The sequence below is a fragment of the Tachysurus fulvidraco genome, chromosome 19 (assembly GCF_022655615.1).
Source record: "Tachysurus fulvidraco isolate hzauxx_2018 chromosome 19, HZAU_PFXX_2.0, whole genome shotgun sequence".
NCBI lineage: Eukaryota > Metazoa > Chordata > Actinopteri > Siluriformes > Bagridae > Tachysurus > Tachysurus fulvidraco.
The window spans coordinates 12,990,293-13,051,240 of NC_062536.1; the positions used below are offsets into that span (position 1 = coordinate 12,990,293).

The window sequence follows — 60,948 nt, forward strand, 5'->3', positions numbered from 1 at the left end:
CCATAGTTAAGATTTGAATAAACATACGGCTCCCTGTATGTGTACGAAAGGTATTTTTTGAGTCCGATTTAGAAAATAGTCGGATTCAAGCATTTATTTGGTGTAAGTTTTAAAATTACGGATCTACACTCTTTTTAAATATGATATAAATTTTATTCAGTTTGAGCTCAGGTGGATCGAGAGGCGGTTACATGATTGCTTTTTACAATCCAACTGAGCTATTAATAAGATAACTAACAGATTAATATCTTGCACATAAATGTTCAGTAGGAAACAACATCCTATCAGTCTGTCTTCTTTATAGCTATCCACTAATAATGAATGATTTAGCATTGTAATTCTCTATTGGCAAAGTTCAGTCATGCTGGGTAACTATCCAAACTTTTGGAACAGATGTTATTTCTGGCTAACACGGTGCTGTTTGTTGTGGTTGCAGACTGTGCTGGAGGCCGTGTCTGTTGGTACAACAGGTGAGTTTCTCTGCTTTTTTTCTTTCTATGCTGAGCTCAGTCTCTATACTAAAGGAAGACAATGAAGAGATCTTTTTACCCCTTTAGTGCTAAAATATAATCACAGGTCCAAACAAAGCCCTGAGTTTCTTCTGTCAAGTCAGAATGTACTGTTACACTGACCTGAGTCGGCAAAGAACGCCGCATTAATAATGTTTATTTATTTATTTATTTTCCTTGAGCATGAAAATATTACTTGTGGAGCATATTTTAATACCACCCAGTTTAATATTTCTATCACACAGGATATCTTTGGATCATAAAAGGTGGTGAAATATCAGTCGACACTAACTGATTTTTGCAAGAATTAAACAAATAGATGAGCTCGTGTGGCTTTTTTTCACTTGTACCTGATTACACATCTGGTCAGTTTCCTAATATCACTGATATATTCAAGCTTTGTCATAAAAAAAATGTAGCCAGGATAAACAGAACAGAATAATTGCTAATTAACTAATTATTATTCAACCCAATGTTTAAATAATGGAGAAGAGGTTATAATTTATTTAATAGCTGTCTGATGTACAGATTAATGGCGCATCCTTTCTGTAAAAACCTTCAGATTTCTTGTTTCCTAATCTTATCTCGGGTGTGCAGCAAGTTACCGTTCACACTGTTGTACTTAATGCCATCTCATCTGCATTTCAGTGACATTTTATGAATACTCAGTGGTACTCCAGGCCTTTGTGCTTACGTCGGCTGTCTTTGTTGGCCTGACTGCCTACACTCTCCAGTCCAAGCGAGACTTCAGCAAGCTCGGAGCTGGGTAATTCTGGTCTACAGCTCATATTTGTCCCTTTATGTTTTAGTCAGATGTTTATGCCGATCTCTAAAGTCCTGTTTTATTTGCTAGGCTGTTTGCAGGCCTTTGGATTCTCATCATTGCTGGCTTTATGAGGGTGAGTGCTGATTTCTCATCTCTCTATGAAACTAACTCAGTCGTACTGAATATCAGCACACATTTTCACACTGTAATCCAGCTCACTCTTTTTTCCTCCCACTGACTTTGTCTCTAAATGCATTTTCCTGCTGTACGATAGATTTTCTTCCAAAACGATACAGTGGAGCTGGTGTGTGCCGGCGCCGGCGCTCTGCTCTTCTGTGGCTTCATCATCTACGACACCCACGTTCTGATGCGCAAGCTGTCACCCGAGGAGCACATTCTGGCTTCCATCAACCTCTACCTGGACATAGTCAACCTCTTCCTGCACATCCTGCGTATCCTCGACTCCATGAAGAAAAACTGAGAGGAGAACCTGCATGCTCTTCCTTCTGTAAGATGATGCAGGTGATGTCTGTGTTGATATCGCATTAGTAATATTGATTCCAATTACATTCCTGACGTCCTTGTGTATCGTTCCTTTGGGCTTTTCTTTAGTCACATGCTTGTCAGAGACCATTGACACTAACTATACATAGTTTATTTATCACAACAACGCACTTTTTTCCCGAAAGAGAAGTGACAACATTTTTAACAGAGAAAGTTAAATAGATCTCATCGAATGTATTTTACATCTCTTAGTGACTTTTTACTTTTCACCCAGTCCTCCCTGTACACTGTACAATATAAGGGGACCACCACAGGACATACAGTATTTTCCGCACTATAAGGCGCACCGGATTATAAGGCGCAGTCTCAATTACGGGTCTATTTCTGTACTTAACCCATACATAAGGCGCACCGTGTTATAAGGTGCATGCTAAAACATACGGTCTACAAAAAAGGTAACAGAAGCAAAACAGTGATTTTAGTTTAACTTTATTCTACTATTTAACAACACACATTATTTTTTAATCAATCTTCTCCCAAAAATCCATCAAAGTCCTCATCTACTGTGTCTTCTTAACTCAGCGCAGTACATTTTCTTGCTTCCTCCACTTCCGAACCATAGCTACATTGATGTTGAATACTTTCAGCAGCTCTATTCCCATTTGCAACCGTGTAACTGATAGCCTGTAGTTTGTATTGTGCCTCGTAAGCATCTGATTTTTATTGGTGGATGACAAACCAACTTAAGGTGCATTTACTGCCACCTACTGGACTGTAGTGTGGAGCGCATAATGGTTAGGAAGAAACAAATGTTGTTTTGCAACATACCGGTAGTTATACCTACCGGAGGCGTGGCAGAGGTAAGTGTACGTACTGTACATATTACGTAATGTCCTCTGATTGGTTTATCGCTGCCAGCGTACGTAGTGTATGTATTACGTCCCTGTGTCAGCGGGAAACGGTCCGACAGTCAATCAAGCGGAGCGCTTATTAAAGTCACACAACATTTTTACAGATTTTTGGAACTCAGTGCACACACAAGGCGCACCGGATTATTAGCGCACGGCCGATTTTTGAGAAAATTTAAGGCTTTTAGGTGCGCCTTATAGTGCGGAAAATACTGTATATTATTTGTATATTATCAATAATTATACATCAAAATAAAACAAAATTGTCCATTATTGTAGGTGTACCTAATAAACTGGCACCTAGCGTAAGGGTGTGTCATCTCACAGCCTCCTTATGTTTTTTTTTGGTCCTTTTGTTTAAAAGGGGGTTTGACCATTGGATCATTTGGATCAATTTAAAAGGCAACGACAAGGTGATCATCATCATCATTTACAAATACATAGCACCCCAGACTTTGAACAAACTTGGTCACATGATCAGAGGCTACTAAATTGAATAATCAGTCCATCACAAATCAAGACATTTATTAAATATCGAATTAAGAACGGAAATGATGTTGTGTGGAAATCTGAGGTTTACATGGTTATGACTGCTTGTTGCAAACATAAATGCATCCTCTTTCCCATGTTCCAGGTCATTGCATATAATCACAGACAAGCACTGTAATCTGACTTTAGATGGACGTAGACAGTCAATAGTGTATATGAATTTCAGGTATTTGATGTGTTTTGTTTTTAATATTGTAGTGTCTGTGGCTCGGGAACGGAAGCACGACTCTTAAAGACGCCGATTCACTGGTGGCAGTGTGATTCCATGTACTCTCTCTCTCTCTCTTTCAATGTGCTTATAATAAAGCTGGGTTTTAATCATGTGGGTCACAATGAAGTGCTGATCACTTTGCTGAATCATTCATTAAAAGGTCCTGGTAGTTCTTACAGCACCATCTAACTCCAGATAAACCTGATGCTCCTCTCCCTCATGGTCATACTGTTTTATGGCCGCCGCATGTTTCGAAGAAGAAATATTGAAAGGAAGTGTGCATGGTGACTTTAATTGAAAAACTCTGAACTCTTCAAAGGGTCAAGAGCATCTCGAACATGTGTTTTTAGACAGAGATCTTCTTTTGATCTTGCTACTCTGTGCAGTACCACATTATATACATGCTATATTTTAAGTATTCTCCTGTGAATCTAATGAAACGTATGTTTTCTTGCATTTCGTTGTAATTTATTCGCATACCTATATGTGCTATACTATTGTACATATTGTAGCTGTAGCTCTGTTATAAAGCATGTTATTGATTGACAAATGATGTAACATATGATTCGCAACTCTAATATCAATGGGGATTAAAATTCTGTATGCATAAAATGAGAAGTAATATATTAAATATTTGACCTGCTACGTTGCTTATGTTTATTTTTCTGTGCTCTGCAGGTTGGGAGACTTTGTAATTGTGTACAGTACATTTTATACTGTATAGTAAATTCCTAAAATAAACTGTGAGTTTAGACCAAGTACTTTTGAGTGTACATGCGTGACCATTAAATATAACTTTAGTACAAATTTCAAAAATTTTTCAGCTCGTTTGCTGTGAAGTTAAGATTCTACTAACATTCAGTTCAATTTAACTCCAAATAGAGTTTATTTAAATAATAAACCTTTCGTAGTCTTAAGAAAAAAACACTAAAATGGTTTTAGGTGAAAATAATAATAATATAAGCTTTTATTGTCATTTTAACCATATATAGCTGTTACAGTACACAGTGAAATGAGACAATGTTTCTCTAGGATCATAGTGCTGCATAGAACATAGAGCTATAAGGGCTTAGTATGTTAGTCCTAGATACATAAAGTGCATCTGTGTAACCAGGTGCAAACAGAGCAGGACAAAAGACAATGCATAAAAGGCACTAAACAGAAACAGCGCCGACCAGTGTGAATATCAATGTGGCGTGTGCAGAAATACTGAAATGAACACACTAGTATTGTAGCAGCAGTTACATGAGTTAATGTAAAGTATTGTGCAAAACAGCAATCACCTGAAATGTGACAGCATGTGCAAAGAGCAAAAACAGTGTGCAAAACAGCATGTAAACAGTTTGATGGATGTATATTAGAAGTGTGATTAACCTAACTAACCTTATGATTAGTAGTCCAACACCTTAACCACTGAGCTACCACCTCTAAACAAGATCAGTTTTCTCTGAGAATCCCTCACAGCACAAAAATACTTTTACCTTCTTCACAACGAAGTCCAAGATCATGTACATGGGTGCAGGGAAGATGTAGACCAAACAACACCATAGGGAGTTAATAAGACACCTGGGGGCATGAATATTACAACACTTTAGAGTACCCTTAGACACCACCTATAGTTTCTACTCAAAGATCATTTTCAGTTCAAAATTGTTTAACTTTGACGGTCAGCCATGTTACGTAACTATGATACAATAAGACAACTTTACTTTCTGTTTCAGTTTTAGCTACATGCATGAGATCCCCTTCAGCACTGCAGACCTTGTAGTGATAACGTCTCCTGATGTCTTACAGTAAATTGCCAACACTGTGGTGGTTCTTCCTGGAATAAAAATAAAAGCATAAATTCTGGCACAGTTTTTAATCGACATTTTTTGAGCAGCTTTACAAATATTCACAGTAAGGGGTACATAGTTGCTAGACTGATTGAAAAGATAGGGTATGTTTTTAAACTGGTGTTCATTAGACCTTAAACAATAAGTACAACGCATTTGTCATCTTTGCTGTCAGACAAATTAACACGAAAACTCTGTAACAACGTTTTCTCTGTTTACTACAGGAACTGTATGGAGTAGGTAGGTTTATAAGCTCAATGATTAAGATGTGTTACAGTGTACAGTGATGTTGGCGATCAGACTGTGGTGTACGAACATGCACGTGTTCACTATATGGCCATATGTATGTAGAAACCTGTGCACCATGTCCAAGTCCAATTCAAATTTATTTGTGTAATGTTTTTAAAAAATTGACATGGTCTGAAAGCAGCTTTACAGAACATAAACATAAAACAAAAGGTTTATATAAAGATTAATATAATACAAAAATGAAAGAATATTATTCAATATTTTTAAATGTTTGTATTTATCCCCAATGAGCAAGTCTGAGGTGATTCAGGTGACTGTGGTGAGGAAAAACTCCCTTGGATGGTAAAGGAAGAAACTTTGAGCGGAACCAGACTCAAAGGGGAACCTCATCCTCATATGGGTGACACCGGAGGGTGTGATTATAAATATACAGTCTGACAAATGTTGTATTGATGAGGAGGTTGTTGTCCTTAAAGACCACATGCAGTTGGCATCTCCACTTAGTATGTCCGAATACTTCATGAAGCAGAGTCTCTAGAAGTCTCAGGATCCTCACATGGTTGGCCTCATCTCAATGAAGGTCCAGAATCTTCATGGCACGGAAGACAATCAGATCTGGTACAATTTCTGGATGCCTCAGGATGGGTAGAAAGAGAGAAGCAGTGGAGAGGAGTTGGACTTGTTCACCTGTTGAATGTTATTATAACATCCACTCCTTCTGTGAAGGCTTCATACAAGATTTTGGAGTGTGGCTGTGGGGAATTGTGCTCATCCAACAACACGAGCAACAGTGAGGTTGTGTGCTGAGGTCAGGTGAGAAAGTAGGAAATGTGTTCAATGGGGTTGAGGTCAGAGCTCTGTGCAGGACACTCGAGATGTTTGTATCTGATGCTGAGAAGCTAGTTCATGCATTCATGACTTCTAGACTGGACTATTGTAATGCATTACTAGGTGGTTGTCCTGCATCTTTAATAAATAGGTTACAGTTAGTCCAAAATGCAGCTGCCAGAGTTCTCACTAGGACAAGAAAATATGACCATATAACCCCAATTTTATCATCTCTACACTGGCTACCTGTTAAGTTTAGAATTGATTACAAACTGCTGCTACTTACGTACCAGGCTCTTAATGGTTTAGCTCCCATGTATCTAACTAGTCCTCTAACACGTTACAATCCTTCACGCTCTCTGAGATCACAAAACTCAGGACTTTTGGTAGTTCCCAGAATATCTAAGTCTACTAAAGGTGGTAGAGCGTTTTCATATTTAGCTCCCAAACTTTGGAATAGTCTTCCTGATAATGTTCGGGGCTCAGACACACTTTCCCAGTTTAAACGTAGATTAAAAACTCATCTCTTTGGTCAGGCGTACACATAATACATCCCATAATATCATGCACCAGTACATCAGACCAGCACATTTTTATGAACAGCAGATATGTTAATCCCTTTCCACTGCTTCTCTCTTTGTACCCATCCCGAGGCATCCAGACACTGTACCAGCTCCCAACGTCCTCTGTGGGACGAAGCCTTTGGACGTCCACTGAGCCGAGGCCGACTCTAAGAATCCTGAGACATCTCCAGTTAGACTCTGTGATACTAAGGAGATCCGAAGTCCATGATCCTTACACCAATACAACATTTAACTGACTGTATATTACAATCACACCCCCAGTGTCACCCAGATGAGGATGGGTTCCCCCTTGAGTCCGGTTCCTCTCAAGGTTTCTGCCTTTACCAATTTAAGAGAGTTTTTCCTTGCCACTGCTGCCTGAGTCACCTCAGACTTGCTCATAGGGGAATAAATACATACACACTGTGAACTATATACATCTAATAATAATCTAGAATTTTTATTCTGTTAATTCTTATTTATTTTATTATTCGTTAATTCCTTTATCATTAATTATGTTTACCTTCTGTTCTGTGTTTATGTTCTGTAAAGCTGCTTTGAGACAATGTCTATTGTAAAAAGCGCTATACAAATAAACTTGAATTGAATACAACAACAACATTTGCAAACTTCATAAGTCTTGCTTTGTGCACAGGGAGCAGGTTTTGGGCCCTTTTGTTTCAGTGAAAGTAAATCTTAATGCTGCAGTTAATGCATAACAGTTTGGGGAAGAATCTAATATGGGTGTTATGGCAGGTGCCCACAAACTGGTATCAGAATCGCAATCAGAAACACTTTATTAATGCTCAGAGGGAAATTATGCGACTGAACATACTCCTGTATCTGTTCAGGACATCGTGGAGCGAGTGGAAGACGGCCAGTAGTTTAAACAACATCCTTCTTTCTGATGCTACAGTCAGAGAGTTCAGCTCCACCCTCACAAAATCACCGGCTTTACAGATGAGTTTGTTTAGTCTGTTGGCATCAGTTACCTTCAGTATTTACCTTCAGGTATATAGTGTATATGAGTCTACGTCTTTAGTTCTGCTTTTCATACTTGAAAGTAAAACAATCTGTGTCTGAATTTGAAAGTCAATTTCAAAAGCAAATATTATCCACACATTTTCTTGATTTAGGCAGAACTCATTTGGCAAGCAATCTCTTTCCTGAACTGAACTGAATGTTCCTGAATCTGAAAAGTGAAATCTTTTTTTGTGTGTGTTTGTGTGTGCACGCTTATTTCTGATTGGCATGAATTTTTTTTTTTTTTTACAGCTATTTCTCACTAACATTGAATGACCCAATGGGTTTCTTGTACATTATAAATACATTTCTACTCTAAACCTATGGAGTCAGCCTCACTAATCCTCTCTGCTGTAATGTCTCTTTCTTTATAATCCCTGATGTGACATCCCTGTTTAAATCATGATTTACTTTATAAACAGTGCTTTAATGATGACAGAAGTCTGAGTCATTCTTAACTCATACCTGAAAATGCAAAATGCTAGACCATGCAAAATCCAGTTGTGTGATTCTTATTTTGACTGCAAGGGGGCGTAACCACCTCAAATATGATTATATAAACAATTTCAATGCACAGTAGGTGTGAATGTATCCTAAACAGAAGTATTGTGTATAAGGACTCGCCTTCTTACATTGGTGAGACAAGACAAACAAGATGTCTGTGTAAAATGTGTGTGTGTGTGTGTGTGTGTGTGTGTGTGTGTGTGTGTGTGTGTGTGTGTGTGTGTGTGTGTGTGTGTGTGTGTGTGTGTGTGTGTGTGTGTGTGTGTGTGTGTATGAGGTTGGTTGTTTAAAGGGTCACAATGAACCAGCCACTCTCCACAAGCTCCTTTTCTGTAGGCTCCTGAAAGATGGTAAAATCCACTTAAAATTCCAGGCTGGTTGGTGTTCTTGAGGATCATGGGGGCACTTAGAAATTCTTGTGGGATGAGAGGAAAGCTTTGATCTTAGCATTTTTGTCTTTCAAGTGGAAGCAAAGTCTGGAAGAAAGATACAGCATCCTGTGTACATCCATGTTCACTCTCGCTAAAGTGCACACGGCTGACACACACACACCCTAATGTTCATTTCCACAGCATAAACACCTTGTGATCCACAAACACCTCATTGAAACAGAACAGACCACACTGTTGTCCATACATATCCTTACACAGCATGCTACAATCCATACTCTTGGACAGTGTCTTTCTCTCCCTTAATTAATCATACTTTCTAATTTTACTATGAAGCTCTGTCTCATGTACATGTTTGATTGCCCGTCAAGAGGAACTCTTAAAGCTTCTGTGTGGAACTATATTGTGGAACCATGAACCATCAGAGAGTAACAGTAACAGTTGTAACAAGTAGCATCAGAGAGGTGCTTACAAGTAACAGTGCCTGAAGGAGCTAAAACTACTTTTAAAGTTTAATTTGGACAGAATTTTCTTTTCGTATTCTTCTAAACACATATTAAAAAAAAATCAAACCATGTTCTATTACACTTGCTATTCAGTTCCCGTATTATTGTTTTTCCTATGCAACTTTTCAGGCGCCACTGAACCCCAATGCACTTGTAATCACCTGACACAACTGTCACCTTTAGGCTTCATGAGTGTACAGTCTGAGCTAGACAGAAATCAGCCTCACCTTCACTTCTTCATTAACATTGTGTATTTGTCTTACGATCAGTAGTGGTGCAATTTTAATCCACTTTAAATTATTTATCTGCAAAAAAAAACAACAACACATAAATACCCAAACCCGAGCCTACGGGTTTAACCCTACAAGACTTTTCATTGAGTCATGTTTGCTCAATGCTGCATTTCTGTGTCATTATTAAGCCTAGTAAAATCCTAATTCCCATCAAAATCCTAGTCCCAAATGTTTAGCCAGTAACTGTTTTTTGGAGTCTGTATCCATAAGAATACACCAGATCTCTGTGTCTGTTGGGTCCAGCACATCTCTGGATACACTTTAATGTTGCTTTTGATTTTTTTCCTCCCCATCCTTGTTGCTTTTTAATTCCCCTTTTTAATTCGCCCAAATTTAATCTGAAGCATATTTTCCATTGTGTACGAGAGTTATGTAGTGTGAAGACGGCACAGCAGGTTTCTCTCTGATCTTACTTGGCAGCTTCAGAGCAAAACAAACTTTAGCCTTCCCACCGAGAGATCGTAGAGTGCTGTATTTAACCTTCTTTCTGTGCCTTGTACAGTATGGTGAAATCCATGCATTATTCTCAGTCAATATTTCCTCTGCATCTGTTCTGCTTTTCAGCTTATTATAGTGTCCCTTCCCTCTTGGTGTCTATTTCTGCAGAACCTGGCAGTCGATGTGTTGCCACTGGCATGCTCATGGCCTGTCAATGACACTTTATTAATAACTGATGCTGGGAGCACATTTCTTCTTTATTAAAGGAACAGTCATTTCCTAAAGGGGATTATCACTACATCCTGACCTCATATCATCTTATTTTATTATTAGCCTGCATTTGTGTAAGCTATACACACTGCACAAGACCCATTTGTGTAAATAGCAGTCATCAGCCCTTTTCCTCACCCTACAGTGTACCTGTTTTCTGTACTTTGCAGAGGCCGATTGTGAATAGCAGCAGTGCTGATCTCTTGGATTAGGCCAGCTATTCTCCAACTTAGACTTTGATGTCTTGGCTCTGTGTCTCTCTCATGGCGACCCCAATAGGAGACTTGTGGCACAGTGGCTCAATAAGTCTGCTTTTGTTGCTTCTGCCTTTCTTTCAAATCACTGGCACGCACACACACACACCCACACACACCCACACACATACACACACCCACACACACACACACACACACACACACACACACACACACACACACACCCACACACACACACACACTCACACACACACACACACACACACCCACACACACACACACACACACACACACACACACACACACACACACACCGACCCACACACACACACACACACACACACACACACACCCACACACACCAACCCACACCCCCCCCCACACCAACACACACACACCGACCCACACACACACACACACACACACACCCCACACACACACCAACACACACACACACACACACACCGACCCACACACACACACACACACACACACACACACACACACACACCGACACACACACACACACACACTGACCCACACACACACACACACACACACACACACACACACACACACACTGCTCAAGTCAGCTTAAAGAAGAACTCTTTGCTTCAGCTTGAACCCTCAGATCAGCACATTTTACAGTACATTGTGTTTACATGCTATCCATACTCGCTTTTTCCAGACCGAATATAGGACAGCACACATTTATTTACATACATGTAGTGACAGTTGGTGGTAATAATTGATGAGGTAATAACAAATCTAATATCTATCAGTAACTTGACAAGAAAACACCTGTGTACCTGAACATAGTTAGCTTCTCACAATGACTCACGAAGAACAAGGCTGAGGCCATGGATTAAAAACCTGGGAGAGAACACAGCTTTTAAATAAATTTCTCACACCAGATAATTTTTTTAATCAGTTTAGTTATTGGAGCTATTTGCATAGGTTTTTTTTTTTCAATGTCATTCTGCTGCACTTATGACAACGTTAATCACGCATTTAAAAAGTGTGCATACAGTCAACTCCAGAGTAAATAGAACCATTCATGAAAATAACAACAAATGATCTTAGAGACTTTAAGATTTGTGCATCCTTCCATGCTGAATATTTGACACTCTTTATACCCCTGTAGGGTTGCGTATGTGGGTTGCACAGTTCAGACTACAATATCCTGTCCTGTGCTGGAGTTCACTATTCCATCTATCTTGATCTAGCCACAAAAGAGCAATGTTAATTTAAACAATAAGTTTTACCGAATTCTTAAGAGAGAAGAGTAATTTTGCGGTTGACTGGTTTTCTGTAGTGAGTGTAGTGGTGATGTGATCTGTTTTTCTTTGGCGCTTTTATGATCTTCTCCCTTCTTAGATTGTTTCTTTGCATTTATTTCTGTCCTTGTTTAAATAAGTTTAAATAAATTAGTCTCATGTTTTGCTTGGAATTTGTCCTGAAGGGACAGGAAGTGTGGTTTTCTGTTATTCTCTCTCTCTCTCTCTCTCTCTCTCTCTCTCTCTCTCTCTCTCTCTCTATATATATATATATATATATATATATATATATATATATATATATATATATATTTATTTACATTTTTTAAACAAAAGCCTTGATCAAACGATGTCACTGAGAAGTGGATTATATCTAGAGAAAAATATTTACATGATAATAGTAATGACTTGAACCTTCGAAGGATATAGAAATCTAATTGAAAGGAAATAAAAATGAAACCTCCATCAAGTGAAGATTATTTAATCTTTCTTTAGTGTACAGGATTGAATGGATCGTTCAGTTGCTGGATGTAAAATTGGTGTAATTTCAGTTGGTTTGTCTATAACAACTCTTCAAAGTTTGTTATTAGAACCCTACCAGAAGTTCAGCAATTACACTTATCTCATTTATTCACGTGAGTAATTGAGGGTTAAAGGCCTTGCCCAGATTGGTATACCTGGGATTTGAACTCATGACCTTCCAATCACTAGTCCAACACCTTAACCACTGAGCTACCACCACCCCAGGCTGCACCTGCCCCGTGCAGGATACCCAGATGTTGAGACGAAACTTTTATCAAACAGAGCATGTGGAATCCGTGTCCAGTATTACCGCTGTCCCATTTGGTGGGTGCATTGTTGAGATTCCACAGCCTGTTTTTGTTATTGTTATTAAGGGAAAGTCGACCTGCTGCTGCTTGGCTCGGCGCGAGAGGTCGAACATGGTGGGCTGAGCCGCTATGTGCCGCAGAGCAGCAAAAATAATCACCCCACTGACTGTTTATTTTCCCCTGCCGTCTCTGACCACATTTTAGTCTTCCTCTGGCTTGAGGGAAGCATGGATGAGTGACCACAGCCCCCCGTGGCTGAACTGGGGTTAATTGGTGTAATGTGTGAAGTTTCCCCAGTGTGTATGTGTTCATCTGGTGGAAGAATAAGGCTTAATAATTCACTTAGGTGAAAATAATGTAATGGTCCGGCACCCCCCCCCCCCCCCTTTTTTTTTTTTTTACCAGTTAGCTCACACAACACAGTTATTTAATTGAAGCTACAGGAAGTATGTTTCTGGTCTAGACATGAGACTGTACAGTGTGTGGAGTGTGTATCTGATAGGTATGTGCATGACATGAGGCTGGAGGGTGGGTGGCAGAGTGAATCAGAGCTTTGGACTGGTGCACAAATGTGTAAGTGGTGTGTGTGTGTGTGTGTGTGTGTGTGTGTGTGTGTGTGTGTGTGTGTGTGTGTGTGTGTGTGTGTGTGTGTGTGTGTGTGTGTGTGTGTGTGTGGACTAGCGCTAAGGAATTCATACTCATTACCAATCACAGGTGGTTGGAGTTAGCCTCTTTATTGGGCTGGTATTTGTACGTGGAAATTCTTTTCAGATGACACAGCCTTACACAAAGCAGCAGGCTTGTGCTTCAAATAATAATCCTGACTAAGACTGATGAGTAAATTTTGCCACTTCGAAGGCTAATCTTTGAGTTCTGTTCATTAAGAAACTGAACAAGTAGAGAAAGAATCTACGTACATTTAACTTCATACATTAGCATGACTTTTTTGAGTTTAAAATAAACGTGTACTTCAATTTTATAAATTCTACATGCAGGTGACTGGTTCCATGTTTAGCTGTGTCCATGTATTTTAAAATTAGTTTATATGCAAGGAAAAAAATGTTAATTAAATGTGGATGTCACTCCAACAAGCCAGGAGACCACATTAACAGTAATTAAGTTTGAAATAGAAATCTCTCTGTTTGAGATCTGGTAGAGTTTTAACAGATATGTTAAAATGGTGCTGGAGAATGCAGGATACACGTATGAGCATCCAAAAGCTGTTTAGAGGATATGAAAGGATATTGAAGGCAGCTGGAAAGGAAAGGAAAGGAAAGGAAAGGAAAGGAAAGGAAAGGAAAGGAAAGGAAAGGAAGGGAAAGGAAAATTTTGGGGATGGAAATTATTTGAGATTAGAGTTTGTAGAAAAAATTTCATATCTGTATTTTTTAAATATTACCTAAGCGATAGATAAACAGAGATTATACCATAGTATATTAACACGAATCATTTCTAATCTTATTTTTTGTACCTACTTAGAATAATAAGTGAACATCTGTAAAACCTCACAAATGTTGCTGTACATCAGTTGCTATAAATTATGTTTCTTTTCATGTTCGAGTCGAGAGACCTTTGCACTGTCCTGTCACTTTATTTCATAGCTATTTGTTACTTTTAACTTTCATCGACTCTATGTTGAATATCGGGTCAACAGAATGTAGTGATGTGAAGCCTCTACAGTATAGATGGGGTCAAGCTGTAACTGAAGTAATTTCATGAATTACCTAGTGTTTTACTTGGTCTTATTCAACAACTCAAAATAAAATTGTAACCAACAGAAATATTTAATATGGGTATTTTTTATTTACTTTTTTATGCATTTAAGATTGTGTAACATTTTGGAATAGTGTCGAAGATCTGACCAAGACTTTTTCATAAAGATCTTGTTTTTTTCCTCCATGATATTCTCTTTTTCACCAGTAAAACATATGTAGGATTTCCAGTAGCTTCCCAATTTCAGTCATTTAATATGTATACTGTAAGTGCTTGGGTTGTGTTTGGCTTGTTAACCAAAGTTTGATGTAACAAGCCATTAACTGCATTAGACAGCAGAGCCAGAGCACAACTCTCCATGATCTGTTGGGCTTCACCCACATTCGTCACTTCACACACACTCAGTACGTGGAAGAAATGACTAATGCTGCATAAAAATGCTGCATATAAGACCGTCTGAAAATGTCTCCTTGAGGGAGTCGAGTGCTGTGTAGAAGGAATTTCTGTTCCACGTTATATGTACTCTGTGTGTGTGTGTGTATGTTTGAAGTATGTATTCAACAATAAGACTCCAGTTAATATATATGGAATGATCTAAAAATATATATCAAGAGCAATTAATGCTCCATATCACACAATGAGCCACATGGAGCATGTTTATTTAAAGGGTGCAAGGCTTCCGTTCTCCTCACAGCGATATTGAATTCATAAATGAGACTGGTCAATGAATATTGATAAATTTTTTATGAAAGCAGCACTGACAGCATTAATGGATGCAATTCATATAGCATATTAATGCACTGGTTATAATAAGTTGTTTAACCAGCTATTTATAGCCTTGATATGGTGAGGAAATTTATAAGGAGAGATTTAATTTAAAATTAATGGAAGGAGTGAGTTTTTCTGACATGCGAGTCTCTTTAAAAAAGAAGAGTTCCAGGTTCTCTGTAACCTGAACAGCTCAAGTCTCCATGACTGGCATGAATTAAACAAGACTATCACATCGTCTTTAAACTGCCATTGTGTCAGTCAGCTGTGTGCTCGGGGCTTCATCAGTGAACATTTGAAGACTCTGGAAGGAAGGAATTAGTGTCAATGAAAAGTCTACAATGAACTCAGAGATGATGCTGACCTGTTAGTTCCTCGTGTGCTCTTGGTTGCACAATTCCACTCAGCTACAGTGTGTTGTAGAAAGTATATTATGTACATGTACATTATTTACTGTCCAGTGTCACCCAAATGAGGATGGGTTCCATTCTGAGTCGGGTTCCTCTAAAGGTTTCTCCCTCTTATCATCTCAGGGAGTTTCTTTGCTCATTAGGGATAGATGGGGTAGACACTAGAGATAAATAGTAAATTAGCTTCTGTCAATTGTTAAAAGTGCTTTACAAATAAATTGAATTAAACTGAAGATTCCGAGTGGCAGCATGGACAGGGTTCATTTAGTAACTAACAATGCACATTTCAGAACATAAATGTATATTTATTTTTTATTTGAGTGGTTTATCACCCTCTTGATGATAACAGTCCATTACTAAATGCTTTTGTATGCCTATACACGGCTTATTTGCTTGTTATATAAAACTAAGTACTCATTGATTACACTACGTTGTCATGACAGTTAAGTATATATCCATTTCATATGGCATTTATACTACAGAATACACAAAAAAGGAACAGAACAGATGGTGTTCGAAAGTCTGTTCAATGTCTCTACATAGAAGAGAGGGTGATAAAGGGAAATAGACTGACAAACCAACCCATGCACATGAGCTGCACACAGTAATTATCATCCTCAGTCAAGTCATGCCCACACAAAAAAAAATCTTCTGGGCTGTAATTCCCTGTGATTCATGTCCACATTTCCAGCAGAGGCACTCCCTCGCATTGTCTGCAGTACAGAAGAGTCTGTCGGGGCTGTAGAGATACTCTGTCAAAAGAGTTCTGGAAGGGAATACTGAGTATAAACATAAAAAGGTCAGGTTCTGGTGGAAGCCGCAGTATAAATGGGACGCTGTCATGGAGAATGATGAGGATAAGTCCCTGAAGAGTTTGGGTCAGGGGCAGAGGGGAGCACGAAGGACAGCAAGAACCTTAAACTGCATAGTTGCTCTCTGATGGGCGGTTAGTGCCGGTGGATTCCTTGGTTTCTTTCCCTGACGTGGTCTGGGACTTTGGCCTGGGGTTTGTTTGGCGTTGGAGAATTGACAATCCCCCACGAAATCCTGAAAAAATAAAAATAAAAAATGAGCCTGATGCTTAATAATGAAGGATTTCTCAGTTTAGAGTCTGTTTGTGCATATCTATGTTAATTACTCATAAACTACAAAAACATTTAAAGGAGCCACTGGTCAAATGAATTGGAATTTGCACTCTGATGAGTTTTCACAATTTGCTGAGCAACTTGTAAGATGCTTTGGAAGAAAAAGAGGCATAACTGTGCAGCTCTGTGATGACTGAGGGGCAGAACTTTTTTACGGTTATTAAAAAAATATATATACATGCCTGAAAATAATAAGAAATAATGCCTGGAACCACATGTGGGGTAAAGGAAATGGTGGCTAGCAATTACATAAAGCCTGTAATATGAACCCTTTCCTCCACTCTTGAAGGGTTGAGTAAAACAAAGCTGCAGCGAGGAGCCAGTCCTACCCAACATAGTACTCTCACTTTCACTTGAGCCTCCGGAAGCACCGGAGCAGGATCTAGAGTTACCATGGATTAAATGTGCTCATGTGTTTACGGCTTGTAGTTAGTAGCTGAAGCTTGGGAAAATGGCTTTAGGGCTGAGGGGCTTTAGAGTGAACACTGTGTGCTGTGATCGGGTTCCTCACTCACTCTTATTACAGTGACGTCCGTGCCAACCCTCCTGGCACTGACACCTGTTGGGCTCCACGCAGGTTCCGTGTGCTCCACAGCTGGGCTCACAGACAGCTGCACACACACACACACACACACACACACACACACACACACACACACACACACACACACACACACACACACACACACACACAGAGCCTTAAGATTTCAAGGGGAAGTGTTGCTGTTCATAATCTTCTCTACTAACCCATAGACCACCAGCTGCTCATCTGTGATTTTCTGTGTGTGTATGTGTGTGTGTGTGTGTGTGTGTGTGTGTGTGTGTGTGTGTGTGTGTGTGTGTGCATGTGTGTGAATAGAAGCACATTGAAATGGCCATATAATATAACATAATATATTATAATATAAAAATAATAATTCTAGGAATAACATAAAATTCTAAAAGTAAATGAAAAATTTGATAATTACATAAACAAGAAAAATAAAGAAAATAGTAAAAATGATGTAGATAAATAGGGAATAGTAGCACTGAACAAAAAAAAGATGTAAACTAAATGTTTAATGCAAATAAATACTAATGAATTACCAAATACAACAAAAATAAAACTAGAGTTAAAGTAAAGCTGATACGGCTTGTGGGAAGGAGATCCACAGACTGACAAACGGTAATACAGTATGTACATGTATAATGGTACCAATTGATTCTTGATCCCAATAAGAAACAATAAAAAGTTGAGTCAAAGTGCATTAAGGCAAGACTCTGGCAATGTTTCTACAAAAACTCTCATAAAAATAAAAAGGTTTTGAGTTCATTTTTAGTTGTGCAGCATTTTTAACCGTGTGTACTGTTGCAAATTTAAAATTTAAATTTATATTTATCCCTAATGAGCAAGCCAGCAGCAACAGTGAGAGGATGTGAGGAAGAAACCTTGAGAGGAACCAGACTCAAAAGGGAATTCATCCTCATCTGGGTGACACTGGAGAGTGTGAACAAATAATTTCCTATGAATGTACATTAAAGAATTTGCACCAGAGGTCCAAGATGAAAAGGAATAGAGAAAGGGATATTTTCCTCACCTTTTGTGCACAGATCTCCATGGTAGCCTTTGGCACATTTGCATTTGTTCTTTCCTATACATTTGCCTCCATTTCTGCATTGCCACCGGCATTTACCTACGGTACAAATGATAGTTACATGCTGACTTACATACTGATTATTGAACAGTCTATTGGATATACAAATAATATTGAGTAATGTAGAAAACAGCAAATCCTTTCTGCATTTCTTACAGTGTATCTCCTACAGTGTATCTCCTACTGCTCTAGATGTTAACACGTGGAAAATAAAAAGCCTGGATTTAGTGATTTCCATCTGAAACCATTAAGCAGTGGAAACTGTGCATCGTGCATCTTATAAAGAAATTAATTACACCAATTTTGTTTTACAGCGTTTAGGTAATTAACAGCCTACAGTGTGATATAAAAGCAGAAAGTAATTGAAGTGAGGTAAGGGGAACTTTGATTCTTTTGTTTAAAAAAAAAAATAGAAGTGTGCAGATAGACATCTTTCCATATGCTTGACTACTGGGCTACAGAATTTTACAGTGCTAATTTATCTTTATCTGTGGAAAAACAATATTTGACATTTTTATTACAATGGACTGAACGATTTTATATAATGCATGTCCCCAATCCTAGACAGGACTAGAGGCATGTTTCTATTCCAGTACAATAGCTATTCCAGTTACAGACAGTTAAATCTGGGAAATACTCCTAAACTGAGCCTAATCTATATCATAGATATATTATATACTTTAATGTCTTAATGGTATTTCCCTTTAGATATCAGGTAACAGGAGTACATGAACTACAGAGCCGAAATGGAAATGATTAATCGTGTGAAAACATCCTGTCTCTGTTTCTGTCTCTGTCTCTGAGCTGGGGCTGGGTGGGCAGGGGGGTTGGAGTTAAGGCAGCATGACAGGAAAGGATAAAATGTAAAGGGTGAAGCAAAGTGTAAAGAGAACCTAGTGGTTAAGGTGCTGGACTACCAATCCGAAGGTGTTGGACTAGGTTGTGAGCTCGAATCTCAAGTCCACCAGGCTGCCACCCCTGGGCCCCTGAGCAAGGTCCTTAACCCTCAATTGCTCATTTGTATAAAGAAAATCATGGATAATAGCACCTGCTAAATGCTGGAAATGTCAATTAAAACCATGGGCAGGTGAAGTAAATAGCATTGATTATCTTTTGTTGCAGTGCAAGTGAACAGTTCGCAACATCAACAGTCAAAGTGGCCACACATAAAGATCTGAGTGACTTTGACAAAGGTCAAATTCTGGGTCTGGGGAGGTCTTGTGGAGGTTTCTGGGTATGTAGTGGTTAATACCTACCAAAAGTGGTTCAAAGAAAGAGAACCAATAACAGGCACGTGAGCATTAGATATGGACCATAGAGCAATTTCTTTTATATTACATGGTCAGATGGGTACATGTGTGTCAGTTATCTGGAAAAAGATGCCATCAGAATGACCTATGGGAAGAAAAGAAGCCAGCGAAGGGAGTGTGATGCTCTGGATGGACATGTTCTGGAAAAAAGTTGGGTCCTGGAATTTATGTCTATGTTACGTTGACATGTACCAATTACCTAGACATTGATGCAGACCAAGTACACCCAATAGTGTTCCCTAATGTAACTGTTCAGGAATAAGCCGAGGAACATGACAAAGGGTTCAAGGTGTTACTTTTGGTCTCTAAATTCCCCAGATCTGCAGCAGATCATATGGCACATGTGGGACAAACAACTTACAGTACATAAAGTTCTGCTGCTAACATCTTGGTGCCATATACCACAACACACCTTCAGATGCCTTATGAGTCCATCTTGATGCATCGGAGATGTTTTGTAAGCACATGGGGAACACTACCATACTATACACACTACCATGCAGCCGGGTTAAAGGTTATGGCTGATCTGTGGGATCCAAAAGTCTGGGACTACACTGAATGTAGGGATTTTTCATTTAAAAAGTGCAAATAAACAAAAGGTTATAAAAGGTACAAAACATTGTGCTTATTTATTATACATATACAAAAAAGTTCTTGAAATCTTGAATCTGCACTATGTATAGGTCCCTATTTAGATGTAAGGAAATGTGTGATATTGGCCCCGATAACTGCTTTGACCAAAAGGTCATATTTTCCTCATGCCTAATCTGAAGCATGTGTTCAGATGGCTCTCTGATAGATTTGATGCAAAATGGATTATAAGGTTTTGCACAAGCTTGTGGTCATGCGTCATCATTATAAACAGTGTTCCTGTAATCAACGAAATCCCATAGTGTTATAGAAACTCTTGTTCGGTTTTAGTTATCCTTATTTAGTTGTTTTAGAATTAGCCTTAAAGTCGTAAGCTGCTAATGACCACTAACAACACCACACTTTGAGCTCATGGGCTGGAATTTAGCGCTCATTGTAGCATTGTTAAATAATGGCACGTTTGCCCATGTAGGTGCTGGCCCATTTGGCATTAGTGTGAGAAGACACTTCAGTTAGCAAGTTTATTTGGGGGCATCTTTGGAGACAATGTGTGGTCATGTGATGATTACAAGTGAGTGACAAATGTATGGGCTTTCCCTTTTTTTACCCTCAGACACTGGAAAATTTAGTAACAAAAATGCATTCCATCTAATTCTTATATCGCATTGTCACTGAAATTTATAATTACATTTTGATAAGTGTGTTTTAATCAGTATGATTAATATAATCCTGGTTCCTCGTGTTCTCTCCAGAGTTTTGTAAGAAAAACATCCTCCACCAGATGAACTGCATATGATCTGAATTTAAATGAAATCTAGGCCTGATCCAGCAACCATTTTGTGCAGGCATCCTTCCCAACATAAATTTTCTCTTTTGTCAGAAAGATATTTCTTTCTCTAACCCAAGAATTTATGAGTCTTCCATTTTACATAGCTGTACTACTGAATCTGGTTAGATTGTTTGACAACTCTATTTGTGTATCATCAACATAGCAGTGAAAGACAAAAGTCTCACTTATGTATTTTAAGCGAGAATAATATGGGACCTAAAACAGAACCATGTGGAACACCCTAGTGCACTTTTCCCTGCTTTGAAGAATCTCCATTAATACTAAAAATGTGGTAGTTGTCCATCAAGTATCAAAAGTAGGCAAGAAAATATCATGAATAATAATGTCAAATGCTACACTCTATGGTAGAATTGTACTAAATAATAAACATATCTACATTATAAACAGTAATATAAGCAGTGGGTCATTAACCAGTTAGCATTACTTTTCATTCTTTTTAGGTTTTTAATTGACATTTTAGCATGTTGGAGGATAAGTGAAGGATATGCTTGAGAGGCTATGTGACAAATGTACTGTGTCAGAAATCTTATGAAGAGATGATCCACAAGAGCTCTGATTCTACTCACTTATTTCACAGCGTACACCCTCAAATCCAGCAGAACAAATACATTTTCCAGGATGGAAACATGTTCCGCCATTTAAACATGTAGTGCTGCAGTTTGCTGTAAAAGAAACAAAAGAATCAAACCTACAGGTTTATTCTGTCTATTCAATGTACAATACACTTCTCAGATGTTGATGTGAAAGTAATGTACCTTTGAAAATAATTTAAAGTTAATCCGTGGACCTTAAGGTCCATTCTTGTATCACAAAATAGCTTATATAATAATATTATTATATATTAGATTATTATTTAGATTATTTATTATTTCTTAAATGTACACACTTGCAGTATAGAAGTCGGGGGGGGGGGGGGTTTAGGGTTAGGGTTAAAAGTCTGTTTAGAATTTAGGAAGACATTCTCCTATACCTTTCTCACAGCTGACACCATAGTAGCCTGGAGGACAGATACACACTCCTGGACTCATGCACAAACCTCCATTCAGGCATCTTGGTGAACACAGGGCTAAGAGACAGACAGGAGTTTATATCACCGTGAGGTTGTTTTTTTTTTTTTTTTTTACAAATTAACCCCAAATGCATAGCACTTCATGGCATAAAATGGTTTCTTTGGAAGATTGAATTATTATTTAAATTGGCACCAGAGCGAAGGGTCTGCATAGAGTTTCTGCAGAAAACAAACCCTTTCAGGGTGCTGGATGCGATATAAACCAACTCAAACTTCTAAAAATAGATTCCATGGACTCCATCAGTCCGCATCTATTTTGTGAAAGGTACCTAAACTTGTACTATAATATTTTCTTAATTTTATTCCAGAGCTTTTAATTGATTATATGTTACTTTTCAGCATAATTTTACTTTTAGGCCTAAAAGTAACATATAATCAGTTAAAACCTCTGCTTTAAAATTGAGAAAATATTGTTGTTACTTTTTGGATTAAACCAAATTCCAGTAATCAGTCAAATAGACTACTAACTATACAATCTCAATAATAAATACATTAACTTTAATAACTGTGGATTGTGATATAAACTGATGTGGAAGTTGTAGCTCAGAGATTAAGGCGTTGGTCTACTGTTTGGAGACCGGAGGACTATTGATTGTGAGTTCAAATCCCTGTAGTGCCAAACTTCTACTCCTGGGCCTTTGAGCAAGACCCTTAACCTTCAGCTGTTCAGATGAGATAAACATCGTTCTGAATAAGGACGTCTGCCAAGTGCCGTATACATCTGTGTAACTGGACTGAAGTCACAGACCTCTTGGCTATGCCTCCTGAACACCAGAGGCTCTCAGGAACCACTTACTGTATATAGACAGCGTCTGTGTGGATTTCAAAGTAGTACAGTATAGCGATGGCTAAAATTAAGCAACAGTGAAAATATTTGTAGCCTTTTATTATGCACAACTCCCCTAGTAATAAATCCAACCCAAAATATCACTGATCTCTGTTCTGAAAAAGTGTATGTGAGTTTCAGGTGTTTCAAAAGGGAAAAAAAGCGAGACAAACTAACGTAAATGACATCATGTTTCCACCCAACCTGCCGTTTAGTTGTATTATATACAGTATATGGGAAACATCTGATATTTTCCTGCAATTTTTGCATGAACTTCTATGTGTGTGTGTAGGTTTATATATTATTTATTTAATAGACAGTAATCGCAGGATCACAGGCTATTACCTTTTTCACAATGTGTGCCATAGAAACCATCCTGACACTCGCAGACGTGCCTCTCGCTGCAGTAGCCTCCGTTCCTACAGCCGCCGGGACACTTTGCTTCAGAGGGAGAGAGGAAAATAAAGAGATGCTCTCATTTCATTACTTTAAGGGTCCTGCACACAACGGAATTCATCACACACAAGGGTTCAAAGGAAGCAAACATCAGTGCTTGAAAAGGCTTTGAGGTAAAACCACAAGTAAAACCACAATGTCAGCAAATCTGTCAAATATGCCATTTCAAATTTAGCCCTTAAAATCTGGACTGCTGTGGTCTAGCTAGCATGGATCGTGTCCTAACTCTACATGCTGTTTCTGAAAGCCATGTGTTCTAGTCACATTAAAGGCTCATTCCATGGAAACGAGTGTAGCTTCCAGACGTGTTTTAAAAACAATTTCCTCTCTTTCTACAAGCAGTAGCGGTGTCTGGAATATTTGCTCCAGCTGACCGGCTGCCCTAAGGGGAACCAGGCACCAACTTTTGTTCCTCTGCTACGGAAATAAAACACATATGGTATATTTGTCTCATCTTTTCAAGAAACAAATCCTGTCTGAGTCCAGTTATGGCCTAGCCTTTATCCACAGCCTTGACAGAATCCCTGCTCACAACAACAGTGGTGTATTTTCCTGTGTTTTGATCATTAGGCCACCTTCAGCTGTCACGGGCGAACGTGCTGCTTCCTCCCCACAGAGAGACCTCAGCCAGATGGACCATTTGATCTGTGGAGTGTGTGTGGAGGAGGGTGTGTAAGGAATGCAACACTAGGTGTGTGTGCTGGGGGGGTCACGGGCTGCAGCTGGCAGATTTCACATGACATCATAGGCCAGTCATGGCCTTTGTGTGTGAAACGCAGTGGGACCCGTATCACATCTCTCCCTCTCTTTTTCATCAATTCTTAAAGTGATCTCAACCACAGTGAACAACATGTTTCTCTGTGTGTGCTACACGATACATCTTGGTTTCTTCAAATACATGCATTTTCGTATTATTAATGCAAACCAATAGAATGTTGGGCTTATATTAGCTGCATTTTTACACAGAAAGATCAGTTTTGACCACAAACCACAACAGTTAGTTGTCTGTCATCAGACAGAGAGCAGAACAAACCATAAAAAAAAAAAAACCTTTTTTAAACACACACACAAACACACACACACACACACACACACACACACACACACACACACACACACACTATTATAATCTATAACCACTGTGTCTCTGTTTATGACGTGTGCATTGTGTGCATAGACACTGATATATTCTGTTATATAATGTTACTGAGAAAACTTTCCCAGTGCATAACACAGCAATATGTCTGAATGATTATGTGAAAATTCTGACACTGGAGACTCCATAAATGCTAAATATACATTTCTTTACAGAACACTTACTGTGTCAAGAATTATGCATATTTATTTAAAATTTCAATACTTTCAGCACCTGGATTATGTGTATTATCTGCCAAACAAGTTCTCCTAAATTAGCTATTACTATAGAAACAATAAAAACAAGTGCAGAAATAAAAAAACAAGCACCTTGATATAAAAACAGTCTTGTTGTTAAAGAAGATGAATCAAATTATCCAGGCCATTCAGATTTCAGAAATCTACACTGCTGTAAGAAGTGTACAATCCTTTACAGATTAGCTGTATGTGCTTGCATGTCACAAAAAAACACGTGTCTTTAACTCTTTCCTTCTTTAAATTGTCTGAAAACAAATAGAAATTTGGGAAGTGTGGTGTGAAGGAGCTAACCTTTTTGGCAGGTCTTAAAGAAGATGGCATTGTGTGGGGTCCTGAGAATGATGTTTCCACCTCTGTCCATTACTAGAATGGTTACCTCAAATGCTGCAACTCCATCTTGCTCGCCTCGGCACGGGAAGCCTACCTGAACCACTGAGAAATACAAACCCATACACTATGTTTTATTGTGGATTATCAGACATCCATTAACGGATTTCTCATACCGGCTGTCCTTCTCCGTTTTAATATAGAAACAACAACAATAAAAACATCTGAATGTGCTACATGCTAAAGATATGCCTACAGTCAAATATATTCAGCAAAAGCTTTTTCACCTGAAGTTTTATGAGGTACAGAGCCTAGAAGCGGGACATTGACGATGGGGTCATCCATGATGTCCTTGTCAAAGGAACGCAGACTCTGGAACTCATAGAAGTAATCCTCCTGCAGTGGAATAAGATATGGTCTTTGCCTCTTCCCCTTTTCAAGTAACAAAAGTATTGAAAGCTGCTGTGGCTGAAGTGTGGGCCTCCACTGTCCTCCTGCTGAAGGAGAGCACTTGGGGCCAGTGAAAGCACGATGAAAAGAGAGGTTACGGATGTGTAAATTTGATTATGCTGTGTAAGTCATCACAACAGAGGAGCACATATATCTACAAGGAGTGAATGCACCCTCCTGGTTTCTGAGTGTGGATGTGAATTGGTTTATTTGCTCCAAGAGAATGAGGCTTTACTCCCTAAATAATGTTCTCAAAGCTTTGAAAATTACACACTTGTCAGGGTGGCTGTGATGGCATGGCAAAACACACACACACACACACACACACACACACACACACACACACACACACACACACACACACACACACACACACACACACGAAAAATTTTTTTTAGATGAAAGTAAAAAAATGACCTTTTTTTTTTTTTTTGGTCTCCCTCTTTTTCTTCTCCTATCTATTTTAGATTTATGGAGGATTGTGGTGTTTGATGAAGGGAAAATATACAGGCTGTGTAGAGAGCTTTGCTAATCCTTCTGCTGAATGGTAATAACCAACACAGATAACTCTCGCCGCCAGCCTTTTATGCCTGAGGTCTTTGTTCTTAAGCCTCAGCGGTGGGCTTTGAAGTGTGGAGTAACAGAGCCAAGGAAAAAGAGAACCCTCTCTCTTTTACTCTTGTTCGTTGTGTACACTTTTCTCTCCCTCTTTAACCCTGCTTCTCTCTTTTACATTGACTTAACATGCCATTTGTGGATTATGATCTCAGTGTTCACGGCCATGTCATTTGTTAAAGCCGGCAGGATCTAACAAATCAGTTAGAGAAAAATAAAGAACCCTGATTCATCGTTTTTTTTACGGTTTGCATTTTGATCATTTAGCGAGCTAGATTTTCCTGCCAGTTTACATTTTTAATTCAGAAACTGGTCTTTATGATTTGAATCAGCTGGTTCTAGTGATTATTCATTCATTCGTTCGTTCGTTTATATTCATTATCCACTTTACAACATTTATCCGCAGCCTATCCTGGGCACAAAGAGAGCAAGGCAGAAATATATCCTAGATGTCATACCAGTCCTTCACAAAGCACCATGCACAAACACGTTTGCTCACTTATTGTCATCTACAGGAGAGATGCTCTGTTTGTGTAGTTAGACACACGTGTTTGAGAATTGAAAGGAAAACAGAGACACAAGACACAAGGAGATCATGTGAAACCCCATACAGACATTAACCTAAACTCAGGTTCGAACCAGGAAGCCAGGACCTGTTAGCTCTCACTGGACCTGTTAGCTCTCACTGGCTACTTGAAGTGAAGTATTCCAGAAATATAACAATGATATTTTTACTATCGTTGTAAATCTTAAGTGCATAAAATCATCTTCCCTCTACTCTTAATCACCGTTAATTATTAATAAATCCAGCACATTGAACAGTGGGCCACGTCTGTGACAAAACTCTTAAATTTATTTCTAGGGTTATGTCTCAGATGTATGAATTACCATGTGAGCATACACTTTATTGGCACACAACAGAAACTTCGGCAAAGACTCAGCATGGAATTATCATTCTGTGGTTTGTAATTGGTTCCACCAGGACAAGGATCCTAACTGTGGTCCTGTAAGTCTGGAATCTATCACGGTTTCAAAGATTTCAAAGTTACGCTCAGATCAGTGTTCAGTATAATGCTTGTAAAAATAGGATATGTGACACTACATACATTCCACCACCCACTTTTATAGTAAATCCAGTGACCCACAAAAATGAGGATGAACAGTGCAAAATTAGTGCAGATTATATAAAGATAGCTGTGGCTTAAAAGTAGTAGTAGTGACCCAGCAGCTAGGATTCTGGACCACTGATAGAGAGGTGGTGAATTCGGACCTTGGTGTTACGAAGCTGCCAGATGTCCAGCTATTAAACCTTTTGTGATTTTTGAATTAAAAACGTCTGCCAAGGGAAATAAATGTTAAATGTAAATCTAAAAGGAAACAGGCGCCCAGGCACAGTGTGCTGATGGTCCGGATGTTTGGGCCACGTGCCTGCAGGGGCAGATAAAGCAGGCGCGCGCTTTGATCCCTGATCCAACTACTTTAATGCACCGAGACCTCAAACATCGACAGATGCAAATATACCCAGTAAAAAAAAATATTTTTATGTAATAACAATTATAACGTTTAAAAACACATGGTTCAAGTTTCAAATAGTTCTAACACGTTATAGAATAGGTTGCGTATTACTGCAGTATAATAAATAAGTCATCAATTAATAAAGATATTATTGTTATATTATAAATATATATTTTTTACAGTAGACATGGGGAAATAGACATGATAAGATGTTCAGATAAAAAAAGTATAGAATATCCAGGCTGTAATTTGTAATTTGGATTGTTTACCTGGTCGTCAGTCACTTGCCAGGTGAAGTTCACGTGGTGGATATGAACGGGGATGGCGGGCATCCGCTGCTGCGCCTTTCTGAAGTCGTGGGTGAACGGGGCCATTTTACCCTCGGACACAATTAAAATATCCTCCTCGAAACCTGGCAAAACGAAACAATCATGCATTTCGACTATATTTAAACTGAAACAATGGCACAGATATGAAGCAGTTGGAGATGCGCAAAAGATGCGTAAAAGATGCGTAAAATAAGTACTATCTCATTCCTGCATCATTAATTTTTTTTCTTTTTTCTTTCTTTCTTTCTTTTTTTTTTTTTACCTAATAATGTCCTTGCTTGCCTGGCATCAATCCACATGTACAAACTTCCCTGCTCGGGGGAAGCTCCGACAAACAAACTCCTTAAAATTAAAATAAAGTAGGTCTTAAAACACAGCTGAAACATGAAAGTCATGAAAGCCATTGCGAACAACACTACTGCTTTCGCTCTGTTAACTGCTCTATTTAATAATAATCTTCTTTATGTTTAAATCCTGCGAATTAAATGGATCGTCACTGCGTGTGCCGTTTAGGGAATGAAATGTCCGGGGGCTTCACAGTGTACGGCTTTAAATACATCACCAGCCGCAATGACTAATCCTGACCACTGGGTGGCGCTAAATAGCACTGAAACCGGACAATGTCTTCAAATAAAATGCCAAAGGGGAAAAGGGGTTTGTTTTGTTTTACTATTTAGTTCTCATAACAAAAAAATTAATCACTGCCTTGACAGATACATTTTATTTAAAAAACACTATATATATATATACTAGGATATATATATATATATACATTTTATTCTGGACTACATATATATTTATTTGGAGATGGTGGTAGGTTTTAGGAAGATCCCAGCCCTCCCACCCCTGTCACTCTGTGTGACTCACCTTTCACAATTGCGGACTCTCTCCTCTACCTGCAAACCACCATCATCCAGGACCTCAAGTGGGAGCCAAACATAAACTCTCTAGTTAAAAAAGCACAGCAGCGGATGTACTTCCTGCACCAGCTAAAGAATCTCAAACTACCAAATGCTATAATGTTGCACTCCTACATCACCATTTGGTACTCTGCTGCCACTGGCAAAGACAAGAGCAGAATGCAGTGTGTCATTCACTCTAATGAGAAGGTGATCTGCTGCAATCTACCACCTCTTCAGGATCTGTACACTTCCAGGACCCTGAAGTTAAAATTGTGGCTGACCCTCTCATCCTCGACACAACCTCTTTGTGTGAAAAAGGAAGGTTCAATATAACAGTCAGATTTGTGAGCATTAATGTAATTTATCTGAGCAGTGGTGGGGTAGTTTATTAATGTCCAAGGTGGCGAATAACAGACCATGCAGGGTCCTGGATGTTGTTGTTTAGGCCAGTTCTGAATGGAAATGAACTGTTTGTTTTGTTTGGTTTTTTTTTGGTGTGAAGTTTTAGCCTTTATAAACCACAGCCTTCTACCAAAGGAGAGTGGCTCAAAGAGGTTTTTTCTAGGATGAGACAGTCGGCCACAATCTACCACCTCTTCAGGATCTGTACACTTCCAGGACCCTGAAGCGAGCAGTTAAGATTGTGGCTGACCCTGCATGGTCTGTTATTCGCCACCTTGGACATAATAATAAACAACCAAACCACTGTTCAGATACATTACATTAATTTCACAAATCTGACTGTTATAATGAACACAAAGAGGAAGCAAGCAAGTTAATATGAATGGATGCAAACCTCCATATTATATCAGATCTCGGTTTATCCTATAGTTTCTGATCTCGCCGATGTGAAATCGTAACCGATTGCCAACTAACACTGTAACACCGTCCCCTTTTATAAGCCCTACAGAGTCCCTTCTACACTACAGAATGATAATAATAAATTTAAATGTGTTATTCCATATAATGACTCGGGGCTTAAACAAGTCTTCATCTCCTCATCCCCTCTCTCCCACTGTTAGACTCCATTAGATTAGTCTCAAGCTCTACTGATGCCGAGTTGTCAGTGGCAGTGAGCCTTCCTCAGCACAAGTGTACTCTCTTCTTTTATAGTGATATGTAGAAATGTATATTTGCATAGCAATATAAATAAATTAATTAACTAATTCATTCATTAGTCAACCGAAAGCACAAAGTAAGGAGAGATTTTACATTTACAGCATTTAGCAGGCACCCTTAAGCAGAGCGACTTACATCATCTCATTTTTGTACAACTGAGCTTTAAGGGCCTTGCTCAGGGGCCCAACAGTGGCAGCTTGGTGACAACCTGTGATCAAACTCACAGCCTTCCGATTGGTAGCTATACAAACCCTTATACATAATGCAGAAAAAGCCAGAAAATCAGAACAAATATCATTAGGAAACCCATGTTTACCCACCTGTAGTGCAGACTGTAGCTTTCTTAGGATCAGCCGTAACTCGCTTCTGTTGCTGGAGAGAAACAAATCCTGTCAGTTTGCAGTTTTTATTTACAGAGAATGACACGAGGATGCCAAGAACATGGATCAAAACAAGAGACAAGGTATAGTTTAGACTTAAACTTCCTGCTTTCTGCCTTAACGACTTAAATCCTGAAATAAAATAAGTGTGATCTTTGGAGATGGTGATGAACCATGTGTCCTCTCTGTCTGTCTGACTGTGAGAAGGAGGAGAGGGAAAAAAAAGGGGTGTAAAAAAAAGGGGAAAAATTGGCTTTCTTGTTGGTAACAGACTTGCATGGCTTGTGGGAAGGAGGAGGCCGCTGGATCAACGGGAGAGTCGGGGAAGAGAAGAGGTCATGGCAGAAAAGAAACTTAAAGGTTAAGCCTTAAAAGTAGTTTTAAATACAGAGAAAGATTTCTGTTCACCTTGTACACCTGGTCTAATTTTTTTTGGTCATTTTTTAAATGATAATGTAAAATGAATAGCAATTAATATATTAAAATTTGCATTACTATAGACAGGACATATGATTCAGTGATTTAGTAACCACTTGTGAATTACTGCCTTATAGCATTGAAGTATATCATGTATAAAATAGTATAACAACGTGTTATTTGTATTCATGTCAGTGCAGCAGCACTGCGTATGATATTTTGAGCATAATATGTCCTAACCTTTAAAATAGATGGAACAACTCAGTATCTTTTTATAATTAAATTGCAGTTCACTTTCTGTGGCTGTTTCTGGAACAGAGTGTTTTGTGCTTAATTTTTTTAATTCATTCATACTTTGCCAGTTTACAATTATATATACCATTGTTCATGTAAAATGTTGGACCATGTTCATAATGTTTTGATGCAAAAACACACAATATGCAAACATTGTTTTATATTCACATTTAAGCTCTAAAAATACTTCTCACACTTTCCGTGTTACTTCAGAGTTTAGTAGTATGATAGGAACATTTATCACATGCTTGGAAACAAGTTGTTTATTATGGAAATAGAGACAATTGTGCAGCAACTTAGCAAGCATTTATTTTACTGGCTAGCACTGACATTGTGCAGTGCTTTAGATCTCACTTGCTCTCTTTAGAAAAAAACTTGTGAGGAGTTGTTTTCCCTCATTTTCTTTTCTGATAGCCACCGGCGGAACACTCACAAACTCCCCTGTATCTTACACCAAGTCAGCGCACTCTCTACTATCCCTCACAGCTAATGTGCGCTTCTAGGCAACCAATAATATTATGTCCAGTCTGTGCATTGCTGCATGCACGCTCGAGGTGGGTCTACGTAGATTCGTGTCAAAGCTAGAACTAGAAGTAGCACATAAGCGCGAATGTCATATAGATGGCACAGATAATAAAATTATAAAATGATCGTCGTCACATGCCAGGGCCCTATGTACTGTACTCAGTCACCCCCCCCCACACTTACGACGCCCCTGTATATATAATATCTAATGTTTTATCAATAATAATGGCCTTTGTTTATAAATGTTCATAAATAACATTTATGTTCATAAATTATATGTAGATTTATTTGTACACTGAAATAAACTGCAATTAAAAACATACAAAATGAATGTGCTCGTGTACTCAATAAGGTCAAACTAAATACAGAAATAAAAACTAATCACAACATGATATGTCAGAAACTGGGTTTAAAACCTTTTAAAAGTGGTGCTATGGTGCTAAGAGCTAAGGTGCTAGTTCATGGCTAACTTTTAATTCGCTCAACTTTACTGTCTGTATCTTCTACTTGTACGTCACTTCCTGTAACGCTTTCTGTGCGAGTTTGGAGCAAAGATGGCGTCCGTGCAGCTAACGGACGAGGAGCTTTTCTCTGAGTTAAAACGCCTCGGTTTCACTCCGGGTCCGGTTACGGAAAACACGCGACCGGTGTACTTAAAAAAGCTCAAAAAGTTACGCGAGGAGCAACAACAACGGTCCAGGGCCGTGAAAGGGAGAAACGGCAGCAGCGTCAACAACAACAGCAGCAGTAGCAGTAGCACGAGCGTCGGCGGTAATAACGGCCACACAGCGACGGGAACCTCGGCGTTTCTGTCTCGGCCGATGGCCGGTGCCGTGACCCACGTGAACGCGACTCGAAGCCCAGGCACTCGGCCGGTTTTGAACGAAAAGCGAGCAGACAGGAGTGGAAAGTTCGTTCTGGGGTTTAGCTCAGACGAGTCAGACGCGGAGGCGCCGCAGAAAAAAGGAGGCCTGAACCACAGCGGCGGCGGCGGCAGGAGAGACCGAGGCTCGATAAGGCCTACACAAGAGACACCCACCGCCGGCGCACGCAGAAGTGCCGGGCTCGGTTTAAACAGTAGCACGAAATCTCATATGGGGGTTTCAGAGAGCAGAAGAAGCGCCCTCGGGTCTCCGTGGATGACAGACTTGGGGAAATCAAGCTTCGTGGACGATAAGGATGACGGCGAACCGGACGACATGAACAAGGAGACAGAGAGGACCAGTAGGACTCTGAACGGTAGTAAGGGTTCATACAGCAGCAAACTCTCTGGGGATTATTCTGATTCAGACGAAGAGGAAGATGAAGAGGAGGAGGAACGGAGACGGGAGCGCCGTCTGACTTCCAGACGTTTTGTGTCTAAGTTCACTTCCACTCCGTACAAAAGCGTCTGGGAGTCGGAGCGCGTCCGGGAAAAGGGAATCACCGACACCAAGTCCGGCGCTCTAGACCCTCACAATGAGTGCATGGAGGGAGACGGAGAAACAAGCGAGTTAACCGGGAGTTATCTGAAAAATTCCCGTTTCCACGGTGTGAACGGAGAGGAAAGCAGCAGCAAAAACGCCGGGGAGGCCGCGGTAAGCAGCGGGGTCCTTAACTTCGAGCTCAGACCCCGGGTTTCGGCTTACAGCAGCCTGGCCTCGACCTACGCCTTCAACCACTCGAACCACACCGGCTCCAATCATAACTATAGCCAAAAAAGGAAGGCCACGGGGCAAGAAGACGAGCTGCTGGAGCAGTTTAAACGGGATGAGGTGTCAGCCACCGGCGGCGTCAGCGCGCATTACCTGTCCATGTTCCTCCTGACCGCCGCCTGCCTCTTCTTCCTTCTGCTCGGCCTCATGTACCTGCGTATGCGGGGCTCCGGAGCCTCAGACGCAGTTACTGGTAAGTAGGCTTGAAGCACTGATGTCTCTAAATCTCCTGCAGGCTTTAATTCGTTTTATTCATCAATTCTAGTTTGTATTCTGATGTAAGACACCCACGTTCTGTAGTACACGTGTCCATCATCTGCTTTAACTCCAGTACCAACAAAGCAGTGAAGCCCTGTGATCCTGTACAATTTTAATACAAAATGTGAAATAATTAAACAATTCCTCTAATCAGCAACTCCCAATGTTGATTTAAAATGCGGAGTTACAAATGCCTGACAGTAAAAATAAAGAAGTGTTGAACTGAAACCTCATATTCTCTTGCAAGATGTGTAAAAGCCAGTTTGCACTCAAAAGTTAAGTGTCAGACCCACACATAACCAACTGTCATCCAAAAGGAGAGCAACATTAAAGCTACTGTCATGCAGAGATGTTTCATCTTTGTGTACTTTACATACTAACCCACTATTAATTGCCCCCAGTGTTCACTTACTGGTGTGGTATTTTTCCTCTGTTTGATCATATGCCAATTTTTACCTATTAGCTAGTGGTCCCTGTTATTAGGACAATACTATGTTAATGGTTTTCAGCTTGATTCTTGATTGATTTTAGTTTTTTCCCCTTGCATAGTGCACTTGAAAATGCAGCAATTTATTTCTCATTTTATTTATTGTATTGGATTTTGTAAAATAGTGATGGCACCATCTAGTAACGTAGTACAAACAATGATTATTTTAAATAAAGTATATTTTTAATAAAATATCTGTTTTTAGAAAAATACTGTCTATATGGTAGAAAGCACACTGCTCTGTGTTTTTTATTGTTATTTTATTTATTTATTTTTATTAACTTTTTTTCTGAGTAAATGGCTTTCGTGATATGAAATGGCACTACAACAACTTATAGGTCAGGTTGGGGTATTCTTTTCATTGGGGTATAAATCTGCATGACAATTTGTTTTGTTAAATTAAATAACATTAGAGTTTTGTTTTTTTCCGTTCGGTCTTGAATAAAAATCCTTGCTTCAAATTAAAGTGAAATATATTTTGCCCCAGGCACCTGGTTTACTGATTTGTCTTCTCATGATGTGTTGTAGTATTTTACTCAGCAATGAGTTTTCTGTTTTATCCTTTTTACAGCGCAAATTTCATTTTTAATCCTGTTCTCGAACGTGAACGCTGTTTTCTCTGCTTTCACACACACACCTCACTCATCAGCTAATTGACAAGACCTTTAATTCCAGTCTTTTTGTCTTTAATTAGCACCATAGCTATGTCTGAGGAAGGTAGCGCCTGTATTGAGAGCTTGAGTGTGTGTTGTGCCCAGGGAGAGTCTGGACTAAAGAGCGAGTGGCAGACAGACATCTAGGTCACAGACAAGCTAAGGCAGACTAATTGCTTTTCTCCCCAGAGACGTTGGAAGTCTGTGGCCACAAATACAGTGCCTGACTCTGTTTGCTGACTGTCTGATTGTTTCCAGTACTATCTGCATAATTTTTTTTTCCTGTTTCCGTTCTCACTATGGTTTTGGGTGTGGACGTGCAGCAACATATTGCTTTATCATTTTTCTATTATTCTCAAATCTATTTTCTGAGTGAAAAAGGCTTTTTAGCTAGATGATATCCGAGTGGCCCTAACAAGAAGTGTTTGGAGGAACTTGTATAAAAATACTTGTTTTATTTTCCTACAGTAACATTAAACCAGTTGGTGAGTGACACCATGCGTGAAAGGGTTAAACAATATAGATTTTTATGTCTAAGTATATTTAACAGTTTTAAAGATTTTTTTTACTTAATACAAAGTGTGTTTGAATGTGGAAAATAAATGTAATACATAGTATGATAATTACAATAATAATTACACAGAATGACAACGACAGCAGAGATTCGCCTTTGTTTATATGTCCGTTGTGTGTGTCTGCTCTCTGTAGTCATGAAAGTGGGAATGCAGTGGGATGTAATGCTCTCTTCACTCTTATCATAGTTAATATTGCTCTTTTTTTTTGCTTTTGCAGGCAGAAACCACCCATTTGGTGCAGACTTTGATAAAACATATGTAAGTAACTTTATATAACTCTGCAAACTGTTAATCATGAAAGTTATGTATAATGGCAAGACTTGGAACAAAAATGCTTGATAGTTCACTCTTCTTAAACTTTTTTAAACTTCTTGAAGATAGGATAGGATTATAGATGTATGTATGGATTTTAGATTATGGATTGGGACCAAAATTAAATGATCAGCAGTGACTGATACTTGAAACCATTTTGCTGCATTTGTGCTGTCAGCTTGAACCTAATTTATTGATCACAAACGTAATACTGGCTTTACTTACCTTTACTTTAGGCTAAGTCCATATTGTCAGGGAGAAACTCTGGTTATAGCAGTTAAACAGCACACATTGTGTATGGTGGTGTGGAACCACTAAGCATCTTATTTTCTGATTACTTTAGGTTCCTTAAGACAGATAGGACCACACATTAAATCGTTCTGTAGTTCCTACTACATTTACCTGATTTGGATGTACATATATAGAAGTTAAAGCTGCAAGTCATGTTGATCATTTAATTTTAATCCTAATGTACTGTAGTAGACATCTAAAATAATACTAACTTTGTCAATACAATTATTTAAACAGTAGACCTTATTACTTTTAAAATGTCTCTTGTTTTCCTTCCTTATGTAATCGAATATTGTTGTGTTTAATAGACTCACCACATTAAGTGGTAAAACAGGTTAAGCTGCAATGAATCTCTTTACTATTTAAAACAATGTTCCTGTTTTGTTTTGTTTTTGTTTTTTTCTTCCTAGACCCACACAGAGAAAGACACTATTCTTAGTCTTCTACTCCATCTGCACGAATATCTGGCCAATACTGCAGGTGAATATAGATGCTGTTTGATTATTGAGTCCTTCTTATAAAAATGACTTACAAGACACTGTATAACACTGAGCAACAAACTCCACCCTGTTTATTGTCGTCTCCACTCCATGGAATTTTGGTTTGACTTGAACCAGGTAGAAGGAACTGCATTAGGTCTGACTGCACGCCCTGGACGTTTGATGAAAAAATCATTAATTTTTTTAGACTCTCTTTATTAAATCACTCAGTGTACAGTAATGCTTTCATTTACCAAGTTGCATTTATAAAACATGAAGATATCCCATGACTTAAAAATAAAATGTATTTCTTTCAGGTGAACATGACTGCAAAGATCTCAACGAACAATTAAACAGAAGTGTCTCCTTCTCTGAAGCCACCAAATATCTGAAGGTAGGTTAGATTTTGTGTAATCAGTATACCAGATTTCAGTAAGTTATAACTTTTTGCTGCTGAGAGCTTGATTGTGTTGGTCAGAACATATGCTGAATATAACCGCTTTCTAACAGAATATAACACAGTTTTATATTTATGTGCTTGTTCTGATATTGTTTCTGCACAAAGATATGGATTTTCTTTTTTTTTTTTTTTTTTAAATTTATTATTATTAGTATTTTTTTTTATAAAGGAGACTAACATTTATTAAGAGAGACTCTGAGTGTCAGTGATTTTATAACACTCAGAGCGAAATCTGCTACCAATTCTACCATCTTTAGGGCAGAGGATTGTGTTTTTACATTTTTTCAGTAAGATGACAATGAATTTATTTAGTTTTTAGATAAATGAGAAGTACTAGTGAGCGAAATGGATGTAGTTTATTGTTGCTATAATGTCAGTCATGATGGGAACTAGCTTTTTCACAATTGCTCCACAACCTTGGGCAGTAGCTCAAAAAAAAAGTAAGGGTTGCTCCTAAATAATTTAAAAAAAATCATTTGCAAATTGCTATGGCATAGGAGTAAGAAAATGTCTTAATCTGTTGCTTTGCTATAGCATAAAACCATTTGCATTAGAGTTTGTCAATGTCTGTTCAGTCATCTCTGTTTCTGCTTTCTCTAGAAACAAAATAAAAGCTATGAAGCTTGGATCGAAGTAGCCATGGAGTGGCTCATTAGAGCTGGAAACATTTCTGGTATAAGGTAAAGTTGACCCATTAGTTTTGCTTTAGTTAACTTTGCGTTTCCTAAACTGATGGGGCTTGCTTGCTTGCCTATTTATTTGTTTGTTTATGTATGATGAAGGGTGTGCGATCACAGTCAAATGTGTAGGTGTGTCCTCTTTTAATCCCTGTCTGCTGGACTTGCAGGTTGATTGCAGATGACCCTGTACAACTAGTGGCGGATGTATTCGACATTACTCGTCTGGAGTCCACTCACCCTCGCATGTCCTTCTTTTGCCGCTTTCGACGAGCCTTCTTCACTGTGATCTACAGAGTGCTTCTCACCATTGCTGGTAGAGTTCTCAGCATTTAGACCGGTTTGAGGCTACATTAATGCAAAAGCAGACAGCCCTTAACCTCTAGGCCTGTGCTGTAAATGTAAATTCAGTCTCACCCTTTCTTCAGCTTTGCCTGATTCTCTTTGAAGTCTGACATCAGTGGTCTGCTGTCTGCTTCCTGCTTCCTCACAGGAATTGGCATTGTTTATGGCGTACTACGTTACGTGAAGTACCGATGGAGAAGAGAGGAGGAAGAAACCAGGCAGATGTTTGACATGGTGGAGAAAATCATAGGTATTGATGCTTGGATTATCTGCTGCTGTTTGTTCAGCATAAATGACTTTTTGCATGACTTTGCATCAGATTAGATTTTGAAATGAGATGAGTTTGTCAAGGCTTCATTGCTCTGTGTGTAGATGTCCTGAAGAGCCATAATGATGCATGTCAGGAGAATAAGGACCTGCAGCCTTATCTGCCCATTTTTCACTTGCGGGACTCTCTCATTCAGCCGCATGAGAGGTGAGATATTTTGCGTTTCAGCAGGAATTTTCAGGCATGCACAATTGATTCAGTTGACAAACACAGGAACTTGCACCGCATTTGGCCAGTTTTTTTTTGTAGAAACAGCTGGTTGTAATAGCTGGAAGAAATCTATAAGTTTCAGACTTGGGCTATGTTGGATTTATTCTGGACTGTATGAACTTACTTTAAGCTTATCATTGAAAAGTTAAATCTTAATTAAAATAAGTTAACTTGGGCTCCCTGAACAAATTTTTATTGCTTGAATAGCCTATTGTGTACAGTTATATTAAGGCAAAGCTTTTGATGCTCTGGGTAATATCTCAAGCTTTAAATTGTGAACAAGAGTGATTTGTGGGTTAAGGTTTTGTGTGTGTGTGTGTGTATATATGTATATATATATATATATATATATATATATACATATACACACACACACACACACACACACACACACACACACACATATACATATATATATACATATATACACATATACACACACAAAACCTTAACCCACAAATCACTCTTGTTCACAATTTAAAGCTTGAGATATTACCCAGAGCATCAAAAGCTTTGCCTTAATATAACTGTATATATGTATGTGTGTGTGTGTGTGTGTGTGTGTGTGTGTGTGTGTGTGTGTGTGTGTGTGTGTGTATGTATATATATGTATATATATATATATTTGTATGTGTATAATTTAGCGTTTTTTTTTATTATTTTTTTTAATTTTTATTTTTTTTAGAAACAACTAGAAATTATATAGACATAATAATGTAAGGAAAGTTAGGATGTGGTCTAAAAATGATGTAAGTGTAACCAAATAAAGGCATGTGGAACCACCAAACTTTTCTATTTTCCTCAAAGTTATTGGCTGTAGTATAAATAATTTGTCCAGCAATCATAAGTGTAAACGTGTGTGGCTTTTTTCCCCCCTCCTAATAACTTCCTTTCTACATTCTTGGTGTAAATCTACAGTATTTGTGCCATGATTAATTTGTGTGTGTGAATGCGTGTTAATTAAAATGTCAGGAAGAAGATGGAGAAAGTGTGGAACAGGTCTGTGGCTTTCCTCTCTGCAAGTGAGTCTCGCATTCGGACAGAAACGCAGAGGATTGAGGGAGCTGATTTGCATGTGTGGCGGTGGATACAGCCTCCTGTGTCTTGTGACAACATGTGCAATATGTCTTCCAAACAATGGCAGGGGAAAGGTACTTCTGCTTGTTTATATCCTACAGCATGAGAAATATCAACCCTCAACTTGTATTTATTTAAAAGAATATTTGTCTTCTATTGTGCTTGCTCTGATTCACAGCGTTTCCATTGGATCGAAGGAATTCGCCACCAAACAGTTTAACGCCATGTCTGAAAATTCGCAACATGTTTGACCCTGTAATGTAAGTTCTGTTTGTATCAGCTTTGTGTAGGTTGTGCTAACAGCGTTAACTAAAGACATTGCATCCATGTCGGCCTTAAAGAGTACAGCAAATTGTAAAATCAAGCACAAGTTTGACATTTCAGGTGCTGCATGTTATAAAAGCTTGCTGTTCTCTAAATACCCAGTTTTCTGTTGTTTGCTAGGGAGGTGGGGGAAAACTGGCATCTTGCCATTCAGGAAGCCATTTTGGAGAAGTGCAGTGATAACGATGGGATCGTCCACATTGCTGTTGATAAAAATTCAAGAGAGGTGGGTTTTCTTCACACTTCTGAATAGTGTGCTTTTTTCTCCATATCTGCATGCTCTGGCACCATGTTTTTTCCTCATCAAGGTGTGAAAGCATCCTAAAAACTACACAATTACATTGGAATCAACTAATTTCTGGTGTAAAAATTCTCATCCTGAGCTCTTCTTTCCACATAGGGCTGCGTTTATGTGAAGTGCCTTTCAGCAGAGCACTCTGGGAAAGCTTTCAAGGCACTGCATGGCTCTTGGTTTGATGGTAAATGGATTTGATATTTGTGATGGAAGGGAGCGGGTCTAGACCCAGGCATCATTGTTTATGTTGATCATATACTGAATTGCAAACGACTGTTTTATTGAGCTCCTGACCTCGTGTGCCTTCTGTTCCAGGAAAACTGGTGACTGTTAAGTACCTACGTCTTGACCGCTACCACCAGCGTTTCCCGCAAGCCTTGGGCTGTAACACACCTCTGAAGCCGTCCAGCTCCAGCATGAACACCATGGCCCGGCTACACCAGCGCTCCAACTCCTACAGCTTTCTGAGCTTCTCTTGAGCCCTAACCATGTCTTAAATTGCTTGCTCTCCCTTTTTTCTTTTCCTCTCCTTTTCCTTAATGAGAGACTGCCCCTCTCTTGGATCCCTCCTTGCAGTTGGAGCCATGCTCAAGAGATTTTTCCTCATTGAAGACATGGTAGTCTTTTGTAAGCAGGTCTAAAGTGACTGTTTGTTGCAACCCTGTCAGCTTAGGAGATGGAGATGAAGAGGGAGCAGTGCAGAGTGAACATGTTGGGAGTTGTCAGAGCTTTGCTTAGGACAGCTAGTCATGCATATCCCTCCTCTCAAACTTTGGTGCAATGGACACAGTTATCTATATTATTCATTTTCTTTTCTTTTTTTTTTTTTAAACAGTCTGGCTTTATGGATTAAACAAGGAATTTGCTTCCAATTTATTCTAATATTTAGATTTGAGGATATATGAGCGAGAACTGAAGCTGCTGTCTGTGGTTTTACTTTTTTATTATTTCTTTTTTTCCTCCTCTCCTTGGTCAAAAGGAGTTCTGTTGGGCTATACATAGCTGCATGTGCTGGTTCCAATATTCCTGTATTTATGCTTTAAATTGTATTATATAACGTGTATGTTTATTTCCCTGAAGACTTTTTAACTTTATGCATTTCCTTTCTTTGTAGTTTTTAGACCAAAACAATGGCATGCTCACACTCTAAAAGGGGTGCTGTAAATATTTGTTGAATGGTGGTGGTTAAAGATATCTGTGTAAAGCTGCAGATTGTCATAAGCTCATTCATTTCTTGCCAACCAGTGAGTGAAAAGATGTGTCAGAGGAGATGCTGTGTTCACACTATCACGCTATACAAGCCGCTTGGTTTTGAGATGTGTGTAGAGTATTTGGCTCCTTGTGTAATACCCCCACTTCATGCATTTCTCACCTCAGTCTTGCCATTTTGATTTTATTCCATTGTACTCTAATGTATTATTATTACTATTATTTTCTTTATACTTTGAGTTCTGCAAGTTTTCCATTTTCATTCCAGTTGGTGCAGTTTGATGGTTTTGACTTTTCCTCATTCACAGACATCCTCTGGCCACCAAAGTGATTTAGTAAGCAGCTAAAGTTAAAGTTTTCCACATGATCAGGATCAGCAAATCTGGTCAGGTGTTGAAGTTTCTCCACACTTCTTTGCCCATTTTGTATTGTAGTCTTGTGAAAGAGGGACAGATAAGCCATGCTGATCTTCACAAAGCATGTCATGTTTTGTTTAAATATGGTGGGGGTTCATTTGAGAATAATAAAGTGTAAGTTTGTAAGAAATATTGTCCCCAATTAATTATCAAGGGTCAGAGTAACTCCTGCAGCACATATAAAGCTTGGCTGTATCAAATTTGCAGCAAGTGGTTTATTTGACTAGTTTGATGGATTTGGCAACTCCATCTCTTGTTTCTCCATTACTTTTTTCCCCCTTCATTATTATTTCTATGAGAAAAGCATTGCAGATGGAGTGGAGTATTTGCAGCAAGATGTATAAACAGAGCACAAAAACAGTGCACTGTTCTCTGCAGCAAATAACCAAATTGTGCCTTAATTTTGTGCTGTTTTAGGGACTGGCGCTGCATTAAGTGGGAATGCCTTTAAAAAATGTTTTTTTTAAAAATTTATTTTACAAATTTGACTCCACGTGTTTAAAGAGCAGATTGTGAACATTCTATATTAAAACTCCTGAATATTTTGTTTTTAGAAAAGTGACTGACATGAGAGATGTCTAGTCAAATTTGCCATCATGGGTGCAGTTAATATAAAGTGCTCATGAACTAGGTCATCAACATTACATTCTATAATCTCTCCCCGTGAATGCCCATTTTTGTTTTCTGTTTTTAAGTACAGGGTTTGACCCATTTTGACTTACCATTCATCTTCTCAGAACTGACGTGTGAGAAATAAAAATGCAGACACAAGTTGTTACTGTACTTGCACTCAGTGTAATTTGCTTTGCGTCCATAGCCCAGTATTGCTCGTTTACCTGTCACCCCTTTAAGACTTTTTCCTTTTTGTAAATTATGTGACCGTAAACTTTGTTTGGTGTGGCACGAATTGAAATGGTGCCTGACTTGCATCTTCATTATTGTTTCTTTTTTCCTCCTCTATGATGTCCGTACTGTACACTGTACATTTTTATCTGTACAAAGTAATATTATGCAGCAGCAGACTCAGCACATTGTATGGTTTTGACCAAGATCCCTGACCTGCAAGCCAGGGGGGAAGTGAACAATAATCCAGGCTTTTTAAAGCTTCAAATTGTTTTAATGTTACTTGTCAATTGTTAAACCTGCTCTAATTAAAGGTTTATTAGGGGTTTTTAATTTGAAGTGTTGCCTCATATCTTGGAATCTTGTTAAATGATGGTTTGAGATTGAAAGTATTCCGTGGAAGACTATATCTATCGATATAGTATTTGTGTATGTCGTATGAAAGTATGTCTATATATATATATGTACACACACACACATACACACACACACACACACACACACACACACACACACACACACACTATAGAACACGTACGAATAAAGCGCCCAATATATAAACAGTTAACCTGTTTAGAAAGTACAAATGTTTAGTAAATTCCTGGATGCAAAAAAAACATAAACTTATTTTAAAAGCTTAATTAATTTATGTGTATTTTACTTGCACTCACAGCATCACAAAGAGAAAGAAAAACTAAATCGTAATTTCTATTTTTGGCTAAAATGTTCTTTAACCTCAGATCTGAATGATTCTTAGTAAATTAGGCGTCTCTGTGTTAAAATCATAATTTTTATATTGACATTTTTAACAGTTCCATACTGAGGTGCGTGCGCGCGAATTGATGACCGTTATTGCTCATATTTGGAAATGACACGAGCGCCTGAGGAATTTCCCACAATGCACTTGTCATTACCTAACATGTCCAGCACTAGCTCTGCTGTCAAACAGATGCAGCTTCGTGTGCACCTCAAACCAACAAGTTTATTTCTAACGCTGTACCTGGTGTGGGCTGGCTTTCATTTCGCTGGTAAGTTCTGTGTTTGTTTACTCTTTATTATTAAACACTCAAAGGTGTGTTTACTTTAGCTAGCTAGCTATAGTATATCTTTGAAACACTGGGAATTTATTAATATTTTAAAAGGTTAAAACATTTTTCCCTCTTCCTGTCTACGTAGCAGACGTCATTTGGTACGACAATTGGTTTATATTGATGTATTATTTATTTTTATTACTGTTCCTGGCTAACTGTCGCTTGCTAATTAGCAAACTTAGCTAACTGGCTAACTGCGTGTACTGTCTGAAGTGCTGTTGCTATAGTAACTAGCTAGCTAGTAATAGATATTTGTGAAATATCAGCTGTTGAGAACTGTTTTTAAACTGATTGTGACCGGGTTGAACTGGTTAATGTTTATGATAACATGTTCGACGGGGATATACATAATATTCTTTAAACATCATAATTAATTATGCATGTTGTTCATTTGTAATGCAAAACATTCATGTGCTAAGACTGCTGAAAAGTCCATCTTTCCCAGCTGGTAAGTAAGTTATGTTCTAGCTTCTTCATTATTTGGATAAAATGAAACTTTTTTTATTCCCTTACGACTGGTATTTACTAAAGTTTCTTTTTTTTGTGCTATAAGAGTGTATTAGTGTAGTGTAGTCAGAACCACCTTTTTAAATACTAATCTCCTGGTTGAACATGGTCTAATTCAATTTCTTAACAATTTCCCATTGTTTCAAAGAAGCTTTACAGACGTATGGAAACAGGAGAGAGAGAAAAGGAAATAAATATAATAATAATAAGAAGAAAATGAAGAAGAAGAAATAAGGATAAAAATAAATAAATGAACATATACATTAATTTAATATATAATTTAAAGCTCTGACAATAATATATAATGAAATTTAAATATATTTATATTTACAATATTTTTATATATATTAAATTAAAGTTTAAAATTATCTTAAAAAAGATTAAGATAAATATATATCTATACTTATCCCTGATGAGCAAGCTGGAGGCAACGGCGGCAAGGAAAAACTCCCTGAGAGGATATGAGGACGAAACCTTGAGAGGAACCAGACTAAGAAGGGAACCTCATCCTCATTTGGGTGACAATCTACAGTAAATAGTGTAAATGTAAATAATGTCCTTTCTACAACAGTTTATAATTGTGCATCCAATATCTCCTGGGGAACTAATGGGTCATAGCATCAGCACAGACTTGATTGCTGATAAAGACCAGACCATACAGCTGACTGACACTAATAGTTTGACAGCTGGTAGCTGGGCAGACCAAGCTGGATCCTCCAGTCTAGGAGTCTATTATGGTTAGCCAAAACTACCAGAAAGAATACTGTCACTTGATACCAGGTTGCATTCTTAATGCAGAAAGGCAAATCCACTTGAGTGAAACAAACATTTGCTGCAGTGTTTACATGATATCAGTCTGTCTTACAGTCCCTACAGCCAATCCAGCCTTATATGGTTATATAAAGGAGGAGAAAAAAAATCCTGGCAACAGTTCACTGCTCCTGTAGCTTTAATGATTATTTCTTGCATTCTCATGTCTGGATCATAATGACACCCAGTCACTCAGTCTACCGTTACAGAGGAAATGAAGACCATCGTGTATTGGATATGGCATTGTTTTGACTCTTGAATGTCTTTCTTATTTTAACTTTTTAAGCTCCAGTGATTCAGCATCTGTGAAGGAAAACATATGTGTATAAGGATGAGGAACAATTATATACACGCAAAGTTAAGCTTAGAACTGAACATACCCAGCTAATTATAACACAAGCTATGGCTGTGTATTTTTAAATGTGGCCTCAGTTAAACTCAAATAAATCATTTACATGGGTCCTGATGGCTCAGCTGGCTGTCTTTTTTATATAGCTAGTTATTATTTCATATTTATTAACCAGTCAAATTACTTGTAAATTCATTGCTCAGGTTACATATATATTTCTTTTTAATGTTGAAGAAATGTCCTTATAAAAGTAAATGTCTCAGGTTTTTAACGTACTACCTATAGGTTAATGGGTCTCTAATATAACAAGTTGACTTTGTTATTCGAAATGTTGCACATTCACAGTCATTAGGTGGATTATTCAAAGGTCATTAGCCCAATAGAGCTGTTCTGTCTCACAGTGTCACCCATATGGCCACTAGATGGACCTCCATTCACATAGATTCTATCCTTACATATTTTCTGCCTCTGAATTTCAGATAGTTTCATTCCTAGGTAATAAGCTTACAGTACATTTTGCACTTGTGTAATGAGCCATGTTCATTTGCATTACAAAAGAACATTGTAGCGTTATAACATTGCACTTGTTTGATTCTGTAGTTTTGCCCATCTGAGCTGAATGACCCTGGCCCACTCTTCTTCCTCTTGAATTCACTACTCTGTAGGCGCAATGGCGCGCCATATTCTCCGCATGCTGACCCCGGTAGCCACACTCCAGTACTTGAGGCCCACTATGAACATTGGCCGACTCCTAAATGTCACTTCACCAATTTTACTAGGTACTGTAACTTAAGATGTCTCTTTCTGTGAGCAGTTGTGGGCGATTCTAATGTGAGGATCCGTGTCCTCAGAGCTGTAGCTGCAAAAACACTGGTCACATTTCCTTTTTTTGATTTGTGTTGTTCTAAGACCAAGCAGCTCCTTTCCTAATGAGCCATCACATACAACACAGTGTGTAATTTTAGGCCACTATTTGGCTATTGAGTGTTTGTTTTCCTCAAAGCAAATAAAATGGGTAGAATCTTAACCTCTAACATTGTCAATGTTATTAGACACTGTCTCTGTGTTTAGGCTAGTTCACTTCCTGTCCTCCAGTGTTCACTGAGGGGTTTATCATGTGCTACAGCCAGAGGAGCAACTGATTTGACAATGGCCAGGAATTTTGCAGAGCTAATCAGACATCTTCCCAAACATGCTCTTCCTGAGTACTTTGTTCTGCACATAACCTCTATTGTTTTTTATTTCTGGTCTATTAAATCTATAAGTGTACTCACACATGTAAAATAGGAAAAAGTTGTTGTGATGTGTATTTGAAATTGTGTTTACACATAAGGTCTTGGTCATCATGTATTTTATTTCCGAAGCTCTCTTTCACTTTTTTTTTTAATTAACTCCTGGCTTTTGCTTTACTTTTCTTATATTATTTCTGTTTTCTGTCTAAATCATTACAGCATTGTATACCATATTTTCTAGACTGCAAGACAGACACAATACTTATTCGCTTTTTCTCATAATTTTTCCTTGTCAAAGGCTTTTTTTCCTCCTTCAAAGATTTTGGTCATTGTAGGATTAGTCTCACCAGCCAGCGCTCTCACGTAATCATCAAGTCTGTATGTGGCAAATTGACTGACAGGACAGATCACCAACCACAGACATTCATTTATAGCGTGTCAGTAAACACTCATGATTATCTCATTTACTAATATTTTATACACTTTTTTTAAAGACTGGATTCAATGAACCCTTTTTCCAGTCACCATATCTTGCTTCAACCCTTACATTGCTCAAGGGTTTCTTTCCTACTGGAAATTGGTCCACGGAACTGTAGAGACAAAGTCGTTTCTCTATGGGCCACGATATAAGAAACTTCTGAGGTTGAGACAATCCTATGGTTGCCCTTTCTGCTGTATGTGTCTGACTCTGTGACTGACACTGCTGACTTGTGTTTTATTCTTCTGTCCTCCCGTACCCTGCTTTTGTTTTGTTTTCTAGCCTGATCCTGCTGTCCATCCTTCAGCAGCGTCCACCGTGGTAGCAGCATCCATGTCTGGGTTCAATCTTCTGCATTTGGTGACCAAAAACCAACCTGTTAAACTCAAGGCCTGCGGGCTTCCCTCAGGTCCACAGGAAGCTGTGTGTGTTTGCAGTGTGTGTAATGTGTGTAGCGTGCTCTGCCTCTGCAAGGTCTAACACACGCTTTCCTCTGTGTGCTCACTTGAGTGTTTGCGAGAATAAGGGGCACGTGATGATGTCACTTACAGGAAAACCACCTTGAGGATTCTGGTATTCAGAAAAAAATTTTTTGTCATCAGTTAGTAGGTCTAATATCATTGAGTAATGTACACCTGCAAATTGGAAACACAGCACTGTCAAAATGACTACAGTTAAACAAAACAAAAAAAAAAGAAAGGAAAGGGTTTTTCTGTATTTGACAACCCCTTGCTGCCAGATTTCATCATTCTCTTTTTTTAGATTAGATTATTCAATTGTTCATGGATTAACATCTAACATTTTTCTTAACTTCCTTTAAGCTTGCATGCACAACTGAGCTTCAAATGTTTTTATTTCTTTATTTGTTTTCATGAATTTCGTTGTACCAAATTAGGTTGTGTACTGGGACATGTCTGTATTAATAGATCCTGGCATGGTAGGATGGGACACATAGGACAGAAAATGCATTTGCGATACATTAAAATCTGATGGAGAGTTTGAATCTAAGGTCATTGAGCAATTTTTACAGGTTATTTATATGTATTCTTTAATTTATTTCTTAATTAGTTTTTTCTTTTCTTCTCTTTTCTTCTCTTTTCTTACTGCTCCTCTCAGTCTCTCTCTTTCTCTCGTTCTCTTTTTGTTTCTCTTTCACTCTCTGTCTCTCTGTCACTTTCCCTTTTTGTATGAGTATATGAGTATCTGTCTAATAGGATCCAGAAGTCCTCTGGGGAAGCCCTGTAAGGAAAGGTCGTGTTCTCGTCTCGTCTCGTCTTGTCTCTCGTATCTTATTTGTCTTGTCTTCTCTCGTCTTCTCTTCTTTTCTCTTGTCTTCTCCTGTCTCTTGTCTTGTCCTCTCTTCTCTCGTCTTGTCTCGTCTCTTGTCTTGTCTTGTCTACTCTTCTCTCGTCTTGTCTCTTGTCTTCTCCCAGGATTTGTCAGAAGTAACTTTTGCACCCACTGGACAGAGAGCGTCTGAACAATGGTGCCCATTCACCAATGGGACCCTTTAAAGACCCTATTATTTCCTCCTTTCACATGGTTTCAATCTTGTGGGATGGAATTCCCCACATAGCATAAGTGACAGGCGCGCCAGTCTCCCAACACATGGCCTTCACGAAAGCATTAGAACTGAAAATAACACGGCGGCGTTAAACCACCGTAGGCTTTAAATGCACAATGGAAGTAGTCTTATTCAGGAAGGCGCGGGAGGCCTTATTAATTACATTTCAAATTAATTGTTAAATATGTTGTATTTCACTGCATTCCACCAATGTCTTTGATATGCAAATACACCATTTAAATGTGGTTTTATATGTAAAGTCCATTATTTATTTATTTACGAACATGCAAGTATTCAGTTAGTCTTTGATTTGCCCTCTAGATGTCACCATTGTTGCTAAATAGCTCTGTTTGACCAAATGTCTGTAGTAGTTCTTATTTTCCCTTGCTCAGAAATATTGACATGGATGTTTAACCAAGGTAAAAGTATTTTTGCAAATAAAAACAGTGTAATTCTCTGGCTGTAGCACATAATTTTGCACAGACCTACTGTCACTCGCTATAGTGTATTCCAGGCAAGAGTCAACAATACATTGATTCAATTAGATGATCATCTTAATCGTTTCATATATACACTTGTATATTAATAATTCAAATTGCTCAGCAAAGACCCAGATTTCCTAAATGGAGCATGTGAGCCTGATTAATGCACTTTACAACTCTCAAGCATGACTTAGTGCATGCTTCTGTGTACAAATGTATGAGTGTGTGCATAAATTGTGACCCACACACTTAGTACAGTGGACACTGACTCATGCTTGGAATTATGCAGAAACAGATCTACTTTAAAACCCTTGTATGATGGCTTCATATGGTTTGCATATTTTTTTTGTGGTGCAAATTACAGTAGTGTGTTTTAAAGTGTTGGAACGTGGTATACCTGAGGACACTGACTTGCATCCTACCCATACTATTCTAGGGACATGCCGCACCAAGACGACCTGGCCCAAAATCTTCTCTCAGGAAGAGCTGAAGAAGCGCTTGACACCTATGCAGTACCATGTTACTCAGGAAAAAGGCACAGAGAGGTGAGACAATAAATATGATAGAACAGAGTTTTGTCATTGATACTATTTCCTTTTATTTTGAACCTTGTAGTGTATTATAGAATCGTGTATTATTCTTGTTCTTATTCCTATAATTTTGTATGATTTGTGCTGGTGCAATATCTTTGGGGGCAAAAAGACACTATGGTTGCAAAGTCCAGGGTTATCCTTCTTTTTAACTTAAAATTTATATGTATAAGTTTAATCCCCTACAATGAAATGAACGTTCCATAATGGTAGGTTTATTTTAAAAGAGAGAGACAGAATGTCAACAAAAAAACAGAAAAAACATTAAAAAAGTTTATAAATTAATTTTTATTTGACTGAGTGTAATAAGTATTTGATCCTCAAGCAAAACATGACTTAAAACCCTTGTTGGCAAGCACAGTGGTTCGACATTTCTTGTATTTCTTGAACAGGTATGCACACATCTCAGGATGGGTTTTGCTCCACTCCTCTTTGAAGATACTCTGCAAATCATGAAGGCTTTTAAGGCTGAAAGTTTCAGCTCCTTTCACAGAATTTCTATGTAACTAAGGTCCGGAGACTGGCTAGGCCACTCCAGGATCTTAATGTGCTTCTTCTTGAGCCACTCATTTGTTGCCTTGGCTGTATTTTCTGGGTCATTCAGTTTTCTGGCTGAGGTCAAAAGGTTCTCATCCAAGTTTCTAAGGTACATTGCTTTGCTAGGTTCCTGAATGAGGTGAAGTCTTCCTGTACCCTTCGCAGAGAAACAGCCCCAAAGCAGAATGTTTCCAAATCCATGTTTGACAGTGGGTATGGTGTTGCTGGCATCATATTCAGCATTTCTCTACCTCCAAAAATGGCCATTCAAGTTGATTCCAAATAGCTCAAATTTGGTCTCATCTGACCACATCACGTTTCCCAAGCCTTCTCTGAATCATTCAGGTGTTCATTGGCAGACAGGCCTGTAAATGTGTCTTCTTAAGCAAGGGGATCTGGTGGGCACTGCAGGATCTCAATCCATTATTGCAAAATGTGTTACAAATTGTCCCTCACCTTTCTCAGAATCATCCTAACCCCATGAGGTAAGATCTTGCATGGAGCTCCAGAGCGAGGGTGATGGACTGTTATTGTGTATTTCTTCCATTTTCAAATGATTCCACACCTCATGCACAACAAGCTTAAATAAGCTTAAATGCTGATGGTCTTGAAGCCTATTCCAGCCTTTTACAGGTCTATAATCTTGTTCCTGACATCCTTTAACAGCTTTTTGGTATTGCCCACGGTAGTGGAGAGGTTTGAATAGAAGAGATAATTCTGTGATAGGGGTCTTTTATACACAACGAGTCGAGATTAGGAGAACTTTCCTAAAGGGAACGGAGTAATTTGTGTACGTAACCGGCCTGTGGGGGTCAGAATTCTTGCCGGTTGGTAGGGGATCAAATACAAAGTAATATATAACCCTTCTTTAATGTTTTTTTTTTTTTTTTTTAGATTTTTTGTTGATATTCTGTCTCTCTGTTAAAATAAATCTAGCATAAAAATTCTAGATCATTCATTTCTTTGTAAGAAGGTAAACTCTCAAATCAACATTCAGTGCAATACAAGCATAACTGGTGTGATTGAACATTATATTTCTATTTTATTCTATTATGTTCATTTTAAACAGGTTTTGATTATTAACACTGACCAATATCATCATTTTGGTTAACAAATTAAAAAATGTAAAGGTTTTTTCAATATAAGGGCATTTGCTGCTTGCTTGACACCATAGATATATACACTAGATGTCGCCTTGTATAGGGCAGTACATTGGAACGAATGCGTCAATTGATCCACCATCTTGGTATGGGGGACCCCCTCCTCTTAATGCATTAGTGTCAATGTAGGCAAAGTAATAAAATCACCATAAATCGTCATGAATGCGATTTCTATTTTTTTTTTTTTTGGTTCATTCCAACAGTCAGACATGTATTTATCCAGAGAAAATTTAAGGTTTTGATATTAAGACTACTTTTTCACATTAAAATGCATAGTCCTAGTAGGTGTAAGTTTATTACTTACATTCTTCCACTTGAGTAAACTTCAAATGAACAATCACTACTTACCTTGTAGCATACTGCATGTAACACTGCTATCATGGTTGGTGTGTGTGTGTGTGTGTATATATTCAAGAGGAACATAATGTGAAAGTTAGACCATTCAATCTTATATTTATTCCTTTCCCATAATACCTTTGCCACATTAAATAAGTATGTAATAAAGTCACATAAACCAAAAAAACCCCCAAAAAACAAAGATTGACTTTGAGGCTGAACTGCCAAGCTAACTGGTGACATCCTTCCAGGACTGTCAGATGAGTTAATCATTAAAAAAAAGTGTTTAGTGTCCCTGCAACTTGACCATGACTGACGTCTCTATCACTTGGGAATCTACAAACAGATTCAGATTAGTTTATTTAATACCATGTCAGCAATCAAAGCTTTTTTCATGGCAAAATTCTATTACAAAAACACAAATATCATATAAATGCACTAAAAACAAAGCAAATATAAACAGCAAGTCATATTATACAATTTTTTATTTTAATTAACATACGATAAAAAAAAAAATCCAAACCCTTTTCAGACATAATGTCATTAGATATGTCCTTAAGTGAAGTAACTTGATAAAAGAGCATTCTGCTTGTGTTAAGTCCAAGACAATCTAATAAAATATGTTAGACAGATAAGGGAATCTTACAGAACATGCATAAAGTTGGGTCTTTTCACCTTTTAAGCAAAAAAGTAGAACTGTCAAAAACTAAAGGGTAACTAACATGGATTAGCTGCGGTCGTTAACCAAGCACTAAAACTTACCAACGTAACCAGAAATATAATTTCCTACCATTCAATACCATAAAACACATTCTCACTTGTGTAATGTAATCCCTTCTGTCTGGTTTTTATATTTCTTTCGTTTGAACAACCAAATGCAGCACAGAAGTCCGGTATCGTCCATGCATTAAGGTAAAGGAGCACCGTACAAAGATGGCGGCGGTTTTGACACATTTTTAGGAACCCAAGGTGACGTCTAGTGTACAGATATCTATGGCTTGACACGAGGTTCATGGCGACAATCAACAGCAAATGGCTTTGAAAAGAAACATGAAAAGACTAAAATGTTTTCTCTCTGATGTGCCATCTAGTGGATAATTTTTATAATCATCCTGATGTACGAAAGTTACAATTATGAAAACAATGTGCGTAGCTTCTGTATATGCACACAGTCACATGCCTTTAGATTAATTTGTATTTCTTTTTTTAAACTGCACTAACACACCCTAATGCTCAAGTTAACTGCAATTAAAAATGGAACCTAGTGTGTTTCAAAGTTAAAAAAAAAAAATAAATCATGGTGGAAAGATCTTGAAAGGGCTTAGAATTTTTTTAAAGAATATAAAAAAGTAAGATTTGTTTGATAAATTGCTGCTTCAGATTACTTAAATATACCAAGCAGCCCAAAAGAGTAGAAATATTAAAAGCTCTCTTTCCCCTGATGTTTTTAGTATGATTTCTACTCTTTATTTGAACCTTTTTGGATGTTTTTTCCCCCCTCTTGGTTTTAGGGAGCTCCACAAATATTCAAAACATCCGCCCTAGTGATTTATGGCTGTAAAATGTGTCAGAGATTGGTCACATGAGCTTTCTGTTGTGCTGGATGCATAGTTGCCTCCTGACTCTTCTGAACTTGTTGCTGTCTCTGTTTGGCCTGTCTGGGTTAAGGAGACGAGAGCACTGCCAAATGCATTGACGATGCCAGCCTGCAAACCATGTCATGTTTGCAGAGAATAAGGCGGAACTTTTTTCCCTTTCCCTGGTTGGGTTCGGCCACAGCAAAGCACACGTGGGGAAAGTATTTATCGGCCCATTGGCAGGAGGAATGTGAAAAATGCCCCGGGCCCTGAGTCTGCGTGTGGGTGAGGGTGTTGAGTTTTCTGAGGCCTGCGGCTTGCAGACGATCAGAGGTTACAAAACCAAGCTGCTCCCCTTTTAGATATTCCCTCTCTCCGCATGTCGCCCTCACTGCAGCCTGATCTAAACCAGCCATGTACAAGCAGATTCAGCATAGTGGTGAAGATTAAACTGTTTCTAAGTCATGTTGAATCTCATGATCCTTTTAACCAGATGTGTTGAGCAAGAATAACAAAATGCAATTTAACAACCCACAAATGTTTGGTTTGATTTTTATCGTAAAGGCTTTTAAATCGATCGAAGTAAATCGAAGTAAAAATCGATTTAGCAAGTGCAGAACATCATATATTAGTGAGTAAGTCTGCATGAGAACATGTAAATAATTAAATTTCCCTTTGTACACTTTAGTGCCTTCAGGGGAGACTACACGGACCACAAAGATGAAGGAACATACATGTGTGTTGTCTGCGGCACCCCTCTGTTTACGTAAGTTTTTCAGAATCCTTTTAAATGATTGTTACTCATTCTCATTATTCACCTCCTGTTCAGGTCACACCATCTCACTTCTGTAATATTATTAAAGCTAGATTAAAGCTTAATAAACATGATAACAATATATTAGAAATAGAGTGCTGTCAGCTGTTTTCTGTTTTTGTGTTTGGAATCCTGTCTATCTCTGGTCCTGTTTGATAGTTGGGTTTGGGCTTCCACACACATGGCTCAGCTGCAGTACGAGGTTAACTCTACCTGACAGGGTGTCTGAAGGCAGCCCAGGAGCCATTACCAGGTCACCTTTTTCCCACAGCTCGGTGGAGAGCTTCAAAGGGTGCTGAATTTATGGCTTGCATTAGCCCATATCTTAGGAACAATGTTCTCAAAGGAGGCAGACAAACCCTTCGTACCTCCCTCCCATTCTCCAAACTCTGCGCTCAGAGAGCACAAATTGGCTACTTATTGCTCACTAGATATTTCCCAAGTTCAGGATTTCTGTTTCTTTTCTTCTTCTTTTTTTTTTGTGGAGGGGGAAAAAGGAATCGGAGAAAATGAAACACTCGGGAAAGAGTTGGCTTTGTAATGGAAGGTTGAGCTCAGTATTGGACCATGACTTGACGTTAGAGAAAAATAGTCCCCCATCAGGTGTAATCCTTTCTTTCTCAGAACCTGTTGTTAGACAATTCAGCTCTGTCGAGTTCAAAATTTCAAGCTCTAATACATGTATATCTATATTTTTTACTTCTTTTGTTGCAGGTCAGATAAGAAATTTGATTCTGGCTCAGGTATGTTTCTACAAATCCCTCTAACCAGAACAACAAGCTGCATATTAAGGATGTGCATATCTAATGTATAAATCTCTTAGCATCCAGTTTATAAATTATTCATCAACATCCTGTATAATTGTTTTATATCATAATTCTGAAATTAAAAATCTTCCTTTTAATTGCATTTTTTAGTCATATAGAAGTGCTACACTTTAAAAATGAAATACGTGTTCATATCTATGCAAAACTTTCTGCCTTTGACCCCTCTCTCTATTTCTCTCTGTGTTGCTCATACTCCTCTGAAGGGAGAGGTTAACCTTTTTGCCCTCTTTATGGTTGATTGCAAGGCCGAATGTGTATTCAGTCTGCTGTCTAATAAGGCAGTAATTGCGGGCTACAAAGGTTCACATTCTTATTAATCTACTTGCATGAAGTAGGCTAACATACTGACTTTAATAAGCTCAAAAAATATCCAGCCAGTTATTTTAATGAACACTATCTGTGTCTCTGAGATTAATGTATTGCCAGTAAACTTGAAGGTTGCTGTCATTTGTAATCCTTTGGAAATTCCCAGCACTTAGTTTGTTCACATTAAACAATGCTATTCCATTTCAATTGCAATTAGTGCATAACTGAGCAGGATTTATTTATTTGTTTGTTTGTTTGTTTGTTTGTTTGTTAAATCAGACTGGATATGCGGTATATGTCTCATTTACAGGAACTATGATTTAAAGCTTTATACCAATTCTTTGCATTTAAGTAGTTTTAAGCTTAGTTAGCCCTCTGCAGTGTGTTAAAGGTCACAGGCATAGGCTCAGTAAAAAGTATTATTTCAAATTCGTTTAGATTTTTTTGTGGCAGAGCATGACACAATACGAATACTATTCTGGGAACAGTTTGTTAATGTCTCACAGCTCTGCAATCCAAAACATTTTCTCTTGTGGTGTTATGTACGCTATTTTTATTCCGTCTCTGTTCAACCTACAACCATGCATGAATTCCCCACAGAAAACAACCTGTAATAGGAAACATGTGGGCCCACAGTGAAAAATAGGATTTTTCCTTGCACCGAGTGATTTCTGTCTTTGCTACAGAGACCAGAGCCAAACCTCCTGCGTTGTGTGCAGACTATGTCGCAGGCCAGCCTCATATAGACTCAATTTCCTGTTTTGTTAGAGCACAGCTACACTGCTCCATTCACTGCTGTGCTTAGTCCTCTGATAAAACTCCATTAGTTCAATGCAGAAACGATCTACTGGGATTCTCCTGCTCTGACTCATAGGATTTCTATATTCCCCCGAGAGCTTCCTGTGTCTGAGTGGAATTTTGTGGCTTTGTAGTTGTGGCCAAGCACTGCCTCCCTAGCTAAGGAGGAGGAAAGGGAAAGAGGGTGGCTGAAGCGTGCTGGGTCTGGGATGGGGGAGCAGCAGAGCAGGGAGGGGGTGAGGAACTGCCTGGTGCCTTAAAAACAGATATCATCGCAACGATGAGTCGTCTCCTATGAGCCTAGACTCTGTCATGATCACATCAATAATGCTACTTCTGCTAAAGATGCGACTGTGCAACCTGGAGCAGCTTTGTGTCAATGAGTGCTCACGCTCCATGGGATCCCTGGGATAAGCCCCTGTTGATGTTCAGCATATGGTCTCAACAGTCAGGGCCCCATGTCTAGCTGGCTGAAAGGAAAAAGCCTCTAGAATTACCAGTGCATGGTACCGCTTAGCAATTAAAAAGGAACATGCTGTTGGTTATTGAACTTGGGGTGAACAACAGGATAAAGCTGGGGAGGTGGAAACTTGAGGGAGGTTTCTTTTCAACACAGATCTCTTCTCCTGCTTCCCTATACCATCTTTTGTTTTATAAATATGTTTTAATCTGTTTTGAATCAAGTCGAACTTAAGGATAGTGTGACCAGGGCTTGCTGTGTCAGATATTTTTCATTTTTACATGCGCTTTGCCTGCCAACTTTTACTTCATATACTCTGAATCATCGGCTGTTGTGAATGACTAATTCAGACTCATATTGTTTCAAACTGTTCTGAGTGACTTGAGAACTTGCAAGAGTCATAGATATGAAGCAAATTTACCTGGAGCAAGATCATTTAATGCTCTTTCTGTTCATATTAATGTAGAAATTTTGCTGGTGAAAACGACATGTACAAATATGTTTGCTGAAGCAACATGAGAGTAAGAGCTCCACAACTTCCTCTCCTCCAGACTCTCCAGCTACCCAGGAAGCCATAAGGAGGACCACCCATGAGCCTGCGTGGCTGTTCTTTCCATTTGCTCCTCTTTTAGAGAGCTGAAATTCTCCACATTAAAGCCATGCTGTACAGAGATAGCCTGCCGCACCAAGAATTTGGCAGATATTTTCTGTGACTTCATTTTGACTTCCAAGTTTTTTTTCCCAAGACTTTAACCTCTTGTATCAGCGTTTAGTGTGTAGAAGCTTTCACCATATTCATGCGCCATTTTTCTTAGACGTTTACATTACATTTGTATTTGTGTCATGTGCATGAGTCATCTCCTGTCAAGGTAAATGTAAAAAGCTACAGGACAATCTATGCTTCTTATTCTCTGTAATATGAAAATCCTGACACTCCGAGCATGCTGATGCATGCTTTATGTTTAATAAAGGCCGCTGCTTCATTCTGTCCTTTAATTACAAGGCAAGCAAAGATCTCACCAAGTAATAAAAAGAAAAATGGAGAGGGGGGTATGCCAAACATCTAGTCTGGAGTGAGTTACAAAAATAAATGCTTTGCGGCGGTTTGGCAAGGTTAGATAAAAAGACACTCCAAGTGTTAAGACAGAGAGGGAAAAGCCAAGATGTAGTAGGGGGATTCCATTCTATCAGTGCTTCCAGGTTAGAATGAAAACAAGGATAAATATATACACACGCACCAGAGTTTCAGATTTACAGTGCTTACCACAACATCCTTCCATTTTCTTTACTTTTTTTTTTTATTTTTATCAGGATGGCCATCATTTTTTGATCTGATCAAAGAGGATTCAATATCACTGACTGATGACTTCTCTTATGGCATGCACAGAGTGGAGGCTAGCTGCAGTCAGGTACATTACTTATGATCCAGCAAACAAAATACACATGATTTACAACAGGAATGTAATGGATGGATCAGTAGATAGATAGAATCGAATGCTAACGTGATCAAAGTCTATACAAGTGAACTTAACCTTTGTGTATTTTCAGTGTGGTGCTCACCTTGGACACCTCTTTGACGATGGCCCTCGGCCTACTGGGAAACGCTACTGCATAAACTCCGCCTCGCTCAACTTTCAGCCAAAAAACGCTGCTTCTGAAGAGGCAGAACCAAGTGGTGCCACAGGCCAATCACCATCTTCTAGTAAAAGTGAGCTTTGAGGGGAAATTCACTAGACCAGTGAAGTATAAGAACAATTATGTTTATCTTTAGAGTTCACTCCCGGATGACCAGATTCAGGTCAAGCCTGATGCATTACAGGTGAAGCCTAGCAATAAGCCTGGTATGTCCTCCACCAACCAGAAAGCTTTTCAGTAGCAGTCTTTAAACAGCGTAATTTCAATGGCCTTGACTGATATGCTCTACTAGTCAGTCACCCATAAAAGTTCCCCTATAATAGAGATGCATGTTATCTGAAATGTCTCTCCTGGAAGTCTGCTGTATGCTACTGCTTTTCACAATCTACCAGTGGATTTGATAGAGCAAGACTATGAACTGTGAGATTTGTCTTCTCAAAAATATAGTGGAACATTGTTGTTTGGAAATGAACTATATATATATATATATAAAATGTACTTTCAGAGAGCGATGTGTTGTTTTTGAAGTGATATTTGATATCAGGAGGTCGTGGGTTTAAGGAAAATGCTATGCAAAGTGCTCCTGTGAGCGGTAAAATAAACACCAAGTAGAGAACAAAGCATTCTTTCAAATAAAATGGAACATATGACAAATGTTTAGTCTGAACACAAATGTAGCCTGACTTTTAAGGGTGGGTTTTTGTCTTCCTGCTTGTGGTGCCTCTTTTACTTCATGCCTTGACTATTTTTGGGGGGTTTTCATTCACAGACAGTGTTGACAATTGTGATTAAACTATTACTGAATCCTATTTGGCATACCTTGTGTTTGTGAATTCATCTGAACATGTAAAGGCACGTACCTATAAAACATCAGGTATAAATGTGCGAGTGCATAGGAATGACTTTGTTTTATAATTTATTTCTAACCAAAACAGTTCAGTACAATGTGGAAGGCTTTAACTCTGGAGGGGAAAAAGAACAAACATGCAAATAATTGGGGTATTTAAATGTATAATCTTTCAGCTTGATCATAATAATGAAAGGAAATAAACTTTAATCTAGATAGCCTAGAACAGTTTGAACCCATTTACAATTTTCCACATAAGTAGAAATTTATAACAATAATCTAACGTCAATTTAAAATGACCACTTTTATTAGCCAGACTTTTCCCACACTGACCTTGTTTGCATTTATAACTGATAATATATGTTACCTGAGTTCAGAATTTCACATTGAGCAGTATATGGCCCAACTCCAAGCCTATCAGAGGGTTGAACTATATCAATATTTATCTGTTGTTTCACTTCCCTTTGAAGCTCTTCGGCAGAGAGCTTTTAGTTTCTTGAATGGAAGGTCAATGTTTGTTCGGGTGCTGTTTAAATGTGTCACAGAAGTGCTGAAGAGACCAACATGACGTTACTCGTGGAACTGATAGCACACCAGTCAAAATGAACAGAACCTGCATGAGGTCCTGCATGAGGCATTTTTCTTATTTAAGAAAATTAGAAAGAGGCAAATAAAAACAGCTCAACCAAAAAACGTTGTTACCTTTTTCTATTATTCATGGTCAACATCAATGTTCATGTTCACTCCTTTTAATTCTTTGGTTATATTGCAAAGAATAGTTTTCAGGCTTACAGGTCAAAGACCTTTTCAGCTTATATTTTGGTCCACTATCAAAGTGTCAGGAGAATGTCACCTCAACATAGTATTGCAGAGAAGGCCCAGGTACCCTGAGATTTTATATATATCACAGGATGGTGGTAGTCTTGGTGGGTGGCTGGGAGTGCTCCAGAGCTCTGCAAGGTGACGTAAGCTTTGCTCACCACCCTCTCTGCTCTACTGCTGTTTAGAGAACAGAGTGGCCACCCTTACTCCGTGAGTGTGGGAAAAGTCGTCCAACGGGTCCGGCGCTGAGAGTGTTTAGGTTACGAATGCAATAAAGAATATTTACAAGTCAGGTATGTTTAGACTGGGGGACGATGGTGTAGAGAAAGGCCTTTGGCTGAGGGTATAGATTTTGAGGGTTGGGCAGCTGGAGTCTCTCAAGCCAATTTTCAACATCATGTCGTCTTTCCCCAAAAAGCAAACAATTGTCGTTTACAGGGCGGCAATGATCATGAAAGACATTTTATGGATGTCACAAAATATGTGGTGTCTTTTAAACCAGTGCCGCTAGTCTGCTTATTATCGCCGTTAAACTTTGAAATTGTTACAACCTGGAAATCCTTCTAGGGGAATACTGTTCTGACAGCACAGGTATCTCTCAGATGGTTCCTCTTTAATTAATTTTTACTGTGCCACTATAGTGTGACTGTGTTAAGTTGGCATTAGGAAGTACCATGGATGGGTTAGCCCAAACATAAGGACACATAACAGCAGTACTACCATTACAAAACACAGTCTGGGAACTCTTAAGATCTCCAGGATGTTCACCACATAAACATGTACCTACAATTCTGGAGCCACTACTGGTCATGCAGACCAGACCTGTGGGATGTGGTAGACAAGTGGTTAAGGGGTTTGACAACTGCTTGGAAGGCTGTGAGCTTGAATACAAGGTCACCCAAGCTGCCACTGCTGGGCCCCAGAGCAAGCTCTTAATCCTTAATTGCTCAGTTGTATAAAAAAACAAGAAGTTAGTTGCTCTGGATAACGGCGTCTGTCAAATGCAGACCTAAATCTATATATGTTCACAACAGCTTTGCTTAGACTGTGAAAGTCTTCACAAGGATTTCATTAAAGATTTATAGGAGT

General features: G+C 38.6%; 4 protein-coding genes across 14 annotated transcripts in view; 3 read left to right on the forward strand and 1 right to left on the reverse strand.

Annotated features, from left to right (window-relative positions):
* Window positions 1–4,092, forward strand: part of tmbim4 (transmembrane BAX inhibitor motif containing 4) — a 5,711-nt gene extending 1,619 nt beyond the window's left edge. The window contains exons 4-9 of one of the 6 annotated variants that reach the window (XR_003441312.2): window positions 437–470; window positions 1,158–1,275; window positions 1,363–1,408; window positions 1,550–1,797; window positions 3,052–3,100; window positions 3,435–4,092. Coding sequence is in view for 4 of the 6 variants with exons in the window: in XM_027151789.2 (XP_027007590.1) it covers window positions 437–470; window positions 1,158–1,275; window positions 1,363–1,408; window positions 1,550–1,756 (405 nt within the window). In the remaining 2 variants the exon portion in view is untranslated. Of the gene's footprint in view, window positions 1–436; window positions 471–1,157; window positions 1,276–1,362; window positions 1,409–1,549; window positions 1,798–3,051 lie in introns of all 6 variants that reach the window. The other 5 variants (XR_003441313.2, XM_027151789.2, XM_027151790.2 and 2 more) reach the window with 5 other exon arrangements.
* Window positions 4,093–15,856: 11,764 nt separating this feature from the next.
* wif1 (wnt inhibitory factor 1) lies at window positions 15,857–28,600 on the reverse strand. 2 transcript variants are annotated; one of them, XM_047804421.1, is made up of 10 exons: window positions 28,330–28,600; window positions 28,008–28,150; window positions 25,446–25,668; window positions 25,123–25,263; window positions 23,329–23,424; window positions 22,059–22,154; window positions 21,655–21,750; window positions 18,281–18,376; window positions 17,219–17,314; window positions 15,857–16,605 (listed from the first exon to the last, which is right to left on the reverse strand). In XM_047804421.1, the coding sequence occupies exons 1-10, from the start codon at window positions 28,469–28,471 to the stop codon at window positions 16,475–16,477; spliced, it is 1,260 nt and encodes a 419-aa protein (XP_047660377.1). In that variant the 5' UTR covers window positions 28,472–28,600; the 3' UTR covers window positions 15,857–16,474. The 2 variants fall into 2 exon arrangements, with proteins under 2 accessions (XP_047660377.1, XP_027006955.1); XM_027151154.2 differs by having other exon boundaries at window positions 25,446–25,554; window positions 28,330–28,599.
* Window positions 28,601–32,230: 3,630 nt separating this feature from the next.
* lemd3 (LEM domain containing 3) lies at window positions 32,231–42,976 on the forward strand. Its single transcript, XM_027151583.2, has 13 exons — window positions 32,231–33,591; window positions 35,589–35,629; window positions 36,385–36,454; window positions 36,771–36,847; window positions 37,514–37,593; window positions 37,761–37,906; window positions 38,084–38,185; window positions 38,308–38,410; window positions 39,446–39,624; window positions 39,729–39,810; window positions 39,995–40,100; window positions 40,275–40,353; window positions 40,485–42,976. Exons 1-13 carry the CDS (start codon window positions 32,259–32,261, stop codon window positions 40,646–40,648), a joined length of 2,562 nt encoding a protein of 853 aa, XP_027007384.2. The 5' UTR covers window positions 32,231–32,258; the 3' UTR covers window positions 40,649–42,976.
* Window positions 42,977–43,490: 514 nt separating this feature from the next.
* Window positions 43,491–58,999, forward strand: msrb3 (methionine sulfoxide reductase B3). Of its 5 annotated transcripts, XM_047804419.1 has the most exons (8): window positions 43,532–43,665; window positions 46,060–46,173; window positions 47,387–47,513; window positions 49,587–49,695; window positions 54,039–54,116; window positions 54,879–54,907; window positions 57,867–57,964; window positions 58,104–58,999. In XM_047804419.1, exons 3-8 carry the CDS (start codon window positions 47,438–47,440, stop codon window positions 58,272–58,274), a joined length of 561 nt encoding a protein of 186 aa, XP_047660375.1. In that variant the 5' UTR covers window positions 43,532–43,665; window positions 46,060–46,173; window positions 47,387–47,437; the 3' UTR covers window positions 58,275–58,999. The 5 variants fall into 5 exon arrangements, with proteins under 5 accessions (XP_027007304.1, XP_027007303.1, XP_027007305.1 ...); XM_027151502.1 differs by lacking the exon at window positions 47,387–47,513 and having other exon boundaries at window positions 43,520–43,665; XM_027151504.2 differs by lacking the exon at window positions 47,387–47,513 and having other exon boundaries at window positions 43,528–43,665; window positions 45,995–46,173.
* Window positions 59,000–60,948: the final 1,949 nt, after the last annotated feature.

Coding starts and splice junctions, on each gene's coding strand:
- wif1 (XM_047804421.1), bottom strand. CDS start 28,471: ATGGCTTTCATGACTTTCATGTTTCAGCTGTGTTTTAAGACCTACTTT. Junction 25,669..28,007: donor GGCAAGTGACTGACGACCAG/GTAAACAATCCA, acceptor ACTGGCCCCAAG/TGCTCTCCTTCAGCAGGAGG. Junction 25,264..25,445: donor TGTACCTCATAAAACTTCAG/GTGAAAAAGCTT, acceptor TGTATTTCTCAG/TGGTTCAGGTAGGCTTCCCG.
- msrb3 (XM_027151502.1), top strand. CDS start 43,536: ATGCACTTGTCATTACCTAACATGTCCAGCACTAGCTCTGCTGTCAAA. Junction 43,666..46,059: donor GGCTGGCTTTCATTTCGCTG/GTAAGTTCTGTG, acceptor ACTACTCTGTAG/GCGCAATGGCGCGCCATATT. Junction 54,117..54,878: donor TGCGGCACCCCTCTGTTTAC/GTAAGTTTTTCA, acceptor CTTTTGTTGCAG/GTCAGATAAGAAATTTGATT.
- lemd3 (XM_027151583.2), top strand. CDS start 32,259: ATGGCGTCCGTGCAGCTAACGGACGAGGAGCTTTTCTCTGAGTTAAAA. Junction 37,907..38,083: donor AGTGCTTCTCACCATTGCTG/GTAGAGTTCTCA, acceptor GCTTCCTCACAG/GAATTGGCATTGTTTATGGC. Junction 40,101..40,274: donor TTGATAAAAATTCAAGAGAG/GTGGGTTTTCTT, acceptor CTTTCCACATAG/GGCTGCGTTTATGTGAAGTG.